Source organism: Monodelphis domestica, chromosome 6 (genome assembly GCF_027887165.1).
Source record: "Monodelphis domestica isolate mMonDom1 chromosome 6, mMonDom1.pri, whole genome shotgun sequence".
Taxonomy (NCBI): domain Eukaryota; kingdom Metazoa; phylum Chordata; class Mammalia; order Didelphimorphia; family Didelphidae; genus Monodelphis; species Monodelphis domestica.
Window position 1 is genome coordinate 69,473,009 of NC_077232.1, and position 62,061 is coordinate 69,535,069.

General features: G+C 38.5%; 3 protein-coding genes across 5 annotated transcripts; all 3 read left to right on the forward strand.

Annotated features, from left to right (window-relative positions):
* The first annotated feature begins 209 nt into the window (after positions 1-209).
* On the forward strand, positions 210-12,895 carry LDHA (lactate dehydrogenase A). 2 transcript variants are annotated; one of them, NM_001032975.1, is given in 8 exon segments: positions 210-234; positions 3,535-3,681; positions 6,080-6,197; positions 6,953-7,126; positions 8,018-8,191; positions 9,237-9,354; positions 9,959-10,082; positions 12,084-12,895. In NM_001032975.1, coding segments are annotated over 7 exon segments (999 nt in total). In that variant the 5' UTR covers positions 210-234; positions 3,535-3,555; the 3' UTR covers positions 12,249-12,895.
* A 4,930-nt stretch (positions 12,896-17,825) lies between these two features.
* On the forward strand, positions 17,826-44,262 carry LOC100028290 (L-lactate dehydrogenase A chain-like). Of its 2 annotated transcripts, none has more exons than XM_007497007.3 (8): positions 17,826-18,167; positions 19,469-19,600; positions 28,385-28,502; positions 33,402-33,575; positions 37,337-37,510; positions 40,270-40,387; positions 41,959-42,082; positions 43,866-44,262. In XM_007497007.3, exons 2-8 carry the CDS (start codon positions 19,478-19,480, stop codon positions 44,028-44,030), a joined length of 996 nt encoding a protein of 331 aa, XP_007497069.1. In that variant the 5' UTR covers positions 17,826-18,167; positions 19,469-19,477; the 3' UTR covers positions 44,031-44,262. The 2 variants fall into 2 exon arrangements, with proteins under 2 accessions (XP_007497069.1, XP_001378365.1); XM_001378328.4 differs by lacking the exon at positions 17,826-18,167 and adding an exon at positions 18,221-18,337.
* Positions 44,263-55,785: 11,523 nt separating this feature from the next.
* LOC100019762 (peptidyl-prolyl cis-trans isomerase FKBP3-like) lies at positions 55,786-56,554 on the forward strand. Its single transcript, XM_056802208.1, is given in 2 exon segments — positions 55,786-56,084; positions 56,086-56,554. Coding segments are annotated over 2 exon segments (675 nt in total). The 5' UTR covers positions 55,786-55,802; the 3' UTR covers positions 56,479-56,554.
* Positions 56,555-62,061: the final 5,507 nt, after the last annotated feature.

The window sequence follows — 62,061 nt, forward strand, 5'->3', positions numbered from 1 at the left end:
TGTCTGTCTACATGTGTCTCCCTCCATTAAAGGCCATTTCTCAGCTCTTCCTCCCGGCTCAGCCCGCCCCGCCCGATCCACACGTGGGTTCCAGCACGTCCGCTCCCAGCCCCCTTGACGTCAGCTTTCTTGGTCGTATATAATACCCCTCCCGCCGGCCCGAGTCGCACGAGTCCGGGAGCAGCAGTCTCGCGTACATCTCTGAATTCTCCGCAGCTTGACCGGCAATCTTAGGTATTATTGGGGAGCAATTGGAGGCCGGGAGAGAGGGGCGCATGAGCAATCGGGGCATCTACGGGGTCTGACTCCCACGACGGAAAAAAGACACAGTTCCCACTTGCGGTTGTGGAGGCGGGCGGGGGGGGGGGTCTCTGATGTAGTGTGCTTTGGGGGTCCAAAGAGGTCCTGGCTCTGAGCCTACTACCTATTCTTCACTGCCCCGGTCCAGGGATGGGGAGGATCAGCTTTTGCCTGCCCTCCTGATTCAGGAGTGAATTAAGTAAGAATGCTTGTATAACCTCGTGCTCTGGACCATGCAGCCCAGGGAGCTTTGGCCCGAGCGTGCCACGCTCATACCCCAGTTCCATTCTCTCATTGCCCCTTAGTTCTCTTGCGTGCTCTTCTTGCGTGCAAGTTGGGCTGGGAGACTGCACGGTGAGGAGGAAGAGTGGAGGTTGTGGCTGGGATCCGCCCTTGGGCCTCGAGCCCATGTGGGGACGAATAGACGGACTGGTTGGACTTACTTCCCCTCTCACTGCGCGAGCAGCTGGAGGAGCACGGTAGAGGCCCTTCGCCGGCTCTCTACCCCCAACCCGGGCTAGGGGAGTGCATTTCCCCACCTCTGTGCATTGCCAACCCGAAAGAGCTTCAGCTCCGGTGGGGGTGGGGTGAGTAGTACCGGAGAGGAAAAGTCCAGATCTGCTTCCTCGGTCTGTTGTGGGAGCTCGAACTGCAGCCCCACGGCTCCCCGCGGGAAACGTGCTCAGTCCGGGGGCGGAAGCATGCGCCGAGGGTGAATGGGTTTTTGGACCCGGGACAGAGACTGAGAGCACACAGGTGGGGGAGGGGGTGCGGAAGAGACGCCTCTACGTCTAGTCCTCTCGCCCTGCTGGCCACTTGCTGAAACCTTTGAATTGGAGTATACCAAGTCCCAGCAACCAACCAACCAATCAGTCAACCGACCCGCTTTGTCCCCAGCTACTGGAGCTCCAAGCTCGCTAGAGGAGCTCCTTAATTTTGGAATAATCTCTTGGCCAGTATTTGATTGTAACTGGAGCCCGGATTTCAAGCTGACCTAGGCTGAATTCCTCCAGAGTCCAGGGGGTTTTCCTGCTGGGCTGATTTAAAGTCCCTGGTCTAGAGTTTGACCTTTTCCTTTAAGGAACCATTTTTTTTATTGGTTTGTTTAGTTTAAAATCTCCGACCATTTTTAACCTCTATTGTGTCAGAACCAGAATGCTCAATTCAACATTATTTAGCTTTGCCGAAAACCATCTCAAATAATCAAATTGATGGCTGCAAATTTTGCAGGCTGTCTGTACGCTTTGTTGTTGCCTTAAATCTTTTTTCACACTTTATAGCAATTTTATGGCCTTTTACCGTGGACTAGGATTGACCCAGAGATTTGGGCTCTACTTCAGCCCTTTTGTTTCACCAATTGCCCTGGGCTAGTCATTTAGCCCTTTCTGGCCTATTTCTAGTTCTCAGTAAATGGAAGTTTAGGCTGGTGATCCTTAAGGGTTTTTGGAGTTTTCATTTGGTTTAGAACTACCTGTTAAGCCCAGTGGAGCTTTGGGAATTTTCGTCTAAACTCTGCTATGAGAACAGTATTTGCTTCTTGATCTTGCCATTTTCTTTCCCTACTAGATCTTACTGGCTGGAAAAGATTTATTTGCAGTCAAATAAACTATTTTGAGTGCCCTCTTATGTGTCAGGCACTGCTTAAGGCTCTAAGTATCATCTTGTTATATAGTATTTTTTTAAAAATATTTATTATGTAAGATTATGTACACTAAACATAGGGTTGTAGATAAGTTCCTTTTTATTACACAGGATTTTGAGATAGAAGGTTATGCATAACTTATTACATGTCTTGTAAATATGTAAGGCTATAGGTAACATTTATTATAGACAGGGAGGGTTACTTTTAACCACACCCAATAATGTGCTTCCCATTGGCTTAGCATTAGATATAATCACACACTCATAGAATCCTAAAATTGTTTACTTTTAAGTATACAATATAGAGCTTTTTAAGTATAGAGCTACCAAGTTGAGTCTATGCAATGAGGGATTCAATTTCTAAAAGTTCTGTGAAATCCAAAGAAACTTCTTCCTGGTACCGCCGTGCTATATTTGCATATGCATTTCCCTCTGGTTTCTGAATTTCCTCCAGAGTATTGCTTCACAGTCAACCTCTATGCTTATTGTGGGGGTGGGGCGCGTTGCAATACTGAAATGATTGCTGCAAATGAAACAGTTTATAGATTCCAATTTAAGAGCTACTTTCCGGTGATTTCCTGGTGGACTATTTCCTGGTCGTCCATCCCAAAGTCTGGTTTTGAGACTGACAGTCCCGTTTCACGTGTCTTCTTTTATTAAGTCTGAAGTCTGATTTTGAGAAGATACCACCCGGTCCGGCCATGATAATTCTTGTTTGGAAGTTTCTCCAAAGCCAATGGAATTTTATAGTTAAGAGGGGAAGGAGGCCATTGAAATACCTCATCCAATTCCTTAAAGTGTCCTGCCCGATGGGGCGGAATTGGGGGGGATAGGGCGATGGGGCAAGATCTCTGGGAGACAAAATCTCTATCAGTGGGTCTCAAATCTCTGAAGAGCCTACCACCACTCCCTTGCCCTAGGGCCTTTTCTTCCCCCTTCCCCTCCCCCCTGGGGTTGAGGGTTAAGTAGTAAGCTGAGGGGGCTATTACACTAAGCGCTCTTCTTCAGTCTCCTGGAATTAAGCCAGAGTTGGGGGGAGGGGAGGAGAAACCGGGCAAGATGAGATACTTTTGCGCATGTGCAATTCTGGAGCCAGCTGCCTCTTGGGCTTGGAGGTCCTGTGCCCTAGACCGTTAATGGCAGTTCCCCTTTACTCACTCTGCTCCCCACATGAGTGGTCTGACAGGACAGTGTGTTGTCTGTCCCCTTGTGCTGAGAGAACTGGGGTGGGAGTCAGCTTCAACTTCTTGGCAGCGACAAAACTACTAGTGAAAATTCTTTTAAAAACGCTGTCCAGAGAGCTATTAAATCAAGATGTCGGGAGGCTATACTTACCAAGAAACCACCTTCATCGTGGTGAAGGCGAAGGTGAGGGTCTGCCTCCAACTTCTACCTTTCATCTCCTCCATCCTTGGGTCCTTTTGGATCTGTCCTCCTCTACTTCCCAGGACCCCTAGTTTACATCCCGACAAAATCATGGACAGACAGACTTGGGCAGCTCTACTAACAGTCTAGTTCCTGTGGTGAAGTGACTGATAATGGGATAGTTTTTTATTGTCTTTTTTTAAAATCTTCATTTCTCCTCCCTCCCAGATTCCCTCCCCCAAGAAAAAGATGGGAACCGTCAAGGATCAGCTGATCTTGAATGTCCTTAAGGAAGAACAGACTCCCCACAACAAGATAACTGTTGTTGGGGTTGGTGCAGTTGGCATGGCATGTGCCATCAGTATCTTAATGAAGGTGAGCATCCTGTAGTCAGAAAGTTAGATAATTTTCAGTTCTTTCATACTTACAGTGCCAGATCCTGAGTAGGAAATGATTAATTCCACCAGCATTTTATTAAGTACTAGATTTTTAAAAAGGCAAAAATAAGGGCAGTTTCTGCCCTTGGGCTTATATTTTATCAAAGGAAAACTTCTGCATCTGCAGAAGTTCATGAAGGGTTTTTAATACCTTGTAAAGGAGTTGGCATTCAAAATTATTTTTTTAACTCTTTCCTTCTGTCTTAAAATTAATACTGTGTATGGGTTCCAAGGCACAAGAGTGGTAAGGGCTAGGCAATGGGAATTAAGTGACTTTACAAGAGTCCCACAGCAAGAAAGGGTCACATTTGAATCCAGGACACTCCCATCTCTAGCCTGGTTCTCAATCCACTGAGCTAACCCCTTTATATTCAAAATTCTTGTGTGTGGGAGATAATAGGACAAAAATCCGTATAGTTCTTAATAATATGCATAGATTTCTAGATATGTAAGTTTATTTTGTATAAATTAATAAGATGTGTTTGTCAGTCTGTAGAGCAACCAGCCCTGTGTCCCCTACCATAATTCTTGCCTGCTGCCATCTACAAGTACTTCTTCCCACACTTGCAATTTCTACCCTAGGACTATTGTTAATTAAGAGTTTGTGAATTAAGTATAGGATCATTGCCATGGGCCTTGCAAATAATAAGCCCTAGAAGTGAGATTGGAACCCAGGTCCTCTCACTGCAGTGCTAGTGCTTTTTCCTTTGATTCTATTTTTAGAACAGATCCATTTCAGCACAGGTATGTTGATATTATGAGTTTGAACTCTAAAATGTTTCCCATTTCATATGTATAAACAAAGAAGAAAACAATATGGGGAAATGGGCATAAGAATTTATTAGCATTGACTAGTTTGGCATAGAACAAATCACCTTATTTCTCTTCATCTCAACTTTTGTATTCTATAAAATGAAGAAATATTTGCCTATTTCATTCATAACATTGTAAAGATCAAGGATGACACAACTAAAGTACTTTGTAAAAGATGAAATTGAACATAAATGTAAGCCATTATTATAACATATCAAGGCAAGTTTTTTAAAGTTGGAGGTAATTTCTTCAAATCTTAGTACCAGCTGGCAGGGTTGACTTAATTAACAGAAAGTTAAATTTCAGACCATAATGCTCTTCTAGAAAATTGTTCAGGAAAACAAAATAGAGACATTTGTTGTAATTCATTACATGTTGAGTCAATTTTCATTTGAAATTGAAACAAATTGGCTATGGGACTGATTTTTTTTTTCCCTTGAAACAATGTTAATATAAGGTAAAATTGGTTACCAAACTATTCCAAAAGCCTATTGAAACATTTTTACTAAAAAGACCTATATCATTCAACTACCTTTATAACATTGTTTCCATAGGAAAGTGGTTTGAAAGTATAGTGAAATCAGACTCAAACATACTAAATTTCACTTTCTTAAATTTTTTTGTTTTCCCTTCCATAAAATGACTAACATGGAAAAATGTTTTACATATATGTATACCTATATCAGATTGTTTGCCCCCTCAGAAAGGGAGATGGGAGAAGAAATTGGCTCAATTTTTTTTTTAAACCCTTACCTTCCGGCTTGGAGTCAATACTGTATATTGGCTCCATGGCACAGGAGTGGTAAGGGCTAGGCAATGGGGGTCAAGTAACTTGTCCAGGGTCAGCTGGGAAGTGTCTTGAGGCCAGATTTGAACCTAGGACCTCCCGTCTCTAGGTCTGATTCTCAATCCACTGAGCTACCCAGCTGCCTCCTTCAATTTTTTTTTTAAAAACAAAGGTTAAATGTTTTTAGATGTAATTGAGTGGAAAAATATTCTTTATATTCCTTAATATTCTAGAGAGGTAGAAAACCTTAGTTCACTTCACAGTTCTAGTCATCAGGGAGGCTGCATCCCCTATCAGGGTTTTCTTCAGGATTTGAGATGATGAATAACAAGCAGGAAAGGAGGATTTTCTACTCCTTGAAACAAAAACTCAAGGTTTGATAATAAGGTTCTCTCTTTGGGAAGGATATTATGGGGGCTTCTTCAACCCTAGCAATGGCAGTGAAGGCCCAACTTTCCCAGAGCACTTTGTCTAGATATTCCTCTCATCCATCTCAATTCGATCACATTTTATATTTCATTATGCTATCATCAATCCTTAAGACAACTTTTTGAGGTAGGAGGAAATAAATTACTTGTCCAGGCTCACAGAGCTAGTATCTAAGATGGAATTCAAACACAGGTCTTTACTTTTTGTTAAACTTTTTTCCCACGTACTTGAGGAACCTAAAAAATTCCTTTTGATTGGAATATTTTAGTCCAATTGAAATTAATTTGTTTGAAAATATCTCTTTTAGGATTTGGCTGATGAACTTGCCCTAGTTGATGTTATTGAAGACAAACTAAAGGGAGAGATGATGGATCTCCAACATGGCAGCCTTTTCCTCAAAACACCAAAGATCGTCTCTAGCAAAGGTTAAATTCTTTTTTGGAATTTTTTTTCAATTGTGAATTCTTTTTTCTTCTTCCTCCACTGGCCAAAAAAAGGGAGGAAACTTGTAACAAGCCTGGTTAATTCTTATATTAGCCATGTCCAAAAATTAGTCCTTCTGCTTTTAGTCCATTACCTCTTACAAAGTTTCATAATTTGCATTAGACCTGATTTCCGCTATTTGTCATGAAAAATAATTCTTAGAAGTTCAAAGATTTGTATTTTTTTTACCCAGAATATATAGCATTTTTGTATCGATTAATGTTAAGCACTCTACCCATTCCATTTTCTTGTAAACATTTTGAATTCAGACGGTTTATTCATGATATGGAAGAGATTTATGATCACATCTTTTTCAGATGATTTTCGGTTTCACATCTTGCAGCTCTAAACCCCTGTCTTTATTTCTGTGTATATTTTCTTTCTGGATTGACATGTCAGTTTTGCTTTGAATTTGAAATAGGAATATGAAGTCAAAGATATGCATGTAGGAGTTGGTAGGATATCAAATTAAAAAAAAAATTCTTAAGCCATTAAGCAAAATAGAACTCACTTCCTCTGAGGTAGGTAGGCACATTTGACAAGTCCAGTTTTCCTAAAGAAATAAATGAAAGAAAACGCCCATTCTTCCATTATGGGCCTAGATTATTCAGAATGGCAGAAAAGAAACTACAAGATGTAGTTTGGATGAAGTGATAATATTTCAGACATTAATCTATTATGTTTCCCTTTTCTCTAGATTATGCTGTGACTGCAAACTCAAAGCTGGTTGTGATTACTGCTGGGGCACGTCAGCAGGAAGGAGAAAGTCGGCTTAATTTGGTCCAGCGTAATGTGAATATCTTTAAGTTCATCATTCCCAATATTGTTAAATACAGCCCTAATTGCAAGTTGCTTGTTGTCTCCAATCCAGGTAAGATTTGTTTGACTTGTTTAGTTAAGGCATCTTTTAACACAAACTTGGCTTTAAAATTCAAAATTAGTGAACTATAGTAAACCTTAAAGAGTTAATCATATTGTAAAAATAGATTTTTAAGTATCAGTTCAAAGGAGGACTGGACTCCTGTTGCTAACATAAAATGATTCTGTCATAATCTCTTATTCCAGAGATTTACATATTCCAGAGTTACTTAGGATTGTACTACATTACACCATCATAATAAACGCTTGATAAGTTGTATTATAACTATCAACTTAATAATGGAAAGAATAATTTCAGTTGTTAATTAAATAACTATAAGAACCATAAATTGGCAATCAAATCATTGAATAAAATGGTTTTTTATATTCCCTGTGGTACTTTGCCAAAGGGATGTGCCTTTAGTGTCCTGGAGAACATATCAAGATATTCCTGAGGCTATGGATTCTTGATATCTCATTTACGTACAAAAAATATTGAGCATTGTGTATGCAGAGAAAAAAAATTTTTTAGCTGACCTTCTGGAAGAAGATTGAGCTATTAAATTGTCTTGAACGGAAATTGCAGCTGTCTGACCTCCAGGGAAAAGACATTGTTGTCTTTCTAGGAAAGAAAGATGCAGATTCAGCTGACCTACTCTGGGATCAATTGGTATAATCTGGCTCTTGCATAAAGTCAAAATAGTGGCAGCTGAAAAGCTCTTGGGCACTGACTCTGATTTGTGCATTCTTAATAGTCAGATTGGCTCAGAAGATCATTCCCAGTATTTTTTGTCTTAAAATTCTACAGAGATTTCCAGAGTGATTTGGTTAGGCATAATTTTTATCCTTAAAGCAATCTTCCAGAGGATATTAATAAATTGTTGTTTACCTTTTCTCTTCATAGTGGATATTTTGACATATGTGGCCTGGAAGCTAAGTGGCTTTCCTAAAAACCGTGTTATTGGAAGTGGTTGCAATCTGGATTCTGCCCGATTCCGTTATCTGATGGGGGAGAAACTCGGTATCCACTCTTCAAGTTGTCATGGATGGATCCTTGGGGAACATGGAGACTCGAGTGGTAAGACTGTACCACTAATGTCAAGGGTTCTGCTTTAAATTACATTTTAAAGTTGTTTAGAACAAATTTGTCAATCTTTTTATTTGTGAGGAATGGTTTATGAGAATGCCACCTTTTGCTAAAGAAATAGGCTGTTTGGCAATATCTACACTTTAGTTGGTAATATTGCCATGAGTATAACTTTCACTAACTGGTGATTGCAATGATCATCAGCAACACTGGCTTATATTTTACTAGAACTAGCTAGCTTTGAAAGGTCAGACTTGGAAGTTAAGAAGGATATGATTTATGGACTAATTCTACCCATTTCTGTCTTAGACCTCTTTATCTGGAGAAGCATGATGATACAATGGAAAGAGTACTTGATTTGGATTCAGAAAAGATCTAAATTCAAATCTTTTCTGTGTGACCATGGCAAGTTAATCACTCGGAGCCTATTTATTCATTTTTCAAAGAAAGAATGATCATTTTTTAAAAAAGGAAAGAGAATGATAATGCTTATTATCAGCTGAATTATAGATAATGCCAAACTTAGGCCATTCCTTTTGCAAACGGTGGTATATATTGATAGTATTATCTTGAAACTATTATATTTTTATGAGAAAAGTTTATGGGAATGTATAATTGAAAGTCTGTTACCCTAAAAAAGAACTACATTTCCCAGGAGCCCACTAACTTCCTATCATTATCTACTTCCTGTAGACAGGGAATAAATTGAGTGGGTGGCCTTTTTGGCTTGCTGGCAAGGATGGTGTTGGTAAGCCATGGGGGTTTTAACAGGCAAGTTAGCCATGGGCATGTGATTTTTATGTTGTTTCCCTTTTATTCCTTTATTTCTAATGATTGTTCATAAATCTCCTAAAATATATTATTGCACAATAATTTTAATTCTTACATATGAAGCAGTTATTGCTTTTTTTCAAGGAGATTCTCAAAATGAAATATAATAGGATAGAATTTAAGAGGAAATTGCACAATTGCCATAATTACTAATAGGATATTTGGAAATAAATCTGCATGTTTTCATCATCTTTTTTTTTTCCAGTTCCTGTATGGAGTGGTGTGAATGTTGCTGGTGTCTCTCTGAAGAGTCTTCATCCTGCTCTAGGAACTGATAGTGATTCAGAGCAATGGAAAGATGTTCATAAGCAAGTAGTTGAAAGGTAAATGAGTATATTCTTAATACTTTAGCAATAGACTTCAATGACAATGTATCTTTGAAAAAAAAGAAATTCTAGTTGTCATTTAAATGATTCTGTATTAAAAACGCCTCCCCAAAATTCAAAGCTCAAAAATACTTTCAATTTAATGGATATTTTTATCACTGACACCACCTCTTCCTTATCATGCAAGATTCTACTCCAGTTATTTTTTCCCCCATAAATGCTCCCAAGATCTTTGGTTTCATAGTAGACAACTTCATTGTATTCACAGAGGTCATTTTGTAAAAGGAACTCATTTTGACATCTTGTAGAGTTTTGTCCTCAATTTCTAATTCCTGCTCTATACTGTTATTGTAGGGTCATATAAACAGGGCCAGCTTCTAATAAAAAAAATAATTTTATCTCTAAGGAAGATAAATACAAAAAAAAAACATATGTATGAGTATGAGATAGAACAAAACACAAAATTCAGTTAAGCTCGTAAAATAATGGAGTGAAATCCTTAGATTGGGAAGATTTCTGCTTTGTGGTATCATTGTGTAATTTCTAAATGCTCTTTCTGCTCAATTTTTTCCCAACTCATGGTAACTTGTATTTCTGGCAGTGCTTATGAAGTGATCAAGTTGAAGGGCTACACTTCCTGGGCCATTGGCTTGTCTGTGGCAGATCTGGCAGAAAGCATCATGAAGAATCTTAGGAGAGTACATCCGATTTCCACCATGATTAAGGTAAGTGTCTGACAGGAAGAATTGTTTTTTTTTTTAATTAAATTTTTTCAAAAAGCCCTTACCTTCCCTCTTGAAGTCAATCCTGTGTATTGGCTCCAAGGCAGAAGAGTGGTAAGGGCTAGGCAATGGGGGTCAAGTGACTTGCCCAGTGTCACACAGCTGGAAAGTGTCTGAGGTCAGATTTGAACCCAGGACCTCAAGTTTCTAGGCCTGGCTCTTAATCCACTGAGCTACCCAGCCACCCCCAGGAGGGAATGGTTTTACTCATTTTTTGTTTTTATCTTTTATTATTTTTTGCTGATTACATGTAATAAATTTCCACACAAGTTTTCCTAAATTATATGATTGAATTTGTCTCCCTCTCTCCTTTCTTTTCCCTTCCTGTGCTGGCAGGTAATTTGATCTGGCTTGCACATGTATTATGTAAAACATAGGAAATAATTTTAAATGGATTTGGTGTGTGTGGTTTCTTTTCTTTTTTTTTTTGAGTTTGTAGAAGTTTGATTTTGCAAAGTGAATAAATGTGTTTTGAAAGGATGTTTACTGGGTTGAGAGCATTCCAATATAAATAAATACATTGGCAGGCTAGACTAGTAAATAGAATGAAGCAAGGTGAAATATAATCAGGATAAATGTAAAATCCTACAGCTGGATTTACAAAATCCACTCCACAAATATTAGAGGAGATATGGCCAGGAAACAAAACTCTTCACATTTTAAGGTTTGCAAAAAGCTTTCTCCTGAACAACCTTATGAGGTAGGCAGAGTCTGTTTTTATCTCCTCATCTTACAGAGGATAAGTGACTCAAGTTGTAATCAATACAATATGATGGTTTTAAGGCATAAAAGCTATAAGGGCTAGGCATTGGAGATTCTGAAGCCAAATTTGAACTCAAGTTATAACTTTCTGAATCAAATGTTGGACCTAAGTCTCCCAATTCCAAGTTTAGCATTCATTTTACTATGCCATGGTGTACTCTGCCTTAAACCACGTAGAATAGTGTATTTCATTTCTAGAATACATCCAGAAGAGGGCAATATAAGTAAGATTGTACTGGTTGAAAGAATTGGGCCTATTTAACCTGGAGAATATTTACGGGGGGAGATGTGTATTTTAAAAAAAGCAGTGTTATATGAAAGTCGTATGCTTGTTCTGCTTGGTCATAGAGGTCAGAACTAGAACCATGTTTAAGGGAAAGAGGTTTCAGCCCAACATGGACACAATTCCTGGTTCTAAGAGCTGGCTAAAAATAAAATGTGGTGAGCTTATTTGAATTGTTGTAGCTGGGGTTCCTGATTTGGGGAAGGGTTAGACTAAATAAATGTCTCCCGAGGTCCTTTTCTAGTTGGCAATAAAACAGTTGTCCATGAAACAGTTACACTTCTGCAACAGTGGTCCTTCAGCATTCTGCCAGCTAAACACATTATACTGAGATAATAAGAGATTATAGAAATTGAACAGATCTTAAAGAAATTTAACAAATTGCTCAAAATTACCTTTTCATAGGAAACATTTCATTGAAGCAAAAAAGACAATTAGCATTTAGCTTATGGAAACTTAGAAAGAAAAGAAGAATGTCTAATCTACTAACCAGTTCACCAAAAAAAAATTATTATGTCTAATACTATGGTTGGTGTTAACAACAGTTGTAACTAAACAGTTGTTTATATAAATGTATTATTTAAAATGCACTTTAAAAAGAAAGCATTGGGATTCAATAGCTCTAATATACAATTTTAGGAATTAAAGGCAAAACCATATAGTTAAATTTAGATAAAGTCTACTGCTGCTTATTGAATAGATTGGGAAGGGTTAGATAATAGACGTTAATAGATCTGTGTACCTGTTGGTGGTAATCTTGCCCCACTTCAAACCCATCTTGGGCTAAGAAAGCTGATGAAAACAATTCTGATTAGCGTGTTGCATTTATACCTGGTTTTAGACAGAGTTGAGACATCAGTATATGACAAAAGAAAATATGATCTCATTTTGTCTTTCAGGGCCTCTATGGCATTAATGAAGATGTCTTCCTTAGTGTTCCATGTATCTTGGGGCAGAATGGCATTTCTGATGTGGTGAAGGTTACCCTGACTACGGAGGAAGAGTCCCGTTTAAAGCAGAGTGCCGACACTCTTTGGGGGATCCAGAAGGAGCTGCAGTTTTAAAGCCTTCGAATATGCTTCCACTTCACTGTCTAGAGAACATGATAGTGGTTAAGGGATTATGTATGATGCACATTTCAAGTGGGTCAAATCCTTCCTCTGATGAGTGATACAACACCAAGAGAAAGCAGAAATAGAAAACCTATGAACACACTCTAGACTCCTCCTAAAGTTAGAGATGGGGAATAGTATAGTGACTCCTATTTGTTAAACTCTGTTTGCTAAACCCCGTTGTTTGCACAGTGATGCTGAGTATGACTTGTCTTGTACCAAAATCACGGTGTTCTTGTGGTCAAGCTCAGTTGGCTCCCCACAGGTATGTTACTGCCTGCCTAGTAGGTGCTACCAGTTCCCAGTTCCCTTAGATCCAAAAGTCAGTTTTTGGTTCCTGGATTCAAACCACCATACAGTTGAAATGCTCTGCTGATTGACTGATTACCTTTGGGGGCCCCTTTCCCAGTTAGGGTTCTACAGCATGGCCCCATGCATCACTTTTCCAGAGGACCCAGTTCTGTCTACTATATATATATATATATATATCAGTAGTTGTACATTTCAATGATATAAAAAGGATCTATATAGGTACAACAATCCAACCAATTCCTCAAGTGTCATACTAACCCAAATATTGAATAAACACAAATAACTTATTTTCTCTTTGTTGAATTTTTTTTCCTGTTTGGAGCATAGATAATCAGGATTAAAAGTTTCAGACAGTGCTGGAGATATACATTAGTCCTGAGAAAAGTAAAGTGTACTGAGTCAGCATTGGCTTCAGCCAATCATCATCTCATTAGATGTATAATCTCATGTGTGTGCACTCCTTTCCCTTCCGACAATGGTTTGCAACTCATTCATGCCTTCCCATTTTGAGTGATTCTCACATTCTTCTGGAAATCTGGGCTCTGCTTTCATAGTGTTAGGAACCTTCCTCTAGATGACCTGGTTACCCTCTATAGACTCTAGACTCACTGGCAAGTGCCTTGACATTTTTTTCCTCAATTGTGGATTCAATCATAAAATCACAAACATCTCAAGACAAAAACCAAGAAACATTAAATGTGTGTATATAAATATATAACGACTGATTTATGTTTGATCCCTCCTGCACTTCCCTTCCCATTTGTGCAACTTGGAAGATGGGTTTAGTGATTCCTCTCCCTCCATATTCCTGCCAACAATCTACCACCAAGTACTAAGCCATCATTTTTCTGGTCATAGGTTTTTCTGATAACATTTTTTAAAATTTTCTTTAAGAACATCTTTCCATGGTTACATGATTCATGTTCTTTCCCTCCCACCCCCTTACTGCAGACACTGGGTTTAAAATGTGTCATTAAGACCTATTTCCATATCAACATTTGCACTAGGGTGATCATTTAGAGTTTACATCCCCATCGATTCATGTGATCTGATAACATTTCTGCATTATTCTTCCTTTGTAATGTTGCAGCCAACATAATCATCCCTCAATTTCTGTTCAGAGACTCAGCTATTGAAAATGTTGCACAAAGTTGGTCACTGAAATCTTGTAAATTAACTTCCAGTTGAACATAAGAACAGTAGAGGAAGAACAAGGGTCCTAAAATAGCTTCCCAAAAAATGCTTAAGAGCCTACTACTTGCAAACGTCCTGTTAAAACTTTTTCATTACTTTTCCCTTGGAGAAATGCAAAAATAGAAAAATTCTATAAATCCTTAAAAGATAAGGGGCAGAGGGGAGAATGGACTAGGGTTTCAGTTTATTTTATCTAGGCCTTAGACTTAAATAGATGGAATCACAATGGAGATGTGAAAGGGGGGGGGGGGCTAAAGATAAGGAAGAAAGGACATGGAGAGCACCCCAGAGTACAATTTTGTTCCAGACTTCCTGACCCTTAATGAAGTGGTTTGCCATTTCTCCAGTTCTCTTAGAATCAAGGATTCCCATATTGATAAAATTCCTTTTTTCTAGGTTATGAAGGAAAACATTTAACAAATGAGCCCCCCAAAGTTGCTAAAAAATGAACCTCATAAATACACTGATAAAAAGGATTTCCCTTAAGATCTCCTTGGTACTGTCAAAAGGCTAAGTTAGCTTTCTGAAATGTGTGTAGGAAAATCATTTTTTGGAACATGACATCTGCTGCCCTATTTACAAAATAATTTGAAAATTTGTGACCTGGAATTATAAAATACCTGACATTTGCATATTTTCACCTAACTAAAGTTAACTTTCAAAATGTTCCATATTTTTTCACTTGTATAGCCATTATATTGATAGGTATTAAAAATGATGCCTTACTGATCAATTAAAAAAAAATTTAAACCCTTTATTTCTTTCCTAGAACCAATGCTGAGTATCAGTTCCCAGGCAGAAGAGCAGTGAGGGCTAGGCTATTGGGATTAAATAACTTTCCCCAGAGTCACACAGCTAGAAAGTATCTGTGACCAAATTTGAGCCCAGGACCCCCTCTATCCACTGAGCTATCTAGCTGCCCCATATGTCTTGCCATTTACAGAATCTGAGCAGCTTCATTTTCTTGATTTTTAGGCTGTAATGTTTGCTGTGTGGTTGTCATTCTGCTTTTAAGATGGTCTGGTCTCCTTTAAAGTACATTTTCTTCTAGAACCATGAGTTCCTTTTTCCTGTAAGTCAGAATCTTTTTGGTATTTAATCTTTTGGAACAAACTTATTGCCTAATAAAGCATTATTTTTTCCTTTTTTTAAAAACAGTGCTTCCTTTTAGCAAAACAAGCATAGATGCATTTTTTTTAATTAATAGAATTTATTTCCAGATATCTCAGCTCTCCTACACCAGAGAAGACATCATCTGGCAAACATATATATACACATATAGGTTATGTCTTTTGTGCTTCCATTCTTCATTCTCTGGAGATGAATATTCACAAGTTATCCTTCATGGATTAAATCTGTACTTGTTTCACTCTTCATTATCTCATGTAATTCTTTCCAAGATTTTTGAAAATTAATCTGCTCAGATGCACCATTCTTGAAATTCTTTATCTCCTGTATTTTCATCTATCTACTTAAAAATGTGTTTCTTTTGAGCAAAATATATGCTACATTAGTAGTACGTATGAGGTCATATTTACCACCTTGCTAAAAAAGTTCAGCTCTTTGTGGTAGCAAAAATAATGGAAACTGAAGGAATGTCCATCAATTGGGGAATGGCTGAACTAATTATGGTACATGGTGGTGATGGAATGTGCTATAAGAAATGATGAACAGGATGATTTCAGAAAGACCTGGAAAAGCTACATGAACTGATCCAGAGTGAAATAGACAGAACCAAGAGAACATTGTACACAGTAAAAGCAATGTTGTGGAATGATCAACTGTGTTAAACTTAGCTACTATTGGCAATACAATGATCCAGGACAACTCTGAGGGATTTATGACAAAGAATGCTATCTACCTCTAGAGAAAGAACTGCTGGAGTCAAAATGCAGATGAAAGCATATGATTTTTTTCACTTATTTGGGTTTATGTTTTGGTTTTATATGATTATTTACTTACAAAAACTAATAGAATGGGGGAAAAAATGGAAATGAGAGGCAACTAGGTGGCTCAGTGGATTGAGAGTCAGTCCTACATACAGGAGGTCCTGAGTTCCAATCTGTCCTCAGACACTTCCTAGTTGTGTGACCCTGGGCAAGTCATTTATTTAATCCCTGTTGCCTAGCCCTCACCACTGTTCTTCCTTGGTACTAATACACAGTATTTATTGTAAGACAGAAGGCAAGGGTTTAAAAAGAAAGGTAAAGGAAATAGAACTAGAAAAATGATATATACAAAGGGCTACAACACTGTAAATGGAAATAATAATGAAATACTAAAAACTGAATACAGTGCTAAAAATGACCAACCCTAAAGAAGAATTAAGAACTTCCTACCTTTTTTTTTAAACCCTTACCTTCTATCTTAGAATCAATATCAGGTATTGGTCCCAAGGCCAATGGTAAGTGGTAAGGACTAGGTAATGGGGGTTAAGTGACTTACTTGCCCAGGGTTACACAGCAAGGAAGATAATGGCAACAGTTAGGACTTTCAAGAAAGACATCCTCTAGGGCACAGTACTTAAGCTGTGATTTTCTTTTTATTTTTTTTAATTATGAATTAACAAACACCAAATGAAGTGATCCCTTCCATATGTATAAAAAAAAGAGGACTATATATGAAACAGTAAATGCTTGCTTTTCTTTTTAAATATGTATAAATTCAACATGTAGCTCTCAAAATAGTCCTGTTTGTGGTTCCTTGTAGCCTTAGGATTTCTTCTATGCATTTTTCTTTTTAAAATGATTCAAATGACACATTTTTCTTTAGGAAAAACTATCTCTAGTCTCCTCTTTCCCAACCAATTTCTTCCTTCCTTACTCCAAGTTGAAAAAGAAAAACAAATGTAACCATGTAACCAATATGCATAGCCAAAGAGGGCAAATACCCACAAGCCTAAAAATACAAATGTCATTCGGTAACCAGAGTCCCACATTTCTCTTGTCAAGACTGAGGTAGCATCTCAGGCTTCATCATCTACATAATCATAGTTCTTAAATCTTTCAGAATTGCTCCTTTTTACCAAGTTATAGTTATTGTATAAATTATTCTCCTGGGTCTGCTAATTTCCCTTTGTATCATTTCATTTAAGCCTACTCAACTTTCTCTGAAACTCTCTTCATTTATTATGGGAAAATAATATCCCATTTTTTCCTGAGCTCTGCTTTAAAACAAGAGAGGGCTCTAAGATTCTCTTTAAATAGTGCTCAGATTTCCAAAGCTCTTTTCTCTCTTTTCTCATCTCACTACCAATTAAGGCAGATAAGTATGCCCAATTAAGAAATTAAGAGAATGTGATTTAGGGGGCAGCTGCATAGCTCAATAGATTGAGAGCCAGGCGAGTAGGTCCTAGGTTCAAATTTGGCCTCAGACCATTCCTAGCTGTGTGACCCTGGGTAAGTTATTTAACCCCCATTTCCTAGCTTTTACCACTCTTCTGCCTTGGAACCAATACCAAGACAGAAGATAAGGGTTTTTATGAAAGGGGGAAAAAAAAGACTGAGAATGTGATTTACCTGAAAAAATGCTCTAAATTAATCAATTAAATAAAATTAATTAAAAAAAGATAATGTGATTTAGGTTTATTCTATAGACTGCCTGCCTCAACGCTTCTGGATTCCTATTTTGTCTTTATCTCCCCAGTGCTTAGCATGGTACCTAGCACATAGCGCTTAATAACTGATTGTCGATTTGGAATACCTGGGGCTAGTATATCCCAGCCCTTCCTCTTGGAGGAAGAGGTCAGTGCCAGGTAGGCATGCCTCACTGCTGCCTTCATTAAGCTTCATCCCAACCTAGCAGAAGTACGCGGAGGCACACAAAAGACTCTCTCTCAGTTAGATGGATCAGCCTAGAAGCAAGGACACACGAGAGGCGATGACGTGGCTCCCAAAACACTGCAGCCCTTTGGCCATCCATCAGGGGGGCAGGAAGGGCTGCTCAATTCCTAGAGGAAATCAGCCATCTCCTCTTTCTCCCTTCCCCGGGCTCCCAGGGAAGGGTCGGGGGGAGGGAAGCCCCCGGTGACCGAGGCACACTGGCACGCGGTGCTTCTCCCTTTAGAGGTTTCGAACTTAAGCCCGGGAACCGAAGTACTGCCAAGCAGTGTGCTACCAGACACCGCAGGGTACTTGTTGCGTAGGGGCAGGCAGGATTGGGAGGGAGGCCGACCCCTGTCGTGCGTCTGCTGGAGTAGGTGGCGCGGGGCTCCGGGTGCTGGGCGCGGGGCAGTAACGGTTGCTCTTCGAAGTTCTTCAGAATCCGGTTGGTCTGTTTAACCCGCCCGCCGGAGGTGTGTGGTGAGAAGCAGGTTTCGCGGGTCTACAGCCTACCAACCCGAGTTCAGGAAGAGAAATCTCGAGGGTGAGTGTTTCTGCAAGGGAGAAATCAGACGTAATTCATTTCAGCCAGCTTCTGTTGAGCACCAGCTGTGTGCAAGGCTTGGGGAGAGAGGCAGATGGGTAGGCTGCTCTCAGTGGACATAAAATTGATTGGAAGAAGGCCCTGACCACGGAAAGACAACTGTGATAAAAGTGAGAGAACCAGGCAAAGTGCTGCCAACAGGCATTTATTGAGCTCCTACTGGATACCCGGCACTGTGCCAGATGCTAGGGATTCAAAGGCCCTCAGAAAAGAGTTTCTGCTTAAAAAGCATCCAGTTTGATGAGACAATACACAAAGGATTATGGGGAATCCCATTCTGGTAGAGGCTGGTGGGCTGAGGGAGACCAACAGAGCCTTGAGGAGGGAAGAAAGGAGCTCCAGAACATGGAGGTGGAGGTAGAGAGGTGAATTCACTCCAGGCAAGGGTGATGTGAACAGAGGTCCAGAAACCGGAGTGGGAAGGACAAGAAAGACATGGGTAAACTATAAAAATGTCCAGGGGAGCTGACAAGCAGAATCAATAAAAGGAAGCTGTAAAATAAGGGTAGAAGGATAGGTTGATGCTGGAGGCTGATCACTTAGGATACTATTATTCTGTTATTCTGACTAAAGGAGGAACTGGAGATATTGCAGTGGAGAGGATGAGGAAGGTAGAGGGGGAAGCATTTGAGAGAAATTAACATTCCCAGAGGAAAAATGAATAGACTCAGAATTGTCTTCTAATTGACAAGAAACTAATTTGCCTCTCTGACTTGGTTTTCCTCTCTTCTTTTACTTGTTTATTTCCCCATTTTTTAGTCTTCTTTGTGCCTTTGGCTATCTTGGATTTTTTAAAGCCTCTATATCTTGGCTTTTTATGACTTTGAATATCTTGGGTTTTTATATCTCTGGATCTCTTGGGGGTTTTTTTTTTTTTGTTGTTGTTTGTTTGTTTGTTTTAAACCCTTACTTTCTGTCTGTGCATTGGTTCTAAGGCAGAAGAGTGGTAAGGGCTAGGCAGTGGGGGTTAAGTGACTTGTCCAGGGTCACAGAGTTGGGAAGTGTCTGAGGTCAGATTTTAACCCAGGACCTCCCATCTCTGAGCCTGGCTCTCAATCCACTGAGCCACCCAGCTGCACCCTTTTTTTTTTGGGGGGGGGTGATTAACCTATGAAAAGAGGCAGTTATTTTCACAGAGATTTTGATTAATATGTTGGGTGGTTAAGAAAAGTTAAATATGTTGATGACAATTCACAGATACTACCTAAAATACTGTAAATTACTTGGAATCTCTCTTTCAGATTTTCAAAATGTCTGTCAAAAAAATGCTCATTGAGAATCTTCTTCAAGAAGAGCCTTGTGCTCAAAATAAGATCACCATTATTGGGTGTGGTGCAGTTGGCATGGCATGTGCCATCAGTATCTTAATCAAGGTAAGTGATAGACCTAGTATGAAATAAAGTGCCAGAGTTGGTGTCGCTTGATAAATTAACAGTGATGATAATATGGTCAGAGATAACAATTATAGGAGTGTTCATATGATTTACCAAAAGGTCTATGACTTGTGGCAAAGGGACCTGCTCCTCCCAGAAGGAACTCCAGATTTGTACTTTTTCAAATAGGGGTTCATCTTGAGGAAGCCTGACCCCAAAGATGGGAATTAGAATTTTTCTCTTGCTTATTGCCCCCATCCAGAAATAACCAGGGAAATCTGTAAAACAAATCTTAGGCAAGGTGCATGTCTTGGGTCTCCCTAAAAGCAGGTAACTGGATTCTTTCTAAAAAAGGCACTGAGGGGGCAGCTGGGTAGCTCAGTGGATTGAGAGTCAGGCCTAGAGACAGGAGGTCTTAGATTCAAATCTGGCCTCAGACACTTCCCAGCTGTGTGACGATGGGCAAGTCACTTAACCCCCATTGCCTAGCCCTTACCATTCTTCTGCCTTGGAGCCAATACACAGTATTGACTCCAAGACAGAAGGTAAAGGTTTAAAAAATAAAATAAAATAAGAAATAAAAAAGGTACCGAGTGGGTATGGTATTGTTTATTTCTCCTACCAATGAAAATTAAAAAGATATATATATATATATATATATATATATATATATATACATATATATATATATTTTGCCTTCTAAATGGGTGGAAGGAAAGAAGAGAATCTGGAACTGAAAATGAAATAAAATTGAATTGAATTTTTGAAAATTCCAAAGATCCAAAAGAACATTAGTAACTGTAGAAGAACATAAACCATTTCAAACAACCTAGTATACTCATGACACTTCTCTGGAAAGGTAAAGGCTTTTGTAAGATTGCTAAAATATCTGGGACTGCTATTTTGTATCAAACTAGGAATAGCACTGTCCAAACATATCAAAAAGTCTATATCTCCTGACCAGCCAGGATATGGCATGTCTCTTTCTCTTTAGTCCTTTTCTTGTGAGGTTCTGAGAGTGGTGCTTTGCTCTGTGCAGTGATACAGTTTTGAAAAGCCTTTTCCCACTGTACAGTCAGTACTTGCTTGGAACCTCTTAAACCAATAAGATAGCAAGACTAGAAATCCATTTCTCAGGATTGCTGTTCAGTGATCTGTGCTCAGCGAAGGAGACAGAAAATGAAAATGGAGGCCAAGGACTTGTTCTTCAGTCTCAGGTTTACCAAGATTAACATGTAGCCATCAGTGAGGGCTGGAACAGAGGAGGGAGAGAAAGAGAGGAGAGAAATCCCTTCTACCCCATTGTTTGAAAGCCCAAGAGAGAAAAGGAGTGGATGTATCCCAAAAGGAGCAGAGTTGTTTCTCCTCATCTCATCACTTTTGTCAGTCATCTTCACAGCCTCCCAGTCCCCGAACTACCAATAAAGACATGAAGTGTACTCTCAGATCATGTTTCTCCTCAAAGACCCAGAGGGGACACACACACACACACACACACTCCAGGGATCACCCTTGTTATAGCTGTATCATCTTGTCTCTATTACCTGGTTGTGGACCTGCTCTCTGACATGGTGGGACAACCTGCCTGGCTTACACTATTCCCTCTCTCTCTCTCTCTCTCTCTCTCTCTCTCTCTCTCTCTCTCTCTCTCTCTCTCTCTCTCTCTCTCTCTCTCACACACACACACACACACACACACACACACATACACACACACACACACACTGAAATCTATGAATTAAAAAAAATTTTTTAACTAAATGCTATATCTTCCATGGAGCTTTTCTTTATCTCTGAAGGCAAAGATGAAATTTTTTACCCACACGACAGTTTGTTTGCATGATCCCTAATGCATTTATTTTTTTCCCTATATTATATATTATATAAAGTCAGGAACTCTTAAGGGGAGATTATTTGAGTGTGCTAAAAAAATGGCAAACTCAAATAGAAACAAAGGCCACTAAAGGATTCACAAGGATTCCTTTGGCCACATGTTGACTTAGTTTAAAATAATAAATGTTAAAATATTTCTATTTTTATTGTATTTCTATTTATTTTTTTGAACATTTCCCAGTTGCATTTTAATTTAGTTTGTGCTCTATTTGGAAATGTTGTAGGCTTTTTGTATCCCATGTCTGACGCCTCTGAGCTAGAATCAAATAATCTCTTTCTCCGGTTAATCCCTGGTTCCTTTAAATAGATAAACCTTCATACTCATGAGAGAACCCCAAGTTTTCTATTTTTCTTTTTTTTTTAAACCCTTACCTTCCATCTTGGAATCAATATTGTGCATTGATTCTAAGGCAGAAGAGTGGTAAGGGCTAGGCAATGGGAGTCAAGTGACTTGCCCAGGGTCACACAGTAGGAAGTGTCTGAGGTTGAATTTGAACCTAGGACCTCCCAACTCTAGGCCTAGCTCTCAATTCATTGAACTACCCAGCTGCTCCTCCCCTCCCCCCACCCCCCCAACAAAGCACTTAGTTCACTAGAGAATTATTTGCACCAAATGATAAGTGGTAATGGGTATGAATGGGAAGTTTTCAGAGGAAGAAATCCAAGCTATTGGTAGCCACATAATGCAAATTAAAATCACACTTGGGTTCCGCCTCACACTCAGCAGTTTGGCAAAATTGCTCAGAAAGGAAAATGAAAACTATTGAAGAGGTTATGAGAAAATAGGGATATTAATGCACTGTTGGTAGAGCTTTGAATTCCAGCCATTCTGGAATGCTTTGGAACGATGGCCCCCAAAACTGTTTAACTGCATGCCCTTTGACCTAGTGATTCCACTGTTAGGTCTCTTCTCAAAGAGATTAAAGAGGAAAATGACACATATATGCAAAAATATAGCAGTGGTAGCAAAGGATGCCCATTAATTGGAGAAATGGCTGAACAAATTTTGGTATGTGAATGATGGAATACTGTTATATTTAAGAAATGATGATGAAGGGGACAATTTCAAAGAAAACAAGGAAAACTTCAAAGACTCATATGAACTAAAGAAAAGTGAAGTGAGCAGAACCAGGAAAATAGTGACAACAAAACAATCTTGAAATTCTTAGGAACGCTGATAAACACATTACCAGGATTCCAGAGGACACATGATAAAATACATGGCCCCCTCAAAATGAATTTGGGGACTCTGAGGGCAGAGTAAAGGGGTCAGGGTTTTTTGGTCTGGCTTAATTATACATGTTTGTAACAGGAGGTTTGCTTTTCTTTCTCACTGGGGAGGGGAAGGAAGGAGGGAGAGAAGGCAGACCTTTGTGGGGAAAAAATATTCCTTAAATTACAATAACTAAGAATCTCTTTGTTCTGCATCTTGTAGATTTTACAATTAATATCCAAACTACTCCAAGTATTATATTTAATAAGATTTTCAAGATTTCTAGTTACACAATCTTCAAAGTTCATATAACTCATAATACTAGTAAAGGGCAAAGCCTATTTTTGTTTCCCTATATCATTGCTTAATCACCTTCTAGATCTAGGAATTTGGTTACATTCAAGAAAACACTGGATCTAGAGTTAGAATATTTAGATTCAAATCTTATCACCGCCCTATCCTATGTTTGACTTTGGGCAAGACACTTAACCTCTCTCAGCTTTATTTTCTTCATCTGTAAAATAAGTGATATGGACTAGATGGACCACTAAGTTGCCTTTGAGCTTCAAATCTAAGGCTCTTCTCTGAATCTAAGAGATATTGCCCAGGAGCACTGTGTAGGCTAGGAACTCCTCTTTCAGGCCCAAAGAGGCCTGTTCCAGTTTTATAGCTTTTGTTATTTTTTATTGGTTTTATAGGACTTAAAAATCTCTTTCATCTGAGGCAGGAAACTGCTCTGTGGTCTCTATTTCAGGGTGCTATCTAGTAGGGTCCCCTGATTCTTACACATCTTGGAATCCTAGCTCCTCTACTTCTCCCTTGAAATTCTTTCTGTGTTACGGGGCCTGGTTAAATCCAGGTAGCAAAGGAAGAAAATGCTAAGCATGTATTAAGTGCCTTCAATGTGCCAGGCATTGTGCTAAGCACTTTACAGGTATTATCTCATTTAATCTTTACCACAACCTTGAGAGGTAGGTGTCTAGTTATTCCCATTTTACAGTTGGGGAAACTGAGGGAGATGGAAGTGACTCGCCCAAGGTTCCATTGTGTCTGAGTGTCTAAGCTGGATTTGAACTCAGGTCTGACTGAGTTCATGCCCAGTGCTTTATCCAATGCATTCTCTAGCTGTCTTAGCTAAGTATACAGATTTGGTCTTGGCTTAACCACACCACATCATACTCTTGCTCAAACTCCAACAACTCCCCATTGCTTCTAGGATCAAATATAAACTCTTCTCTTTCTTATTTAAACCTCTCACAACCTGGCTCCAAATTATCTCTCTAGTCTTAATTATGCATTACTCCTTTATGTATACTTTGTGAGTTAGACAAACCAGCTTTCTTGCTGTTCCCTACACACAGTACACAATTCTTGTCTTTGCATTGTACATCCTCTGTGCCTGGATGCACTCTTCCCCCACCTCTGCCTCATTGGATCTTCTTTCTTTTAAAATAGTGTGAATGCTACCTCTGGAACCCCCTCCCCAGCTACTGTTAGCTAATATTCCTACCCCACCCCCACTATTACCCTGTATATATTTTGTCTATGCCTATATATGTATATACTGTTATATACTATTTCTCTCAATAGAGTGTAAGCTTCTTGAAGGCAGGGACTATTTCAATTTTATATTTTTATCCACAGAGCCTCATACATAGCACAATGACAGACAACTAGCAAACAAATGCTTATTGATTGAATAAAAGAAATATCTTGAAAGACTTCAGTCTGGGGGGGATGAGGAAAGCAGGAAGAATATGGCACTGAAGGGAGGTGAAAGAAAAGAAAAGAAAAGAAGAGAGAAGAGGAGAAGAGAGAAGGGGAGGGAAGAGGGGAGGAGAGGGGAGGAAAGGAGAGGAGAGGAAAAAGGAAAGAGAAAAAGAAAAGAAAAGGAAACATGGGGAACATTTTGATCTCAGTCCAGCTTCCCTTTATAAATAGTTTATGACAGCTGGCTTCTATGTTACTCAGTTCGCTGAATCAGGCTAAAGCTGACTGGCAGACACAGCTGGGGCTTTTGATGACTGACTCACTAGAAGTCTATAAAGTTACTTTTTACAATCAACTTGAAGGATGAAACTGCTGTGGTCACTCACCGTAGTGACTCCTTAGCTCCTTGGAAGGGAAGAGCTAAAAAAAACCCCAGATACTTTTATATTAAGAAAAACTGAAAGAAGGAATAATTTTTGCTGTACAAAATCACATTATCCCTGTAAAATAAAATACAAATCAGATTTTAAAATGCTAGATTGTCCCCAATTTCTTTTTTGTAAATAGGCTTTTTCATAGTTTGAGTTATTGGTTAAATAAAAATTTATCTATATTTATGAATGTACTAAGATTAATTTGTCATAAAATAAACATTAGGTCAGTGTCATAAAATTATATTCTGAATTGAGAGAATTTTTCACAGTAGTCTTTTTAGTCCTTTTTTTACCCTATGCTTAGAATATTCTATCCCTTTACTTCTGCCTCTTAGTTTCTTGATCTCCTTTATTTTATTTTTAAATTTTTAAATTTTTTTATTATGAATATTTTCCTGTGGTTACATGATTCATGTTTTTTCCCTCCTCTCCTCCCCCTCCTTCCAGAGCCAATGAGCAATTCCACTGGGTTTTACATTGATCACTGTTCAAAACTTATTTCCAAATCATTAATATTTGTAATAGAATGATCATTCAAAGTCAACATTCGCAATCATGAACCCATTGAACTATGATATCAGTCATATGTTTTTCTTCTGTGTTTCTACTCCCACAGTTCTTTCTCTGGATGTGGATAGCATTCTTTCTCATAAGTCCCTCAGAATTGTCCTGGATCATTGCATTGCTGCTAGTAGAAAAGGCTATTCCATTTTGGATTGTGCCCTGTATCAGCCTCTGTGTACAATGTTCTCCTGGTTCTGCACCTTTCATTCTGCATCTTGATCTCCTTTATGACTCAACTCAAAGAGGCAGCTAGGTAGCTTAGTGGAGCCTGGAGGTCCTGGGTTCAAATGTGATCTCAGACACTTCCTAGCCGTGTGACCCTGGGCAAGTCACTTAACCTCAATTGCCTAGCCCTTACTGCTTTTCTGCATTGAAACTGATAATTAGTATTGAGCCTAAAACATAAGGTAAGAATTTTTTTAAAAGGACAACTAAATTCCTATCTTCTGCTTTTTCCATTACTAGTGCCTTCCCTCTGAGATTACCTACATCAGATATAGCTAGCATGTACAATTATTTATCTTATTTTTCCTTCCTTAAAATGCAGTCTTGAGGACAGGGACCTTGTTTTGCTTCACTCTTTCATTCTATAATAAGCATATGTGTTTACTACAACCCAGGCACTGTGCTCATCACATATGCTTATTATAGAATGAAAGAGTGAAGCTTAGGGAAACTGTGGTATATGGAGAAATAAATTCTTTCTAGTCCCACAAAAAAGGCTCATTTGAGGATTGCTTCCTTCTTTGTGTTTGTATCCCCAATGCCAGCTGCTTAGCCAGGGCATATCTTCCACCTTTACCATTTAATTGACTGACAAATCAATAAAATGTGACTTTAATGTGCTCTTTTTCAGATGAGCAAATCTGTAATAATGTGAACCGTTTGGCCAGGGTCCTTGAAATGGACGTAGAGGTTTGAACATCTAGATTTTTATGATTTTGTGGGAGTCTTTGAATCAAAGGAGCACCTTGCTGTTTTACATGATCATCTGGGCCAGCTCATAAGGAAGGAACTTCTCCCCAAGGAGATTATTTATAGCATGAAATGCTGTCCCATATTACCATGTTGATTTAAATACATTACACATGCTTTGAGCCTTCTTCCTTGTCACATTGGAGAGTTAGATTTCCAGAATGTGGCTATTACATCCCCTCAGGACTCTAGGGTTAAGCCTGAGGGGTTGAGGAGTTGTCCTTTTAATGCTGTGGCTCATAAGCTCTCACCAATGATCATTTATATAAATGAGTCAGCCTAATAATTACTGGTAGAGGCATTCACTAAGGTGGTATCGAAAGAAGACATCTGCCCTTCATCCCCCAAAGTCTGCAAATGTCCTACCAGTACATATGAAGTCCAGGGAAACTGGGCTCAAGCTTAGAGCTTCATGAAGTTCCCCTCAGGCACTGGAACCTTGTAAAGTGTTAAATCTGCTTTGATTTATGCCTCCTCTGTTCTTGTTTCCGGTGTAGATATTCCATCAGCAACTACAAACCTGGAAATGTTGCTGGAGCATTGGTCAGAAAGGTCCAGATCCGTAAATCCTGAAAATGAAAGCTCACCTATGGCCAAAAGAGGGGGTGGGGGTGGGGATGGGAAAGTAGGAGACCATACCTGAGAGGGAACTCTTCTCCCCACACCCTCCCAAGCAACTCTCCCTGCCCGTACCACTTGCTCAAGTCTCAGTTTGATAATTTATAGTCTACAGGTGATGATCAGTTTTCCTTAGCTAATCCCAACACATTTCCTGTGTAATACATTCAGCGGACTTTTTTTGTACTTGGTCTTTGATTGATTGAGATGCTTTCATGAAGGCATTCGGGTACAGCATTTCACTTTTCGGAGGATGGGGTAATTAATCAACCTCTTGACCCCCTATCCTTTTATAAGGAATGACAAACTTGAAGAATTCAGAGAATCATCAAATGACTTCTAGGAAGTGGTAATAGAATGAAGAAAGCAGAGCCAAAAAACAACATACATGGCTACAACAATGTAAATACAAATAATACAGAAAAGCAACAAAATACTTGTCAAATAAAAGTTGTGTTAGTACCGAAATGTCCTAATTAAAGGACATTTCTGTCTTTTATGTAAACAACTGACAAATTGTTTGGGAGAGGAGGAATTTTGTAGAGTGAATTATTTGGGTATATTTTGGGAAGTTTCTTGTGTTAGAACAAAATACTCATTTTTAAATAAAACTGACTGCCTAAAATAAAAAATAACATCTTAAATTTACTTTGTGAAAAGAGTATCTAGAAGGATTTTAAATATAGGGCTCAGGGGCAGCTGGGTGGCTCAGTAGATTGAGAGCCAGACCTAAAGATGGGAGGTCCTGAGTTCAAATGTGATCTCAGATACTTTCTAGCTGTGTGATCCTGGGCAAGTCACTTAACCTCCATTACCTAGCCCTTACCACTCTTCTGCCTTGGAACCAATACACAGAATTGATTCTAAGGCAGAAGGTAAGGGTTTAAAAAATATATATATATATGTGTGTGTGTGTATATATGTATATATATATATATATACATATATGTTGCATTTCCCTTCTATTTCTAATAACTGAGTAAAACCTCTCTAAAATTTCAACATTGGCATTTTTAGATTCAGCAGCTAAGAAATTATTGGTTACTAAATATTTACCACCAGCTACAAAATTTAGATGGACTCTCAAGAGATCACTTTTCCTAGTTTAAGCTCAGTGACTATGCTTCATTGGGTAAAGGTAGAATAAACCAGAGTTCTCTGTTAAAATTCCAAGATTATAAATCATTTAAAATGGCTTGTAACGCTTGTCACACTTTGTAGACATTTTTGTTTGTGTATATGCTTTTAGCAAATATAAGTAATAAAATAGACAAGTTTTAGTATTGCAAGTATAAGAAAACTTTGATTATATGTCAGATCTATTGGAAATCTAGTCAGGAACATTAGCCTTTGTAACTGACTTTTTATGTATTGTAGGGCTTAACTGATGAACTCGCTCTTATTGATGTCATGGAAGACAAACTGAAAGGAGAAATGATGGATCTCCAACATGGCAGCCTTTTTCTTAGTACTCCAAAGATTACCTCTAGCAAAGGTTCATTTAAATTAAATTTCATAAACCAATCACATTATTGCAAGTTATTTTAAAAAATGAAATGCATTGAAATTATTTTTCTCCTACTAGTAATTCATTTGATTTTTCTTTCCCACTCTCTTGGTGACCAATGACTAGGTTTCTGTTGTTAGAGAAGATAGTGAAACTTATATGAGGCAGCTGTAGTATTTTGAATGGAGCATTGGATTTGGAGTCAAACAACTAGGTTCAAGTTCAAAAGACTAGAATCTGCTACGACTTCCTCGGTCAGTGTGAATGCATGTGTATACAGACACGTGTATGCATGCATGGGTATAGCAGTAAAGATCTAGATCTAGATATAAAGTATGTATTTAGATCTTTATCCATCTACACACTCATTTCCCTGTTACGAGTAAAATCCTTGAAAGCCTTCCTTCTTCCCTCGTATTTATTACTTTAAAATTGTTTTCACATGAAAATTATTTCTATAATTAAGGAGATTATAATTTTGTTATAATTTTTTAATTTGTTATATTTAATAATTTGTTATAATTTTACCATATCTTAAGTATGATATTCAATTCCTAGCATTATGTTTTAAGAAAAACATTGACAGCATTAACATTGTACAGAAGAGGATGAGTAGGATGGTGAATGGTCTCTAAATTATGCCATACAAAGATCATTTCAAGACCCTAAAGAAAATTAGCCTGAAGAAGTGAATCTGGCTTTTATTTGGCATGATGGCTGTCTTGATAGTCATTTGAAAAGCATTCATAGAGACCAGAAAGCACCCTTGCTTTACTTGGCCCTGAAGGACAGAACAAAGTATAGTGGACAGAAGTTATAATAAGGAAGCAAATTTTGCCTTCAATCAATGAAACAGCAGGCATCTATTAAGTGACTACGATGTGCTAGGCACCATGCTAGATTCTGGGAATGCAAACATGGAGAATCAGGTGAAATCATCAAGCATTTATTAAACACTTACTATGTTCCAAGCACTGGACCAAGTGCTGGGTATACCAAAAAAGGGCCTTGCTCTCAAGGTCTGACAGAGGGCGATGTGCAAATAACTATATTCCAAGAGCATATATATGTTTGCATGTACATCCTGTACATAGTTATTTGCATATTGTTTTTCCACCAGACACATATGTGTACATATGGGGTTAAATTGAAGGTAATCTCAGAGGGAAGGCAATGGACCAAGAAAGAAGATGGGACTTCAATGGAAACTTCAGGAAAGCTAGGAAGATAAAATATGGGGGAAGAAAATTTCAGGAATGGGGGACAGCCAATGCAAATTCCCAGAACAGGGAGATGGAAAGTCTTGTAGATGAATATTAAAGAGGACAAGGTCACTGGTGTAAAAGGGATTATGGGGAATGGGAGGAGACAAGAAGACTGGTAGAATAGGACTATACCTACCAGGTATATGTATATTCCAGGTATATACCAGGATATGAAGGGTTTTAAAGGACAAATGGAAGTTTCTTTGATATCGGAGGTTATTAATAGGAAGCTTCTGGAGTTAATCACAGGGGGCTGATGTGGGGTCAGATTTGTGCTTTCCTTTAAAAAGTTTTTTAGTTTTTATTTTTAAATCCTATCTTAGAATCAGTATTCTGTACTGGTTCCAAGGCAGAAGAGTGGTAAGGGTTAAGCAATGGAGGTTAAGTGACCTACCCAGGATCACACAGCTTAAGAAAGTATCTGAGGTCAGATATGAACTCAGGACCTCCCATCTCTTGACCTGGCTCTATATCTACTGAACCACCCAGCTTCCTCCCAAGCTTGTGTTTTATGAAGATGTTTGAAAACTGAGAGGGAGATGGTTTAGAGTAGAGAAAGACTCAAGGCAGGTAGACCAACTAGTAGTAGGCTATGTATGAGGTAATGTGTCTGTATCAGGATGGTGGCAATTTCAGAGGATGGGGAAATGATGTTATAGGACTTGGGGTGACAAAAGGGTTGGGGAGAAGATAGGACTTCATAATTCTTTTGGATATGGGAGAAAGAAAGTGAGAAGTTGAAGATGACACCTAGGTTGTGAGCCTGGGGGACTGGGAGGTTGATGGCACCCATGATAATCTTTGCTCTTGTGGTTGCATCATAACAGGCACAACAGGTATGTCTATTCATATATTTATTGCTGTTCAGTTCATGATCCTGTGGACTACAGTGTGCCAATACTGTCCACGGGAGCTTGCTGGGCTAGGATTCTGGAGTGGATTACCATTTAGGCCAACAAAGGTTAAGTGATTTGTCCAGTCACACAGCTAGTAAGTGTCTGAGGTGGGATTGGAACTCAGGGCTATCTAGCTGCCTCTCTATATATCTTTACACACATGTAATATGGATACAGAGAATATAAACATGCTCATGTAAAGAGAATAACTATAAGTAAATATGAGGTCAGTAAATGAGGGGAGGCTCTCAAAGAGCTTATGTAGTGTTTGTATATATATATACACACATATATATATATATACACAAGTATGTATACACATAACTATAAAATGTGGATATACAAAATACATATTTTCCATATAGAAAGAGAGAATAATGGAAGGTAAATACGTTGAGAAGGGACGTACTAGCTGATAGGCGAAGGGGATCAGGAAAGAATTCAATTTAGAAGGCAGTTTTTGAATTGTACCCTTGGAGAAAAAGATTGTGTAAGGCAGAGGTGCCAAGAGGGTACATTACAAGCATGGGGAATAGCCAGGGTTAAAGGCATAGAGGTAACAGGTGGAGGCTGGCAGTTGAGAATATAAGCAAAGGTGGCAGGGGAGAGGGGAATGCCAATCTGCTTGGTAAGAGCTTAATAGATAGGTTTGAATGGAATTAAATTGAAGATGAAGAGATGTTTGCCAGGTCAGGACAGTTGGGTTCAGAATAGGTTAATTGCCTGGACATGCTCCCAATCTCCTTCTGGAGGGAGAGAAGCCTTGAGTGCCACATCCATTGGTTTATTTTTTAAACATTTTATCATTGTCTTGATTTTATTTGGTTGAATTTATTTGGAGTTTGTCAAATCTGCATAAGATGAAAGCTCCCAGGAACAGTCGAAATGAAGGTGAAGTTGGAGTCAGGATCCAGAAAAATTTCTGGAGGCTAGGATAATATACCAAAAATAATGACAAAATTGAGATAAATGGAATGTTCTTAATACAGTTTGGGGAAAGCATAGCTAGATAACTTTTTTTTAAACCCTTCTCTTCTGTCTTACAATCAATATTAAGTAGCAGTTCCAAAGCAGAACATTGATAAAGGCTAGGCAGTGGGGGTTAAGTGACTTGCCCAGGGTCATACAGCTAGTAAATGCCTGAGGCCAAATATTGAAGGTAGGTCTTCCTGATCCAGGCCTGGATCTCCATCCACTGAGCCACCTAGTTGTCTTTAGACAACTTTTAATGTGAAACTAGGATATATATTTTATCTTTAAAAAAATTTTTTTATCTTGCCCAGATTCCTTATTTGATAGGGATGGAACTGAAGCTCAGAGAAGTAAAGGGACTTATCACTGTTAAGATTTGAACCAAAGTTTAAAGATAGTTTATATTCCATATTGGTTAAAGAAAGAAATAAAAATAAAAAGAGCACATTAGAATTTCAGTAAATTTTAAATTCATTGTGTCGGCGTTAAATTATAGTAAAAAAAAATTCATTCTAGGCTTCATTAAGAGAAATTATAGTACGCAGAACAAGATATATGTCAATCCCATTGGACTTTTCCCATGTTGGACTGCCTCTGAACTATTGGATTCCATTTTAGGAAAGCCCCATGGCATTCTTGATTTCTTCTAGAGGAAGGAGGCAAGAGTAGACATAGGTCTAGATACAATGCCTTATCCTAGTTATGTTGATGGACCTTGGGGATGGTGAACGTGGAGAAATGAAGATTTAGACATGCTGAGGAGGACATGATATCTATCTTTGAAGTACTTAAAGGATAGTTATTTGGAAAAGGGATACTTTTGTTCTACTTGGCTCCCAGTTCAATGTAAATGAAAACTTCCTAACAATTAAGAGTCATGCATAAGTGGAATGGGTTCCCCATAGCTGGAGGGCTTTAAAGTAGAGGGTCAATGTCCAACTTGTCAGGCATGTTTCAGAAGTTATTTCTATGTTGATGTGATTTAGGCTAGATGACCTCTAATGCCTTTTTAGCTCTGGATTCTGGGATATGAGGGAGTGGTAAGAAAGAAGGTTGAACTGTATTTAGTGCTTGAATTTTTGATTTTGTAACCAATTACTTTACAACTTGTTGTTGGATTTGTCTTGTTCTGAAAATTTCCTGTACTTCAAATAATGAAGCTGTATGCGTCAAAGAGCATAAATTGATGCCTTGCTCATTAGGATGCTTAGAGGGCAGAAAAGAAAGAAGAGCTTTGTCCTAAGACAAGCTCTGACAATGACAAGACTCCAGATGGAACAAAAGTGGTTCATGAGGGAGGTAAAACTTGAGAGTAAGGGAGAATCTGGGAAGAGGGCTAGAGCTGGAGAGAGCCTCAGAGGCCATCCCATTGAGCCCCAACTTTTACTGATAGGGAAATAAAGCCTACAGAGGTGCACGTTTTCTGGCACCAAACTCAACCCTTTTATTTCTACCCTAATCTGTTTCTGGACTTGAACAAACTTGGGTTTACAAATGCTGAAAATCTTATGTCTGTGCTTGCAAAGCCACTATCTACAATCTTAGACAAATTATGCCCAAGAGCCAGGTGCAGAAGGGCTACTGTTTGACAGAGGCAGGGCACAGGCAGTGGCCAGCACAGGGGAAGTTCAGGGCTTAAACTCCCCAAACAGAGAGAAAGTGGGTACTTGTACCTTGGAAAAACAGAATGGATTCTCTCAGTTGGCCAAGGCCTTCAACCTTAGACCTGTTTTTCTTTCTACCTTTTCATTTAGACTCCAAAATATCAGCCAACTCCCAGATAGTAGTTGTCACTGCAGGTGCACGCCAACAGGAGGGAGAAAGTCGCCTGAACTTGGTCCAGCGTAATGTGGACATCCTGAAAGCAATTATTCCTGATGTCATAAAGCACAGTCCTGACTGCAAACTGCTTGTTGTTTCTAATCCAGGTCAGACATTTTATATTTTTACTGCCTAGAAACACCTTTCCATATATTTTTTAAAATATTTTATTTGATCATTTCCAAGCATTATTCATTAAAGACATAGATCATTTTCTTTTCCTCCCCCCCAACCCCCCATAGCCGACGCGTAAATCCACTGGGCATTACATGTTTTCTTGATTTGAACCCATTGCTATGTTGATAATATTTGCATTAGAGTGTTCATTTAGAGTCTTTCCTCTGTCATGTCCCCTCAACCGCTGTATTCAGGCAGTTGCTTTTCCTCCGTGTTTCCACTCCCACAGTTTATCCTCTGCTTATGAATAGTGTTTTTTTTTTTCGCCTAGATCCCTGCAAGTTGTTCAGGGACATTACACCGCCACTAATGGAGAAGTCTATCACGTTCGATTATACCACAGTGTATTAGTCTCTGTGTACAATGTTCTCCTGGTTCTGCTCCTCTCGCTCTGCATCACTTCCTGGAGGTTGTTCCAGTCTCCATGGAACTCCTCCACTTTATTATTCCTTTTAGCACAATAGTATTCCATCACCAACATATACCACAATTTGCTCAGCCATTCCCCAATTGATGGGCATCCCCTCGTTTTCCAATTTTTGGCCACCACAAAGAGCACAGCTATGAATATTTTTGTACAAGTCTTTTTGTCCATTATCTCTTTGGGGTACAGACCCAGCAGTTCTATGGCTGGATCAAAGGGCAGACAGTCTTTTAGCACCCTTTGGTCATAGTTCCAAATTGCCATCCAGAATGGTTGGATCAGTTCACAACTCCACCAGCAATGAATTAATGTCCAAAAGAAAGACCTTTCCATATTACCCCTTGTGAAAAGATAATCTGGGATAACACTTTTGAGAGATTTTATTTTTTAAATGTTTGCTTCTTTTACATTATTAACTATTATCTGGAGGATCTTATTTACAGAAAACTTGATTTTCCACTTCAGCAAAGGCTTTTTAAAACAAAATAACTTCCCTATTTACTATTACTTTAAGGAAAAACTTCTTTACTCTTAAGGAAAATCTAAGGAAATTCATTAAAATGAGATAAGAATATTTACCTCTTCCAATAATACATGTTGTACTTTTCTGCCACAGAGACTAGGTTCTTTAAGGACTGTGATATGGAAATCACTTTAAAAGACTGATATATATTAATTTAAGGTCGCCAAGGAATTCAGCTATGTAATTCCTAAATGAAAACTCAAGTCAGCAGTCAACCTTTTATGGAGTTTTTAATTACAAACAGGAGGAAGAAAGGTACTAGAGATAGAGAGAGAGCGTGAGAGAGAAAGGGGAGAGAAGGGAATAGGGCTTAATACCCCCTCTGCTTAGGCTGAGCCAAAGGCCCAAGCCCTTAGATAGCTGAGGCAAAGAAAAGAGATCAGTCCCTATCACTCACGTGACCAAAATGGAGAAACAGTCTCAGGGGCCTCCACCTCCAGCCTCCTTCAGAGCAAGCCCTCCTCTCAGATCTCTCCAGGACCTCTCCTTCCAGGACCTCTCTCCTCTCAGACTCCTTCAGAGCAAAACCTCTCAGAGCAAAACCTCCTCCTCCTCCTCTCAGACCCCGCTATCTTTAAGGAAACCATCTAAGTCCCCTCCCCTCAGTTCTCACATCTACCAATCACAGTCGATGTCTCCCCTGTGCCAATGGTGGCTCTAGCTTAACCCAGGACCTCCCAGAGGTCTGTTTCCTTTGCACATGTCTGTTGAAGGTCATATTCTCAAATAATTAAATCTTGATCCTTGCTGCAGCCCTTCCTAAATCCTGTTACTTTTGAGTAGGGTGGAGATTGTAAGTTCCAAGACCTGGTTCTGTAATTCTAAGTATCTCTATTGTATCAATTCTAAAATCAATCATGACTCAAAGAACTTCCTGTTCTATGCTTAAGCATAGGTCAAAGCCCTTTCCATTGTTTAGCAAAAGGTTTCTGTCCTAAAGTAGTCTTAAGTAGGGAGGAGAAGGATCCTCCCATTCCAAGGAGTTTCACATTCCAATAGAGTTCTTACTATCAGTAGGAAATTTTTCAAGTATGAAATTTCCCAATGGGGAAATTTCCAACATTCATAAGTCTAAGAAATTTTAAGGTTTACAGGACATGTAGCTACTTGTAGAGCCCATCTGAAGCAGGAAAGGCTTTGAGTATAGGCCAGATGATGATGTCTATCTGTCATTTGAAAAGCAGTCAAGCAAAGGTTAGAAGAGGTCCATCACTATGTTGTCTTTAGAATCTAATGAATTTTTTTGATCACAGCAATTTTTTGTAGGGGTGCTTTGTCCTTCACTGGGTGAAAGCATATGCATACTGATGAAATCACAGATCCTTGAATTATTGAAATAAGGTATGAGGCTGGTCCTTTATGTTAGCAAGAGAAATTTACATTTAAATTGATACTTGCTTTTCATTAGTCAAGTTTGGGGAAAAATTCTTAGTTTTGTCTTTTTGGTTAAGCTACAGTTAGGGAGAGAAGAGAATAAAGGATACAGTAAAATTTGCAGAAAACCACAGTGTGGGGAAAAACAGAGATTTAAAAGAAAAAAAAAATCTTCAGCATAGTTGGTAGCCTCAAAAAAATTTGAAATTCCCAAATACAAATATACCTTAACTCCCTAAAAGAAAATTATCTTGCCTCAGAAAGCTAATATTTAATTTGCCTAGGGTCATACAATTTGTAAGTATCTGAAATAGGATTTGGATTGAAGTCTTTGTGGCTCCAGGTCCATCATTCTATTCCTTGTGCTGCCAGGTTTGCCTCATATGGAATGTGTGTGTGTGTGTGTGTGTGTGTGTAATATAATCATTTTAAAATATTTTGTTCCAAATTCCCTCTAGACCCAACTCCATCCATTGAGAAATAAGTAATATGATATCCATTATACATGTAAAGTCATGCAAAACATATTTCCTCTTAGTTGTGTTACAAAAAAAAAAACCCTCAAAAATAAAGTGGAAAAATGTTTTAATTTGCAAGTGTTCATCAGTTTTCTATTTGGAGATGGATAACATTTTTCATCATTACTCTTTTGAAATTACAGGATCACTGTATTGATCAGAATGGTTAAATCTTTCATAGCTGAAAATATTGCTATTATGGTGAACAGTGTTTTCTTGGTTCTGCTCATTTCACTTTGTATCAGTTCATATAAATACACCCAGGTTTTTCCAAATCCATTTTCTTCATCATTTCTTATAGCATGGTAGATTTCCATCACAAACATATACCATAACTTGTTCAGCCATTTCCCAGTTGATGAGAATCTCCTCAAAAAAAGATTTCTATACAGATAAGCCCTTTTCTTTTTTCCTTTGATCTCTATGGGGTGTTGACCAATAATGGTATTTCTGGGTCAAAGAGTATGCACAGTTTTTAGCCTTTTATGAATAGTTCCATGTTTCTGTAGTTCCATAATTCTCTGGAAGGGTTGGACTAGTTTACAACTTTCCCAATAATATCTCTGTCTCATATTACCATGAGACCTTATAGAGAAGAATCTGTGCATAATAAGGGTGAAAAATAATAGCTATGTCTTTATACGCTGCATTATTGTGTTTTGTTATTGTTGCTGACATTAACATATGATAAATAATATTTTAGTTTGTTCATTTTAATTTGTTTATACTGTTACAAATCAGTATTGATTATAAGCCATTGTCAGTTCAGAAAAGCGAACTCTAAACACAAAGTTCAATGAATATGCCTACCTTATCTCAGCTCTGTTTTTAATATGAATTTTCTATTCCTAGTTGACATTCTGACATATGTTGCCTGGAAACTGAGTGGCTTACCCAAACACCGTATTATTGGCAGTGGGACTAATCTGGACTCTGCCCGTTTCCGTTTCCTAATTGGAAATAAGTTGGATGTCAATCCAACAAGCTGTCATGGTTGGATCATTGGGGAACATGGCGATTCTAGTGGTAAGTAAAAACAACCTTTATCCTAAAGGCTTTCTGAAAGGTGATTTCTTTAAGGTTTGGACTAGATTATTACATTCAAGCTTAAAATGGCTTTTTCCAATTCCAGGAGAGATTTAAGAACAGAATAGATTTCAAGAGAAGCATAAAAAGGTAAATAGGAAAGAAATCATAAGGGATTCAATTTAAGGTTCAACTTTTTACATCTCTACACAGGAAGATAATCTAATCCTAAGAACTTTATCATTAGTAGGGCAGTTAGAAGGAGTTACACAGAGACAGAGGGCATGGGTTTGGGTTGAATATTATGGCTGATACCTAAAAAAATAAAATTAAGGAGTGAGTAAGAGAAATGCATTTGTGAGAGACAGAAGGGATAGGTAGAATTGGATAAATTATCTCACAAAGAAGAAGTGCAAAAGAGCTTTTACAGTGGAGGGAAGGGTGAAGGAGATAGAAAGGGGAGTGCTTTAACCTTACTCTCATCAGAATTGGCTCAATACTCAGTTGGGTATAAAAATATATCTTACCCTATAGGAAGGTAAGAGGTGAAGGAGGGATGGGTTGAGGGATGAGGGGTTGATTAGAAGAGAGTGTGGATTGGGGGAGGTGGTGACCAGAAGTAAAACACTTTTGAGGATGGACACGATGAAAGGAGAGAGGGAGAGGGTAGGATAAACAGTAAGGGGAAATGGGATGGAGGGAAATACGCAGTAATCATAACTGAAAAAAGAAATTTAGAAGGTTTCCCTAATAAAAAGCATCATTTCTCAAAAACAAAGAAAAATGAGTCAATGTATAAGAAAACAAGTCATTCCTCAGTTGATAAGTGGTCAAAAGATATGAACAGGCAGTTTTCAGATAAAGTAATCAAATATATCTATAGTGTTTCTATTAAAATGGGAGTTGGTCCTTAGATTCTAATAAAATTTATTGGGATTATTTGGATAGGTAGAAGATGAGAGAGAAAAGGGGCCCTAATCTAGGTTTTCTACATGGCTCCTCTGGCAGATCCCAGCAGAGCACCAGAGAGAGAGAGCAAACTTCCTACTTAACCCTTTTTATAACCCCCTGGCTCCCCTGCTCCTGTCTTAGCTATCTGGGTCAAGTCCAGGCTGATGCCAGATATAGAGGTAATCAATGGAGATGATGTCACCTGTGCAACCCCAGAAAGGAGGAGGATAAATTTCCTTCACATTATATCATATGAAAAAATGCTCAAAAGCACTATTGATTAAAGAAATGCACATTTAAACAACTCTGAGATACCTCAATCACACCTATCAGATTGGCTATTATGAAAGAAAAGGAAAATGACAAATGTCAGAGGGACTGTGGGGAAACAAATGCTGTTGGGAATGTTGGGAACTGCTTCAGTCATTCTAGAGGGCAATTGGAACTATGCCCAAAGGGCAATAAGGCTGTGCATACCCTTTGACCCAAAGAGATAACAAAGAAAAAAGACCTATATGTATGTGCAGAAGTATTTATAGCTGCTCTTTTTGTGGTGGCAAAGAATTAGAAAGTAAGGGGATGCCTATCAATTGGGAAATAGTTGAACAAGTAATGGCAAATGATTGCAATAGAATAGCAGAACCAGGAGAATTTACATAGTAACAACAATATTGTATGATGAACAACTATGAGTGACTTAGTTATTCTCAGTGATATAATGATTCAAGATAATCTCAAAGGACTCATAATGAAAAATGCCATCTACCTCCAAAGAAAGAACTGATGGAGTCTGGACTCAGACCAGAGTGTACCATATTTCACTTCCTTTCTTCCTTTTTTTTAATTTGAGTTTTCTTTCACAAAAGAATTACTTTGGGAAAATTGCACATGTAAAATCTGTATCAAATCTCCTATCTCAGGGAGAGTAGAGAAGGCAAAGAGAGAGTAATAGAATTCAGAACTTGAAATTAAAAAAAAGACAGACTTAAAAATTGTTTCTGCATGTAATTGGGGAGAAAATAAAATATATTTTTTAAAAAAAGAATATGGTATAGCTTTTGGAAACTTGAATCCTTCTTTGAAAGCCTCAAATACATTAGATGTGCTTCTTGTGGTGGGCTTATGAGAAGAAACTGGCAAGAGAAATTAAAATTAGTCATCAAATTTGGCCTTCTAGAAGAGAGAAGAAAATGTACTTCCTTCTCCTTTTGGCAGTGGGGATGGGTAGGGAACAGTGCATATACTGTCACATAATTGATAGGGTTTTGCTGAACTTTTCTTCCTCTCCTTTATTCTCTATTATATGGGATGATTCTCTTGAAAAGAGGAAGTTATGTTTGGAAATGGGAGGATGTAAAAAGAAAATATCAATTTTTAAAATAGTTACATAGGATAGGAATCTATGTATAAGGCAAATAAATCATGAATATATTGGAGTATTTGGGATTGATAGTAAGGCCACCAGCATTCTTCATCTCTGAAAATACTACATCAAATAGAAAAGACTTTTTAAAAATCCTTCTCTTCTGTCTTAGAATCAATACTGTGATATTGATTGTATCTAAGAAGAGTGGTAGGCAATGGGGGTCAAGAGGTCAGATTTGAACCAGGATCTCCCATCTCTGGGCCTGGCTTTCAATCCACTGAGCTACCCAGCTACCCCCAGAAAAGACTTTTAAAGTTGGAAAAATTCTAATGCTAAATAGGCTGGAATTTTTGAATTAATTGATTTAATATTAGTGAATTTAACATTAATTAATTGAATTAATATTAATGAAAATACTAATTCTGGGATATATTTCTCTTAGTTGCTGTGTGGAGTGGAGTGAATGTTGCTGGTATTCCCTTGAAGAATCTAAATCCCAGTTTAGGAACTGATGAAGACAAGGATCAATGGAAAGTTATTCATAAACAGGTGGTTGACAGGTAAAATTAGAGTTTAAAATGTCTTAGTTCTTGGGGTGCTTGAAGGGGAAGAGGAGCCATTTTTTAACTTTGTAAGTACTTTTAAGGTAGGACTGAGATGGATAGAAGAACATAAGAAAGATAATCAATTAGGAGACTATTGGAATAGTCCTGGAAAGAAGAAATTAAATACTCTGAGCAAGAAGAGGAAAAGATGGGTTTTTGAGAGATCTTGGATACAGTACCAATAAGAGTAAAAGATTGGTTGTAAATATGGAGTGGAGAGATGGTAAAGTTAACATTTTGGGCCTATGTGACTAGGCTAAGTGGCAGTTAAAAAAATAAAAGGAAAGCCAGATGAGAATAGTATCATAGAAACTAAAGGAAGTGGGAGAGAGAAAACTTCACATAAAGAAAATGGTCAATAGTAATAATAACAACTCATTTATACAGCATTATATTATGGTTTATGGCACTGTTAAATATTTAAGAAGAGAAAAAAAAGATTATTATCATTTAGCAACCAGGTGGTAGTGTTACTGACCCCAGAGTTAATAGTCTCGGGAGACTAGAAGAAATAGAAGCCAGAAATGACAAGGAACTGAGAAGATGAAAGAACTGTGAGAGTAAAAAGAATGAGATAGATGAGACCACTTGAGAATAGATAACAAGGTTAAGAGGTAAAGGGTTTTTGTTGTGAATTTTCAAGTTGAGGAAGACCTGAGTATGTTGGTAAGCACGAGAAGAATACCCAACCAAGAGGGAGAAAGGACAATTGTAAGAGAGGAAGTGAAGGGTGGAGAAAGATTCCAGGGGAGGAAGGAAGGGATAAATCAGGGGCAAAATCAGAGGGATTGGATTTAGTAAAAGGAGATAAGAATCACTTACATTTATAGATGTTTTATGCTTTAAAGTTTAGAGAGTTAATTCTTTCTTAGAGATAGGGAGAAAGGATTATTGACAATAAACATTTGGTGCCTGCTATATACTAGGTATGGAGGATTCACAGATAAGTAGTGAGCTTTGATTCTACTGGGAAGAATACAGGATATGCATAAAATAAATAACTAGTGATTTGGGATTGGGAGAGCTTAGACACTTAAGACCTCTAGAGAGGAGGTGGCACTTGACTTTAGGCTCCAGGTTTTAGGTTGCCAGATCCTCCAAGAGGCAGAAGCGAAGATGGAAGCAGGACAACCAATTAGGCTATTGAAGTGGTCTATTCAAGGCCATATATTAAAGTGGTTTCCTTGGGAATAGTGAGAGACATCAGATGCCAGAAATACTATGGCAATCAAAAATACAAGGTTTGGCAAGTTGATTAGAAATGTAGGGTAAAGGGAGAGTAAGGAATCTAGGCTACTACTGAAGATGCAAATCTGGGAAACTGGAAGGGTAGTAGTGCCTTCAACGGAAATACAGAAGTTTAAAAGAGGGATGGGCTTGAGTAGAAAAATATGAAATTGTTTTGCATATGTTGAGTTAAAGATGTTTGGGGCATATCAGTTTGAAATGTCCAGTAGGCGCTTATGCTCAGTGAGTTCTGTCTTTTTTCTCCCAGCTTAAACTTAATATATGTCTTACTATCATAGTGCTTATGAGGTTATCAAGCTGAAGGGTTATACTTCATGGGCTATTGGCCTGTCTGTGGCTGACTTAGTAAGAACTATTATGATGAATCTTAGAAGAGTGCATCCAGTTTCCACCATGATCAAGGTATTTGAGAATCACTATATACAGCTTGTTAATTGTACTACTTTTCTGAGGTTTACTCATGATTGAACTTTAGGAGTTCCTTCTTCCTTCTTCCCACTTCTCCTTCTGATCCATTACACCAAGCATCAAATCTCATCAGTTTTGTATCTCACAAGTAGCTCTGCTAACCTTTCCATTCCTATTGCTACCACCACAACTCTCATAACCCCTTTTTTAAACTATTGTAGTAACTTCCTAACTGATCTTCCTGGCTTCATTTTTCTCTTGCTTTTCCTGTATACATTGCCAGATTAATCTTCCTAACAGTACAGATCTGATCACATCACTCCTTTGCTTAAAAACCTTATATTGGGAGCAGCTCCGTAGCTCTGTGGATTGAGAGCCTAGGTTCAAATCTGGCCTCAGACACTTCCCAGCTGTGTGACCCTGGGCAAGTCACTTGACCCCCATTGCCTAGCCCTTACCACTCTTCTGCCTTAGAGCCAATGCACAGTCTTGACTCCAAGACAGAAGGTAAGGGTTTACAAACAAACAAACAAACAAACAAACCTTATATTGCTCCTCATTAGCTCCTGGATAAAGTCCAAGCAGTTTGATCTGGTACTAAGAACACTTTACAGTAATCTCTTTATCTATTTTCCCAGATCTTGTAGTTGGTGGCTGGCTCCCTGAATATATCCCATGGTTTTTGTTTCTGTACATTTGCTCAGATGAGATAATGTATATAAAGCACTTTCCAAACCCTTAAAATCTCTACATAAATGCTATCTATTATTTGCATTAGTTGACAAAGTCTTTCTATTCTTCTCTGTGGTCTTCATATTCAGTGTTATGTATATACTCTGTGTGCAATGGTTAGAGTGCCTGGAATTAGAAAGACTTAAGTTCAAATCTGGTCTCAGGCACTTAATAATTGTGTGACCTGGGCAAACCACTTAACCCAATTTGCCTGTTTCCTTATCTGTAAAATAAGCTAGAGAAGAAAGTGGCAAACCACTCAAGTCTCTTTGTCAAGAAAATCCCAGAGGCTTCATGAAGAGTTGGACATGACTGAAAATGACTAAACAACAAAACAATATTCTTTAACATTTACATTCTATCATTTGTTTCAGTCATTCCCACATTGGCAGACATTTTTTTTAAACCTCTTTTCTACTACAAAAAGTGTGGCTAAAAATATTTGGGTCAATACGGGAGTTTTCTTTTGTATCATTGACCTCTTTGGGATATATGCCTAGGAGTAGGATCTTTGGGTCAAAAAAATAATCATTTTTCCCTCCTCGCTATTCAGAAATATGGGACCTATTTGCAGTTTCACTACCACCACCAGCACTACAGGTTTGTCCATTGTTTCAAGGAATAATATCACAGAGTGATATCTTGACTTGTGCATGAATTGGATTTAAGTGAGGCAGAGTTGCATAGAGTTGTCAGCCTCACTTTCTTCCAGAGGCAAGACAAAAGTCAGGACAACTAGCAATGGCCCCAGATGTAATGGATGATCTTGGCATCTTCCAGGTCTGATCAGCTTTTAAGCTCTCCACATCAACAGCTTCAGCTGCCCTTTGGGGCCATTGGAATAAATTGTTCTTGTCCACCAACAGGTTTGAGGCGTCTAGATTACCCTCAACTTGGTTTAGTCCATCTGTTACTATTTGAATAGTTTGAGAAAGGCATACTGTGAAGGGGTATTTTGAAGTGATCATCTGTTATTAAGCTCCCCAAATCTTCATATTATTCAAATGAGTTCTAGAAAAAAATCAGCTTTCATTTTGCCTTTCAGGGCCTCTATGGAATAACTGAAGAAGTCTTCCTTAGTGTCCCTTGTATCTTGGGGCACAGTGGGGTGACAGATCTAGTGAAGCTGACTCTGAATCCTGAGGAGGAGGAACATTTAAAGAAGAGTGCACATACCCTCTGGGATGTCCAGAAAGACCTGAAATTCTAAAGCTTTGTAATGTGCCCCCAGCAGACAGTATGAAAAGAGTTAAAGGATTGTGTATGATGTGCTATTCAGATAGATTAAATATTTCATATGATCTGTGGTTAAGCACCAAGAGTAAAATAGAATTGTCAAACCATAAGCAAATTATTATCTCTTCATGTCAGAAATGGAAAATGGTCAAAAAGACTCCTGTTTTTTCCCCCTCCGATTTGATAAAACCTGTTTTGTGTATCGATGCTGGATGACATTTTATCATGTAGACATTAAGTAGATGGTTTCAAGTAGATCTGACCTCTGGGGTACCACTGCCTGCCCCTTATATGTGTTGCAGTCATCTTTCAGTCCAGAAATGTCTCCACACTTACTAGAGAAGCTCTGCTTTCTTAATACAAAACACTCACGTTAATACTTTGGTGTTTTCTATTAAGTACTTCAATGTCTAACCCTTTTGCCAGATTCCCTCCTGATACACAGGGCCTGGACTACACACCAAGGATGCTTGGCTGGTTTCCATCTCACCTGTCCATACCAAAATGGACCTTTGGAAACTTTTTTTGCTCATTTTGTGCCCACCCAGATGAAACATGGGCACATCAAGCCCTAGTATAGCAATCCCTTCTTTCCACAAAACCACCCAGCCATGGCCCTAGTTCAGACTCTCCTCTTGACTGCAATAAGCTCCCAGTTGTTCTCTTGGATCTCTTCCCTCTTTCAATCCAGCTTTACATAGCTGCCAAAGTGATTTTCCTAAAGTGCGGCTCTTAATAATCTCCAATAGCTCCCTACTTTCTTTAGGACCAAATATAAATTCTGTATTTAAAGGTATTTTAACCTGTCCCAGCAAGACTTTCCAACCTTATACAATGGATTGTCTAGGAATGGGTAGCGAATGACATTAGGGTTACCATTTTTTCCTCATTTGGCCTTCACTCAACTGTTTCCCATTGTAGTTCTTCCTACTGGCTCCAGAATTTCCTCATAAAACACCCCTTCTGTGATATTCCTCCAACTTGCATCCACACTAAAGAATTGCCCAGAAGGGCAGATATTCCCAGGTTTCAAGCATGCACCGTATGACGGAACTATTCTAAAACTGTAGCTCCCGTGTGTTTCCCATGAATCATCCACTGGTAGATTCAGCACGATCTTAGTCACTCAGTTGGCATAGCAAGAATAGTAGTTCTATTTTTTGTCTTTCCCCTGTAAACCTGAAGCGTACTATCCTCCTGCCTTTGGGGAGGTTGAGCACAAACTTAAAGCACGTTGCTACTGAGGAACATGTGTAGGAAATGCATGTGGCCAAGGCAGCTCACAGCTCCAGAAGTGCAGGATTTCAGAGGTTGGGACTGGGTTGGACAGGCAGCTGGACTCCCTGGGCTGGTTAGTGAAATCAGTAAACATTCAAAACCTACCAGGTATGTGCTAGGCACTGTGCTAAGCATACAGATCTGAATAAATACAAATATAGCCCTTGTCTTCAAGGAGCCTCCAATCTAATGGGAAAAGACTGCATATAAAAGGAAGTTGAGGGGGGGTGGCTGGGTGGCTAAGTGGATTGAGACCCAGGCCTAGAGATGGGAGGTCCTAGGTTCAAATATGGCCTCAGACACTTCCCAGCTGGGTGACCTTGGGAAAGTCACTTGACCCCCATTGCCTAGCCCTTACCACTCTTCTGCCTTGGAGCCAATACACACTATTGACTCCAAGACAGAAGGTAAGGGTTTAAAAAAAAAATTTATGCTATGTTTCTTAAATCTTCATGTCTGCACCCTAAGCCATAACCAGGCAATGCTCATTTGTTCAACCATCAGCAAAGAGCTCTAGGATTCAGGGTTCTCTAACTCAAGGATTTATATCCTTCTCTCCTAAATGTGAGACGCAAATGTGAAACAATTAAATTTCCTTAAGGGTTAGTCATATTTCTTGTCCTAGCAGTGTGCAAAAGGAGACAGGAGTGTTTCTGAAATTCCTGCCTGCCTTTAGGTTTGTGGTACTCACTAGAAAAATACACAAAAATGTGATTTCTGAGAGGCTTTGCAATGATGGCATGGTTCTTCACAAATCTTTAATAATACCAGGAATCCTAGGAAATATCTTTAGTTCATAATTTTTTAGTTCAATAAACACTAAATTTCTAATGTGTGCAAGGCACTGTCAAAGGCCAAAATAGACCCTGTTCTCCAGGTTGGGAGAAGGGGTATGAAATATTTATTTACAAAGTTATTTCAAAAGGAAAATAGCTCCCTCATCTGGGTTAGGAAATGGTCCCTGAGCTGTGGTTTTGAAGGAAGCTAGGGATTCTATGAGATAAGGCAGGAATATGCTAGGTATCAAAATAGAAACTGAAGTAAACTGAGGCAATAAAATTCTGAGCATGCTCACTTTATTAGCAAGGCTGGTATTTGTCAATTGTAAACCAGAAATTTGTCTAATCCACAATAAAATAGCCGAGGCAGTCCTCCAAGCTAAAAACTATTAAAGGGTCTTGGCCCCCTTCAACAAATAGGATCCCAGACCTTCCTCATGGTCTGAGACCTCCTCTTATTCTAGGTTGCATTTGTAATCCTTAAATTCAATAATGGTTTATTAGTGTATTCATTTTTAGACAGATACAGCTCAGAATACACAGTTTATTTCTCAGGGAACAAGGCAGGATCCAGGGGGTTGAAATATGTAGCAAAAGAACCTTATCCTTAAAGAGCCTAAGGTTGGCCAATCGGGTGAAGTCTCTAGGGACCAAAGGCACTTTCCACCTAACCTTATATCCTGTGCCATGAGGAACAATCTTATAACATCCTATACCAAGAGGATTTTGAATGATGAAACATAGGATGGAGACATCTAGAGTGGAGACCCTTAAGCTGCAGTTAGCCAGTGGCATGTCCCAAGAGACACTATAGTTGAACATAGTCTACTCAATTCTTTAGTTTAATTTAATTACTCATCATGTATAATCAGGACCAGTTGATTAGCCTTAACCACTAAATGTAGATTAATGTGAGTATAAAAGAAAACACTATTCCTATGGAATCAAATTGTACCAGATGATACTGATTGGAAGTTAACTTGGGGATAAGATCAGTGATTTAGGATGGGTAGAGGTCTTCCTAAATAGAGTAGGGATCAATTTTTTTTTTAAACCCTTACCTTCCGTCTTGGAGTCATTACTGTGTATTGGCTCCAAGGCAGAAGAGTGGTAAGGGCTAGGCAATGGGGGTCAAGTGACTTGCCCAGGGTCACACAGCTGATTTGAACTCCCGTCTCTAAGGCTGGCTCTCAATCCACTGAGCTACCCAGCTGCCCCCGGGATCACATTTTTAAAGAACTTTTTTTTGGAAAAATTTTAATTAATTTAGAATGTTTCCATGGTTACATGATTCATGTTCTTTCTCTCCCCTCCTCCCACCTCTCTCTAATAGCCAACAAGCAATTCCCCTGGGTTTTACATGTGTCAGTGATCAAGACCTATTTCCATATTTTCACTAGAGTGATCATTTAGAGTCTACATCCCCAATCATATTCCCATCGAAACATGTGATCAAGCAGTTGTTTATCTAATGTGTTTCTGCTCCCACAGTTCTTTCTCTGGACGTGAATAGCATTCTTTCTCATAAGCCCCTCAGAATTGTCCTGGATCATTGCATTACTGCTAGTAGAGAAGTCCATTACATTCTACTGTACTACAGTGTATCAGTCTCTGTGTATAATATTCTTCGGTTCTGCTTCTTTCACTCTGCATCATTTCCTGGAGGTCATTCCAGTTCACATAGAATTCCTCCAGTTTATTATTCCTTTGAGCACAATAGTATTCCATCACCAACATATATCACAATTTGTTCAGCCATTCCCCAATTGAAGGGCATCCCCTCATTTTCCAATTTTTGGCCACCACAAAGAGCGCAGCTATGAATATTCTTGTACAAGTCTTTTTCCTTATGATCTCTTTGGGGTACAAACCCAGCAGTGCTATGGCTGGATCAAATGTCCTTTTGGGCATAGAAGAACAATGTTTTAATAGATTTTCTGATATCAAATATTCACAATCTCCTAGCAATGTGGAAAAAATACTTTCAATACAGTGAAACCTAGAGGGATAAATCAAATTTATGTAGGAATGAGTTGAAGAATAGAATATCACCATTAACTTCTCTGATACTGACATTATCCTAAGAATCAAATTATTTTTCACACAATAAAAGAAGTCAATAGCTCCTCAGTAGCCAAAGACCCTGAATTAGGGAAGATGAGATCTTTTATAGTGTTTAGCAAGATGATAGAGCAAAATCTTAAGTAATATATGTGTGTCTTCTAATGGTTAGTTAGATTTTTTTCCTTTCTTTTTTTAAAATTTAGAACATTTTCCCATGGTTACATGATTCATGATTCCTCCCCCACTTTCCCTCCCCCTTCCAGAGATGACAAGCAATTCTACTGGTTTATACATGTATCATTATTCAAAACCTATTTCCATGTTATTCATATTTGCAGTAGAGTGATCTCAACATCAAAACCCTAATCATATCCATATCAAACTACGTGCTCGATCATATGTTTTTCTTCTGTGTTTCTACTCCCACAGTTCTTTCTCTGAATGTGGATAGTGTTCTTTCTCATAAGTCCCTCAGAATTGTTCTGGATCATTGCATTGCTGCTAGTAGAAAAGTCCATTATGTTCAATTGTGCCACAGTGTATCAGTCTCTGTGTACAATGAATTATTTAGACTACTAAAAGTTATAATCAAATTATAGCAAAAGTCATTATTGATCCATAATGTTTAGTAAAACTGAAGTAATGATTATAGAAGCAAAAATGCTATGAATAAGAATTTGAATCATCATGAACCTCCATGAGTTTCTTAGGAATCAATTTATCAAAGCCAAAAGATAATTATGAAGCCTAGTGCTAGGAGATCCCCACAAAGTGATAAGGCCTCTTGATGGACTCTTGTGTAGTTTAGACTAGTGTGTCTGTTTTAAAACTGACTCCAATTTATGGGAATAGGAAGCAAAGACATTTTATCTCAGGTACTCTACATTAATGGGACTGTGATGATTAGAAATTCTGAGAGACTGGGTTCCAGGTAAGAATATTGATTTGTTGATTAGGTTTGCAATAACCAATTAATTGGTCAGTGATTACGCTCAGTGATCAAAGACCTAGACATATAGCATGTTGAATCATTAAATACAATTTTGGAAGCTTGTTTTTCAGTCCTTCCCATAGTCAGACCAAGACATTTCTCATTAGTGAATAATAAGGATAATAATAATGGTCCAAAATTCTTTCACTCCTCTCCTGATTCCTTAGTGATGATGGAAAATCACATGCCTGATTCCAATATCTAGAAGAAATCATATATATCTATCCAATATCTAGAAGAAAACTATCCAGTTAAGCATGACAGTACTTTCACTCCAACGTGGAACTCAAGAGCCTGTCCTACTACATGTAGATATACCTGGCCTAAGCTGGTTCTTACTTACCTGGCAGGTTAGAACCTATAATTTCACTTTTCAATTACCTAAAATAGAATATGCAGTTGAATAGAGGGATATCAAAAGCATTCATTTGATTGTTAGGAACTGTGTGAAGGGAATCCCCTGGGGTCTTACCTGTGACCCTGTACTGATGGCTTTATGTCACATGACTATATATCACCTGAGTGCACCCCAGCATAGGTCATGAGACTGTGGCTTCTGTATTTGATCTGGAGATGGTTGAATTTGACCCAGAAGAGAAGGGGGAGGTTAAAGAGTTTGAGATGGCTCTCTCTAATCACTTGAACACAGAGGTAAAAGGATAGTGGCTGAGATAGCCATGTGAAGAAGCACCCATGTGGTGAGATTAAAATAGGGTTAAATCTCCCTCTATCTCTATGCTCTCTATTTCATGTAAACATTAATAAACCATGGAAATTAAGGACCAAAGTTATAATTCAGCTTTAACAAAACAAAGGAATGAAGAAAAAGGTTTTAAGGAGAGATCTGAGCCTCAGTTTATAACTTAGAAATTAAATGCTGTAAGGAATGATGAACAGGATGATTTTGAAAACTGGAAAAACCTACGTGATCTAATGCAGAATGAAGTAAGCAGAACCAGGAGAACATTATATACAGTAACTGAAACACTGTGAAACAATGAAATGTGATAGACTTTGCTACTAACAGCAATATAATGATCCTGGACAGTTCTGAAGAATTTGTGAAAAAGAATGCTATCTACCTCTAGAGAAAAATGTTGGAGTATAAATGCAGATTATAACATATGATTCATCACTTGTTTATTTGGATATATGATTTGTGATTTTGGTTTTATAAGATTATTCACCTATAAAAATGGGGGCAGAGTTAAGATGGTGACTTAGGAACAGCAACCAATCTTTAAAAAGTGCTTCAAAAAGATAACCCAACAACAAGAAGGGGTCATAGGGTTCTCCTGCTGAACACAACTTGAAAGGTAGGCAGAGAGCCAATTTCCACTGTATTCATGGGAGAGTAGAAATAATACTGGACTGGCCAAACCACTATTACCACCACTACCACCACCACCACCATCCCACCACCTACTGTTCTGAGACCTGTGATTAGGTATAGGCTGACTTTGGGTTCCTAGGGTGGGGGCTGCAACTAAAAAGAAGCACCTTAGACACACCACTTGAGGTTCTGAGCTCTGACAGATGCTGGCAGGGAGAAATGGGGACCATCTGGCTGGACTCCTTGGCCTCAGTGCTGCCTATGGTGAATATTTGGCTCCAGGGAAGGTTAACTCAACTGGCCTAATGTAGTATACCACCAGAGGAGAGAGAAAATTAAAGACTCAGTTTTCAGGTTAAAGCAGCTCCAGAAAACCAGAAGAGGCTAGTTTATATGGGGGAGGGGGGGAGACAGGGAAGAGAGAAAATGAGTAAGCAACAGAAAAAAAGGTAACAATCAAAAGCTTCAATGAGGATGAAGACCAAAAATAGAATCAGTAGAAGATGACAGGATCCAAGGAACTTCAAGCCAAACCTCAAAAGAAACTGGGAATTGAACTGAGGCTCTGGAAGAGCTCAGAAAAGAATTTGCAAATCAAATAAGACAGGTTGAAGAAAAATGGGGGAAAAAATCCCAACAGCTTAAAATGCAAAATGGGTCATCTGGAAAAGAAGCCACATGAATCTCAGAAAGAAAACAATATCTTAAAAGCCAGAATTGACTTAGTAGGGGAAAAAAAGGCAAAAAACTAAATGAAGAAAAAAGAATGACTTGAAAAGAGAATGGATCAAATGGAAAGGGAGAATCAAAAGATCATGGAAGAAATTCAGTCTTTAAAAATTAGAATTGGGCAAATAGAAGCTAACGACTTCATGGGATATCAAGAAACAATAAAACAAAATCAAAAGAATGAAAAAATGGGAAAAAATGAAATATCTCATTGAAAAAAACAGCTGACCTAGAAATAGATCCAGGAGAAACAATTTAAGAATTATTGGACTATCCAAAAATTATGACAAAAAAAAAAAGCTTAGACATCTTACTATAGCAAATTATCCAAGAAAACTTCCCTGATGTTCTTGAACAAGAGGGTAAAATAGAGATTGTGTGAATTTTAGATTTACTCTGCCCTGCTTAGTCTAGCAATCAGGAATGTAAACACCCCTACTTAAGGATTATGTATTGAGGAGGATGGCCTATGACTGACACGTGCTAGCAAATGACAAATCAGAAACAACTGACAGACGCCCTGGGTTGTCCTACATCAAGCTTAGGCTACCATTGGTACATGTGAGACACAGGAAGTAATGTAAAAAAAAAGTCTATATATTCGTGTCACTTCCTCTTGCTACTCTTTTTTTGGTGGCAGAGGCATGGAGCTCGGCACCTCTCTCTTGGAGACATTGGGTTTGACTATCGGTGTGGCTTGTGGCAGCGTTTTGTCATCTTGGCATCTTGGCTGGGTCAGGTGAGGTGTCTTCCCTGAGCTCTCTCAGAGTTTAGGCTGATTCCTTTTTTTTTCTGTCTGTGGGTTGGGAATGTAATAATTAAAAATAATAATTTTCTCTACCCATATATATATATTTATGTATATATATATATATATATATATATATATATATATATAATAAAGTTTATTAGGAAGGGTAGACAATCATTCTTATAAGTAACCTGGCTGCGTGGTGCCTAGCCTGTATCTTCCTCATTCCCCCTCAGTTCCCTGCTCTCTCTCCTCCTCATGGTTCTCTCATGGTCCTCTTGTCAATCTCCCCCGATTCGGCCCCAAACCTTAACTTTTATTGACGTACAGAACGTAAACCAATGTAACCCTGGTGCAACTGTGGTATGTCAGGAATGTTTGATAGACATATAAAGTTACTCAGGAGGGGGGGGAGGGGATAAGCTTCCTTGACACAAGAACTATGAAAGCCACCATCCACTGCTGATCCAGTCTGCTCTAGAGACTGCTGATGGCTTGCTCAGAGCACTGTGAGCTACCTTGTGCTGAGGCTCAGGGTCTCACCTCAAGCTTGAGCTGGGCTTCTGGACTTCGCTCTGCTTACACAGCTTGGTGCACTTCAGATTGCTTAGATTTTAGAATTTCAAAGGGTGGGCATTGGGTGTTCTGATGTTGGCTTAGGAAAGGTCTTGGAGTCTTGAAGTTGGTTCAGAACTTGGAGTAGTAAGTGGGTTGTGGGCAGCTTGCTGTTGGTTTGTGCTGGTAGCTCGTGGTGTGGCTTTGCTGCTGGCTGTGCCCCTCCTTTGCTTCGGGGAAATAGACCCTTTCTGTCTGTCTTCCAAATTGTTTTCTGCAGAAGAATTGCTTCACTCCATCCTCTTGTTGGTTCTGTCACCCCAGTGTTCATTTTATGATTAATTGGAGTATTCTCAGAGCAGTTCTATCTTCCCATGCTTCTATTCCACCACATTGACTCCCAAACTAATTGAAGAGCATCATTTCTTTTTTTTTTTAACCCTTACCTTCTGTCTTGGAGCCAATACAGTGTAATGACTCCAAGGTAAAAGAATAGTTAGGGCTAGGCAATGGGGGTTAAGTGATTTGCCCAGGGTCACACAGCTGGGAAATATCTGAGGCCAAATTTGAACCTAGGACCTCCCATCTCTAGGCCTGGATCTCAATCTACTGAGCCACCCAGCTGCCCCCTAAAAGCATCATTTCTTTTTTTTTAATTTAATTTAATTTTTTCCTTTTAAACATTATTTTATTTGGTCATTTTTGGTTTTTTTTCTTTTGTTGAATTGCTTTTATTCCCCCCCCCCCCTTTTAAACATTATTTTATTTGGTCATTTTCAAACATTATTCATTAGAAACAAAGATCATTTTCTTTTCTTTCCCCCCCTCCCACCACCCTTCTCATAGCTGACGCGTGATTCCACTGGGTATCACATGTGTCCTTGATTCGAACCCATTTCCATGTTGTTGATATTTGCATTAGGGTGTTCATTTAGAGTCTTTCCTCAATCATATCCCCTCAATCCCTATAGACAAGCAGTTGCTTTTCCTTGGTGTTTTTACTACCACAGTTTGTCCTCTGCTTGTGGATAGTGTTTTTTCTCCTAGATCCCTGCAGATTGTTGAGGGACATTGTATTGACACTAATGGAGAAGTCCATTACCTTCGATTGTACCACAGTGTATCAGTCTCTGTGTACAATGTTCTCCTGGTTCTGCTCCTTTCACTCTGCATCACTTCCTGGAGGTTGTTTCAGTCTCCATGGAATTCCTCCACTTTATTATTCCTTTTAGCACAATAGTATTCCATCACCAACATATACCACAATTTGTTCAGCCATTCCCCAATTGAAGGGCATCCCCTCCTTTTCCAGTTTTTGGCCACCACAAAGAGAGCTGCTATGAATATTCTTGTACAAATCTTTTTCTTTATTATCTCTTTGGGGTACAAGCCCAGCAGTGCTATGGCTGGATCAAAGGACAGACAGTCTTTTAGTGCCCTTTGGGCATAGTTCCAAATTGCCCTCCAGAATGGTTGGATCAATTCACAACTCTACCAGCAATGAATTAGTGTCCCTACTTTGCTACATCCCCTCCAGCATTCATTACTTTCCATAGCTGTCATGTTAGCCAATCTGCTAGGTGTGAGGTGATACCTCAGAGTAGTTTTGATTTGCATCTCTCTGATTATCAGATATTTAGAACACTTTTTCATGTGCTTATTAATAGTCTTGATTTCTTTAACTGAAAATTGCCTATCCATGTCCCTTGCCCATTTATCAATTGGAGAATGGCTTGATTTTTTTGTACAACTGATTTAGCTCTTTGTAAATTTGAGTAATTAAATCTTTGTCAGAGGTTTTTATGAAGATTGTTTCCCAATTTGTTGCTTCCCTTCTGATTTTAGTTACATTGGTTTTGTTTATACAAAAACTTTTTAATTTGATGTAGTCAAAATTATTTATTTTACATTTTGTGACTCTTTCTAAGTCTTGCTTGGTTTTAAAATCTTTTCCTTCCCAAAGTCTGACATGTATACTATTCTGTGTTCACCTAATTTACTTATAGTTTCCTTCTTTATGTTCAAGTAATTCACCCATTCTGAATTTGTCTTGGTGTAGGGTGTGAGGTGTTGATCCAAACCCAATTTCTCCCACACTGCCTTCCAATTTTCCCAGCAGTTTTTATCAAATAGTGGATTTTTGTCCCAAAAGCTGGGGTCCTTGCATTTGTCATAGACTGTCTTGCTAAGGTCATTTACGCCAAGTCTATTCCAGTGATCCTCCTTTCTGTCTCAGCCAGTACCAAATTGTTTTGATAACCACTACATTATAGTATAGTTTGAGATCTGGGACTGCAAGTCCTCCTTCCTTTGCATTTTTTTTCATGATTTCCCTGGATATGCTTGATCTTTTGTTCTTCCAAATGAACTTAGTTATGTTTTTTTCTAATTCAGTAAAGAAGTTTTTTGGTAGTTCAATGGGTATGGCACTAAATAAGTAAATTAATTTGGGTAGGATTGTCATTTTTTTTATTCTAGCTCGTCCCACCCATGAGCAGTCAATGTTTTTCCAATTGTTTAGATCTAGTTTTAACTGTGTGGAGAGTGTTTTGTAGTTGTGTTCATATAGTTCCTGTGTTTGTCTTGGCAGATAGATTCCTAAGTATTATATATTGTCTGGGGTGATTTTAAATGGTATTTCTCTTTCTAATTCTTGCTGCTGAAATGGGTTAGTGATATATAGAAATGCTGATGACTTATGCGGGTTTATTTTGTATCCTGCAACTTTGCTAAAGTTGTTGATTATTTCGAATAACTTTTTGGTTGATCCTCTAGGATTCCTTAAGTAAACCATCATATCGTCTGCAAAGAGTGATAGCTTGGACTCCTCATTGCCAATTTTGATGCCTTCAATTTCTTTTTCTTCTCTTATTGCTACTGCTAGTGTTTCTAGTAAAATGTTAAATAATAGAGGTGATAATGGGCATCCTTGTTTTACTCCTGATCTTATTGGGAAGGCTTCTAGTTTATCACCATTGCAGATGATGTTTGCTGATGGTTTTAGATGTATATTGTTTATTATTTTTAGGAAAGGTCCTTCTATTCCTATACTTTCTAGTGTTTTCAATAGGAATGGGTGTTGTATTTTATCAAAGGCTTTTTCTGTAACTATTGAGATAATCATGTGATTTTTGTCAGTTTGCTTGTTAATATGGTCAATTATGTGGATGGTTTTCCTAATATTGAACCATCCTGAGTCGGATAGAGGCAGGGCTGAGCTCAAGTGCTGCGGGTGGGCTCAGTCAGATAGAGGCAGCAGGGGGAAAATGGCGGCTGTAGGGCCACAGCGGACATGGAGTGCTGAGCAGCTGCTTAGCGAGGCACTCCCCAAGAAGGATATCATCAAGTTTTTGCAGGACAACGGCTTGGATTCGTTTCTTGCAGAACATAAATTACTTGGAAACATAAAAAATGTGGCCAAGACAGCAAACAAGAATCATTTAGTCACAGCCTACAACCACCTTTTTGAAAGTAAGTGTTTCAAAGGTACTGAGAGTGTTGCCAAATTGACAGAGCAAGTGAAAAGTGTGAAGCTTGATGAAGAGAAATCCAAAGAAAGTCAAACCTGAAGAGACTTTAGATGAGGGGCCACCAAAATATACAAAATCTATTCTTAAGAAGGGAGATAAAACTAACTTTCCCAAAAAAGGAGATGTTGTTCATTGCTGGTACACGGGAACTTTACAGGATGGAACTGTTTTTGATACTAATATTCAAACTAGTGCAAAGAAGAAAAAGAATGCTAAGCCTCTAAGTTTTAAAGTTGGAGTGGGTAAAGTTATCAGAGGATGGGATGAAGCACTCTTAACAATGAGTAAAGGAGAAAAGGCTCGCCTGGAGATTGAGCCTGAATGGGCTTATGGCAAGAAAGGACAGCCTGATGCAAAAATTCCACCAAATGCAAAACTCAATTTTGAAGTGGAATTAGTGGACATCGATTGAAGTTTTTAGTACTTAAGGAGTTACGTCTACCTGTGACCTTGTCTCTACTTGAAGAACTGACCTTATTTCTAAGAATATATCCCTCAAGTTGGATATGGATGTGTCTTTGAAAAGGCTATGTTAAAGGTTGATTGGGGTTCAGTTTTCTATTATTTAATAGTCATATTGTAAATAGAAAATCCTGAATACAAATACATTAACAATTGTGGATGGCTCATTGAATTTAATGGGGCTATATAGGATGCCTAAGATTCTCTCGAGTGTCTTAAATTTTTAGATTTTACTTAATTAGAAATTCAATAGTTGCTCTCATTTGACTTAAAACCTAATAAAATGTTAATTTTGTCAGAAAAAAAATATTGAACCATCCTTGCATTCCTGGTATGAATCCTGCCTGGTCATAGTAGATAACCCTTGTGACTTGCTGGAGTCTTTTTGCTAGTTAGTATCCTATTTAAGATTTTTGCATCTATGTTCATTAGGGAGATTGGTCTATAGTTTTCTTTCTCTGTTTTTGACCTGCCTGGCTTTGGGATCAGTACCATGTTTGTGTTGTAAAATGAATTTGGTAGAACTCCTTCTTGGCCTTTTCTGTCAAATAGTTTGTTTAATATTGGGATTAGTTGTTCTTTGAATGTTTGATAGAATTCACTTGGGAATCCATCAGGCCCTGGGGATTTTTTCTTAGGGAGTTCTTTGATGACTTGTTCAATTTTTTTTTCTGATATGGGGTTGTTTAGGTAATTTATTTCTTCCTCTTTTAGCCTAGGCAATTTATATTTTTGTAAGTATTCATCCATATCACCTAGATTGCCGTATTTGTTGCCATATAATTGGGCATAGTTGTTTTTAATGAGTACCTTAATTTCCTCTTCATTAGAGGTGAGGTCTCCTTTTTCATCTTGGATATTGTCAATTTGCTTTTTTTCTTTCCTTTTTTTTAATTAGACTGACTAGTACTTTGTCTATTTTATTTGTTTTTTCAAAGTACCAGCTTCTAGTCTTATTTGTTAAGTCAATAGTTCCTTGACATTCAATTTTATTAATTTCTCCTTTGATTTTTAGGATCTCTAATTTAGTCTTCATCTGAGGATTTTTAATTTGTTTGCCTTCTAATTTTTTAATTTGCATGCCCAATTCATTGACCTCTGCCCTTCTTAATTTGTTAATATATGAACTCAAGGACATAAATTCCCCCCTGAGTACTGCTTTGGCTGCATCCCATAGGTTTGGAAAGGATGTCTCATCATTGTCATTTTCTTCAATGAAGTTATTGTTTCTATGGTTTGTTCTTTAACTAACTGGTTTTGGAGAATCGTGTTGTTTAATTTCCAATTAATTTTTATTATTAATTTATTTATTAAATTTTGATTTACTTCTCCATGTTCCCTTACTAATTATTATTTTCATTGCACTGTGATCTGAGGAAGTTGCATTTATTATTTCTGCTCTTTTGCCCTTGTTTGCAATGTTTTTATGCCCTAATACATGGTCAATTTTTGTGAATGTACATGTGCTGCTGAAAAGAAGGAATTTTCCTTTTTATTTTTCTATTTATTTTTCTCCACATATCTACTAACTCTAATTTTTCTTAGATTCTTAGATTTCATTCACTTCCCTTACCTCTTTCTTATTTATTTTTTTGGTTTGATTATCTAGTTCGGATAGAGGAAGGTTCAAGTCTCCCACTAGTATAGTTTTTCTATCCATTTCATCCTTGAGCTCCTCTAGTTTCTCCTTTAGAAATTTGGATGCTATGCCATTTGGTACATACATGTTGATTACTGATATTTCCTCATTGTCTATACTGCCTTTTATCAGGATGTAATTTCCTTCCCTATCTCTTTTAACTAGATTTATTTTTACTTTGGCTTTGTCAGATATCATGATTGAGACTCCTGCCTTCTTTTTATCAGTTGATGCCCAATAGATTTGGCTCCACCCTCTTACTTTCACCCTATGCGTATCTACCTTCCTCATGTGTGTTTCTTGTAGACAGCATATGGTAGGGTGTTGGATTCTAATCCACTCTGCTATTCACTTGCGTTTTATGGGTGAGTTCATTCCATTCACATTCAGAGTTATGATTACTAGCTGTGTATTACCCAGCATTTTAATTTCTACTCCTGTTCCTGCCTTTTCTTCTTTCACTATTTCCTTCTACACCAATATTTGTTTTTAATCATCCCCCTAATTCCCACCCTTATTTTACTTCCCTATCTACCCCCTCCCTTCTTATTCCCCCCCTTATTTTCCCTGTAGTCTTTCTAAAATTAACCCCCTGCCCCCTCCCTCCCTTGTACTGCTTTCCTTCCCACCTGTCCATTTGTTACCCTTCTACTTCCCTACAGGGTGCAAATCTATTCTCTGCCCCATTAGACTGGATTGTTCTTCCCTTGTTGGGTCAATTTCAAAGCACGTAAGAGTTTAGTATTTCCTATCTCTGACCTCTTTACCCTTCCAGTGTATTGCTGTTCTCCCCCCTCCCACCATGAGCTTCTTTGTGACATATAAATTTACCCCCATTTGTTTCTTTTCCCATTTCTTTTCATATTAACCTATTTTTAGCTCGTTATATATATATGCATACACTTGTGTATGTATTTATGCATGCATATATCTATATACCTATTTATGTCTTATCCTTTCATCCTATACAGTTTGTCACTGTTCCCTCTAAGTGTACTTCTTTTTGCTGCCCGGGTAATAACAACAGTTTTTAAGAGTTACCAATGACCTCTTTTCTTATAGTGATACATATCATTTTAATTTATTGAGTCTCTTAAAAAAAGTTGGGGTTTTTGTTTTGTTTTTCTTTTTTCCCTCTTTTTAAATTACCTTTTGATGATTCTCTTGAGTTCTGTGCTTGAACATCAAATTTTCTGTTCAGGTCTGGTCTTTTCTTTATGAATTCTTAGAATTCTTCTATTTTGCTGAATGACCATACTTTCCCCTGTAAGAATATAGTCAGTTTTGCTGGGTAGTTGAGTTCCCTTGCTTTCCAGAATATCATATTCCATGCCTTTTGGTTTTTCAATGTGGATGCAGCCAGATCCTGCATTATCTTCACTGTGGTTCCATGGTATCTGAATGACTTCTTCTTGGCAGCTTGTAATATCTTTTCTTTGGTCTGATAGTTCTTGAATTTGGCTATAACATTCCTGGGTGTTGTCAGTTGGGGATTAAGTACAGGAGGTGATCTGTGGATTCTTTCAATCTCCACTTTTCCCTCTTGTTCTAGGATATAGGGCAGTTTTCTTTAATAATTTCCTGTAGTATGATGTCCAGGCTTTTTCTTTTGTCATGGTCTTCTGGTAGACCAATGATTCTTAAATTGTCTCTCCTTGAACGATTTTCTAAATCCTCTGTTTTGTGAATGAGATGATTCATATTTTCCTCAATTTTTTTCATTCTTTTGGTTTTGTTTTATAGTGTCTTGCTGCCTTGTGAGGTCACTTAATTCTAGTTGTATTCTGGTTCTTAAAGACTGGATTTCATCCTTGGCTTTTTGGTCATCCTTTTCCTTCTGGTCTGATTTTCTTTGGAGGTCATCTTTCATCCTCTTTACCTCGTCTTTCATCTCCTTTTTCTCATCTTTCATCTTCTTCACCTCATCTTTCATCTCCTTTGCCTCATTTTCCAGCTGGTTGATTTTGGCTTTCAAGACACTATTTTCTGGTTCCAGATGATTTATCTTAGTTTTTAAGTTCTTTTCCCAATTGTCTTCAGCCTTTCTTAATTGTGTTTTGAATTGCATTTTGCGTTCTTCCAAAGCCTGTATCCAATTCTCTGGAATTTCTGATTTTTCCTTTGCTGATCCCTCCCCCTCTGTTTCATTTGCTCTTTGCTGGTGACCTGTACAGAAGCTGTCTATTGTAATTTCTTTCTTCTTTTTCTGTTGTTTGCTCATGTTTACCCATTCTTTGCTTCCTGTATTTGTCTGTGCTCTTGCTCCTCTCATTTTTTTTGCTTTGAAGGCTGTCAGTCTACCCTCTAGGAGCTTTGTCAGATCTCTTGGTACAGTCTCTCGGGGAGGAATGTTGACTTACCTGTCCTCTGGAGTCTTTTGATTGGATTAAGTTTAACTGGGTTGAGCTGTATGTGCTCTGAGGCTGAAGACTCCTGGAAGTCAGGAGCCAAATGGAAGGTCTTAGCCGCCCCGGCTCTCTGCAGTTCTTTCCAGCTGCTTCTCTGCTGTCTGACACTCTGAGCCTGGTACAGCACCATCCGCAAGGTACACCAGTGCCTTTGCCCGCCCAGAGGTTCCTGTCCTTGCAGGAGGCCCTGCACTCTAGGGGGGGCGGGAGGGGTCCTGGACTCCTTTAGCTCTGAGGACTCCTGATGGGATTAGGTTTAAGTGGGTTAGTCTGGATGTGCCCCGAGGTTAAAACCTCCAGTGAGACTGGAGCCAGATGGAAGGACCCAGCCATGGGGTTGCAGACTCTTCAGTCTCTCTCTGCTGATTCCCTGCCACCTATGTTGGACGCTCTGAGTCTGGCTTGGGTTGCTCTCAAGGTACACTCTCCAGACCAGTACCTTTGCCTGCCCAGAGGTTTCTGCTGCCGCAGGAGGCTCAGCGCTCTGGGTTGGGGGTGAGGTTCCTGGGACCTTCATTCTGCCTTCCCCTTAGACCAGAATGTTCTTGGATTCCAGCTTTTGGGGGGCATACCTTTTGAATTGAGTCCAGAAGGAGGGTTCCCCACCTCTGTCATGTTGTTAAGTTTGATTTTCCGTCCCCTAGGAGCATCCAGTTTGTGATCGGTAAGGAAGGGTTTTCAGAGGTCTGAACTTTTGGTGATTCTAAGCTGCCATCTTGACTCTGCCTCCAAAAAGCATCATTTTTTAAGGAAGATCAGGAAAAACTTTCTGGCAAAGGTGGGATTTTAGCTGGGCTTTAAAGGAAGCCAAGAGGCTAAAGTGAGCGGGGAGATCATTCTAAGCATTGGGGAGCTGGTGAAAATACCTGGAGTTGGGAGATGGAGTGTCTTGACTAAGGAACAGCAAAGTTACTATCTTCCTGAGTGCATGGGAGAATAAAGGAAGGATAAAAGGGAAGAATACTGGAAAGGTTGGGGGTGGAAATACAAAACATTTTAGGGATTAATGAACATATTTCACATGTTCCTTCTAGATCTGTTCTATCTGAGGAACTCAGAACACCTTATCTTCTGAGCAACCAGTGGTGCTCTCAATCCTTGTACTTCTAAAATCTTCTTGGCAATGGTCATGTCCTCTAAGAAAAGTTTGGTTGTAGGAACCTCTTATGATGGGCAACTAGCCATAAATCTAGAACTTAGGGCTTCTTGAACTTTCAGGGAAACCTTGTAAGTGAGTAGTTTCTTAGAATCACCTTTTGTTAAGCTGTGCTCAGGGTCTTGTTAAACAATCACATATCTACTGCCATTGTTATGTACTCAGTGTTGGATGCACTTGCTTCTGGAAAAAGTGAAAGAAAGAGCAAATTCTTCTTTCTCAGGAAAGAAGTCTAAAGTGAGAGACTCTCTTTGATGTATCCCAAAAGAGAAGGAAAGAGAGTGCTTTTTAAAAAAAATAATAGGACTCCCTAACTTTCCCAGGTTAGAT

Coding starts and splice junctions, on each gene's coding strand:
- LDHA (XM_007496593.3), top strand. CDS start 3,256: ATGTCGGGAGGCTATACTTACCAAGAAACCACCTTCATCGTGGTGAAG. Junction 7,127..8,017: donor GCTTGTTGTCTCCAATCCAG/GTAAGATTTGTT, acceptor TTCTCTTCATAG/TGGATATTTTGACATATGTG. Junction 9,355..9,958: donor CATAAGCAAGTAGTTGAAAG/GTAAATGAGTAT, acceptor TATTTCTGGCAG/TGCTTATGAAGTGATCAAGT.
- LOC100028290 (XM_007497007.3), top strand. CDS start 19,478: ATGTCTGTCAAAAAAATGCTCATTGAGAATCTTCTTCAAGAAGAGCCT. Junction 28,503..33,401: donor AAAGATTACCTCTAGCAAAG/GTTCATTTAAAT, acceptor CTTTTCATTTAG/ACTCCAAAATATCAGCCAAC. Junction 40,388..41,958: donor CATAAACAGGTGGTTGACAG/GTAAAATTAGAG, acceptor TTACTATCATAG/TGCTTATGAGGTTATCAAGC.